We start from the raw sequence: 72089 nt of genomic DNA on the forward strand, positions 1-72089 counted from the left end.
CTAGAAAGAGCCCTTATAAACTGTGCTGCAGTTTCCATGGAGTTATTTGGACACTTGCTATAAGGATTCATTTCAAGAAGGTAGGTTGTTCTCTTTGAATAAGGGTGGAAGATTTTCCTTCAGCTCTTAGGCTCAAAAGAGAAATGGTTCAATCAGTGTGTGAATGTGTGTGTGTGTGTGTGTGTGTGTGTGTGTGTGTGTGTGTGTGTGTGTGTGTGTGTGTGTGTGGTGTGCAGATATGTACCATTTCATGTAATAGTGCCATGTACAAGCCACAGGACAATTTCAAGGTTCAATCCATGGTTTTACTTGTTTATTTTTGGTTTTTTTGTTTTGTTTTGTTTTGTTTTGTGAGATAGGGTCTCTGTTTAGTTTAAAGCTTGACAAGTAGAATATGTCTTTCTGGCTGACCAGAATGTTACAAATTTCCAATTCTCTCTGCTTCATTGGTGCTGGGATTAGAAGTGTGTATTGCCACATATGACTTTTTTTTTCTCCTTTAAAAAAGGTTTTATTATTGACAAGACATAAAAGTTTTTATTAAACATATTTGCTATACATGCTGCATATTACTTAAATCTCTTTTTAACAAATATGTCTGTTTTTATTATTTTTTTAATCCATCTTTATTAAATTGGGTATTTCTTATTTACACTTCAATTGTTATTCCCTTTCCCGGTTTCCAGGCCAACATCCCCCTGATCCCTCCCCCTCCTCTTCTATATGGGCGTTCCCCTTCTCATCGTTTCCCCATTACCGCCCTCCCCCCAACAATCACATTCACTGGGGGTTCAGTCTTGGCAGGACCAAGGGCTTCCCCTTCCACTGGTGCTCTTACTAGGCTATTCATTGCTCCCTATGCAGTTGGAACCCAGGGTCAGACCATGTATAGACTTTGGGTAGTGGCTTAGTCCCTGGAAGCTCTGGTTGGTTGGCATTGTTGTTCACATGGGGTCTCAAGCCCCTTCAAGCTCTTCCAGTCCTTTCTCTGAATCCTTCAATTGGGGGGTCCCGTTCTCAGTTCGGTGGTTTGCTGATGGCATTCGCCTATGTATTTGCTGTGTTTGGACTGAGTCTCCCAGCAGAGATATACATTGGGTTCCTGTCAGCCTGAACTTCTTTGCTTCATCCATATTACCTAGTTTGGTGGCTGTATATGTATAGGCCACATGTGGGGCAGGCTCTGAATGGGTATTCCTTCAGCCTTTGTTCTAAACTTTGTCTCCCTATTCCCTCCCAAGGGTATTCTTGTTTCCCTTTTAAAGAAGGAGTGAAGCATTTGCATTTTGGTCATCCTTCTTGAGTTTCATGTGTTTTGTGCATCTAGGGTAATATGAACATTTGGGCTAATAGCCACTTATCAATGAGTGCATACCATGTGTGTTTTTCTGTGATTGGGATACCTCACTTAGGATGATATTTTCCATTTCCAACCTCTTGCCTATGAATTTCATAAAGTCATTGTTTTTGATAGCTGAGTAATATTCCATTGTGTAGATGTACCACATTTTCTGTATCCATTCCTCTGTTGAAGGGGATCTGGGTTCTTTCCAGCTTCTGGCTATTATAAATAAGGCTGCTATGAACATAGTGGAGCACGTGTCTTTTTTATATGTTCGGGCATCTTTTGGGTTTATGCCAAAGAGGGGCAGAGCTGGGTCCTCAGGTAGTGCAATGTCCAATATTCTGAGGAACCTCCAGACTGATTTCCAGAATAGTTGTACCAGTCTGCAATCCCACCAACAATGGAGGAGTATTCCTCTTTCTCCACATCCTCGCCAGCATCTGCTGTCACCTGAGTTTTTGATCTTAGCCATTCTGACTGGTGTGAGGTGGAATCTTAGGGTTGTTTTGATTTGCATTTTCCCTTATGACTAAAGATATTGAACATTTCTTTAGGTGTTTCTCAGCCATTAGGTATTCCTCAGCTGTGAGTTCCTTGTTTAGCTCTGAACCCCATTTTTAATAGGGTTATTTGTCTCCCTGCAGTCTAACTTCGTGAGTTCTTTACATATTTTGGATATGAGCCCTCTATCAGTTGTAGGATTGGTAAAGATCTTTTCCCAATCTGTTGGTTGCCATTTTGTCTTAACAACAGTGTCCTTTGCCTTACAGAAGCTTTGCACTTTTCTGAGATCCCATTTGTCGATTCTTTATCTTAGAGCATAAGCCATTGGTGTTTTGTTCAGGAAATTTTCTCCAGTGCCAATGTGTTCAAGATTCTTCCCCACTTTTTCTTCTATTAGTTTGAGTGTCTCTGGTTTTATGTGGAGGTCCTTGATCCACTTGGACTTAAGCTTTGTACAGGGTGGTAAGAATATATCAGTCTGCATTCTTCTGCATGCTGACCTCCAGTTGTACCAGCACCATTTGCTGAAAATGCTATCTTTTTTCCATTGGATGGTTTTGGCTCCTTTGTCAAAAAACAAGTAACCATTGGTGTGTGGTTCCATTTCTGGGTCTTCAATTCTATTCCACTGGTCTATCTGTCTGTCTCTGCACCAATACCATGCAGTTTTTATCACTATTGCTCTGTAATACTGCTTGAGGTCAGGGATAGTGATTCCGCCTGAAGTCCTTTTATTGTTGAGGATAGTTTTAGCTATCCTGGGTTTTTTGTTATTCCAGATGAATTTGCAAATTGTTCTGTCTAACTCTCTGAAGAATTGGATTGGTATTTTGATGGGGATTGCATTGAATCTGTAGATCGCTTTTGGTAAAATGGCCATTTTTACTATATTAATCCTGCCAATCCATGAGCTTGGGAGATCTTTCCATCTTCTGAGATCTTATTCTATTTCTTTCTTCAGAGGCTTGACGTTCTTATCATACAAATCCTTTTCTTGCTTGTTTAAAGTCAAACTGAGGTATTTTATATTACTTGGGACTATTATGAAGGGTGTTGTTTCCCTAATTTCTTTCTCAGCTTGTTTCTCTTTTGTGTAGAGGAAGGCTACTGATTTATTTGAGTTAATTTTATACCCAGCCACTTTTCTGAAGGTGTTTATCAGGTTTAGTAGTTCTCTGGTGGAATTTTTGTGATCACTTAAATATACTATCATATCTTCTGCAAATAGTGATATTTTGAGTTTTTTCTTTCCAATCTGTGTCCCTTTGATCAACTTATTCTTGTGTGATTGCTCTGGCTAGGACTTCGAGAACTATATTGAATAAGTAGGGAGGGAGTGGGCAGCCTACTGTAGACCCTGGTTTTAGTGGAATTGCTTCAAGTTTCTCTCCATTTAGTTTAATATTAGCTACTGGTGTGCTGTATATGGCTTTTACTATGTTTAGGTATGGGCCTTGAATTCCTGTTCTTTCCAGGACTTTTATCATGAAGGGGTGTTCAATTTTGTCAAATGCTTTCTCAGCCTCTGATGAAATGGTCATGTGTTTTTTATCTTTCAGTTTGTTTATATAGTGGATTACTTTGATGGTTTTCTGTCTATTAAACCATCCCTGCATCCCTGGGATGAAGCCTACTTGATCATGATGGATGATTGTTTTGATGTGCTCTTAGATTTGGTTTGCAAGAATTTTATTGAGTATTCTTCCATCGGTATTCACAACGGAAATTGGTCTGAAGTTCTCTTTCTTTGTTGGGTCTTTGTGTGGTTTAGGTATAAGAGTAATTGTGGCTCCATAGAAGGAATTCAGAGGCGCTCCCACTGTTTCAATTTTGTGGAATAGTTTGGATAGTATTGGTATGAAGTCTTCTATGAAGGTCTGACAGAATTCTGCACTGAACTGATCTCAACCTGATCTCTTTTTTGGTTGTGAGACTTTCAGTAACTGCTTCTATTTCTTTAGAAGTTATGGGGTTGTTTAAATGGTTTATCTGTTCCTGATTTAACTTTGCTACCTGGTATCTGTCTAGGAAATTGTCAAATTTTCTTCAGATTTTCAAGTATTGTTGTATATAGCCTTTTGTAGTAGGATCTGATGATTTTTTTAATTTCCTCTTGCTCTGTTGTTATGTCTCCCTTTTCATTTCTGATTTTGTTAATTTGGACACACTCTGTGTGTCCTCTTGTTTGTCTGGCTAAGGGTTTATCTATCTTGTTGATTTTCTCAAAGGACCAGCTTTTGGTTCTGTTGATTCTTTGTGTATCACTGAGTAGAGCATTATTCAACTTCCATGTATATGTGGGTAGTGTTTCCTTACTGTTATTGAAGACCAGGTTTAGCCGGTGGTGGTCTGACAGGACTAATGGGATTATTTCTATCCTTCTGTATATGTTGAGGCCTGTTTTATGTCCAATCATATGGTCAATTTTGGAGAAAGTACCATGATGTGGTGAGAAGGTATATCCTTTTGTTTTAGGATAGAATGTTCTATAGATATCTGTTAAGTCCATTTGGTTCATGACTTTTCTTAGTCTGTCTATGTCCCTGTTTAATTTCTGTTTCCATGATCTGTCCATTGATGAGAGTAGGGTGTTGAAATCTCCTACTAGTATTGTGTGAGGTGCAATGTGTGCTTTGAGCTTTGGTAAGGTTTCTTTTATGTATGTAGGTGCCCTTGAATTTGGAGCATAGATATTTATGGTTGAGAGTTCATCTTGGTGGATTTTTCTTTTGATGAATATAAAGTGTCCTTCCTTATCTTTTTTGATGACTTTTGGTTGAAAACTGATTTTATTCGATATTACAATGGCTACTCCAGTCCGATTTTTCAAACCATTTGCTCAGAAAGTGTCTGGGACCAAGCTGGACAGGGTTGGATAAGATAGAAACCAACCATAAGCCAGTTCCTCAGAAAGGCTTGACATTTAACCTTTCCCGAGAAAGAAAATGTTCCCAGAATTGAGGCTAACTGCCACTATCTAAATAGAACATCTTGTGATTTAATGGCTTATCTTTTACTTCCCCATGACCTCAGGTGGGAACCTTTCAAACCGGACATTCCCAAAACCCCCTACCCAGCTTCAATTCCTGCCTCAAAGCTATAAATGCTGTGTGCTTCTTATAATAAACAGACCTTGACAAGAACACTGCTTGGTCTTGCTCCTCTTTCTTGCTCATTCCTTCACAGGTTTGGATCCCCCTGGATTCCTGTAAATTATGGAGCCCCTGCGGGCAGGGTCAGGAAAGTTGTTTTCCAGCCTTTTACTCTGAGGTAGTGTCTGTCTTTGTTTCTGATGTGGGTTTCCTGTAGGCAGCAAAACGCTGGGTCCTTATTGCCTATCCAGTTTGCTAATCTGTGTCTTTTTATTGGGGGAATTGAGTCCATTGATGTTGAGAGATATTAAGGAATAGTGATTGTTGCTTCCTGTTACATTCGTATTTGGAGGTGAGATTATGTTTGTGTGCTTGTCTTCTCTCTGTTTTGTTGCAGACGTTTAGTTTCTTACTTTTTCTAGGGTGTAACTTGCCTCCTTGTGTTGTATTATCCTTTGTAGGGCTGGATTTGTATAAAGATATTGTGTAAATTTGGTTTTGTCATGGTATATCTTGGTTTCTCCATCTATGCTAATTGAGAGTTTTGCTGCATACAGTAATCTGGGCTGGCATTTGTGTTCTCTTAGGGTCTGTATGACATTTGTCCAGGATCTTCTGGTTTTCATAGTCTCTGATGAGAAGTCTGGTGTAATTCTGATAGATCTGCCTTTTTGTTACTTGACTTTTTCCCTTACTGCTTTTAATATTCTTTCTTTGTTTTGTGCATTTGGTATTTTGACTATTATGTGGGAGGATTTTCTTTTCTGGTCCAATCTATTTGGAGTTCTGTAGGCTTTTTTTATGTTTATGGTCATCTCTTTCTTTAGGTTAAGGAAGTTTTCTTCTATGATTTTGTTGAAGAAATTTACTGGTCCCTTCAGTTCAGAGTCTTCACTCTCTTCTATACCTATTATCTTTAGATATGATCTTCTCATTATGTTCTGGATTTCCTGTATGTTTTGGGCCAGTAGTTTTTTCTGTTTTACATTATCTTTGACAGTTGTGTCAATGATTTGTATGGAATCTTCTGCTCCTGAGATTCGCTATTCTATCTCTTGTATTCTGTTGGTGATGCTTATATTTATGGCTCCTTGTCTCTTCCTTTGTTTTTCTATATCCAGGGTTGTCTCCCTTTGTGCTTTCTTTATTGCTTCTATTTCCATTTTTAATTCTTTCACCTGTTTGATTGTGTTTTCCTGGAATTCTTTCAGGAATTTTTATGTTTCCTCTCTATAGGCTTCTACTTATTTATTTGTGTTTTCCTGCATTTCTCTAAGGGAGTTCTTTATGTCTTTCTTGAAGTCCTCCAGCATCATGATCAAATGTGATTTTAAATGTAGATCTTGCTTTTCTGGTGTGTTTGGATATTCAGTGTTTGCTTTGGTGGGAGAATTGGGCTCTGATGATGCCATGTAGTCTTGGTTTCTGTTGCTTGGGTTCCTGCACTTCACTCTCACCATCAGGTTGTCTCTGGTGTTGCCTTTTTCTGCTATTTCTGACTGTGGCTAGACCGTCCTATAAGCCTGTGTGTCAGGAGTGCTGTAGACCTGTTTTCCTGTTTTCTTTCAGCCAGTTATGGGAACAGAGTATTCTGCTTTCAGGCGTGTAGTCTTTCCTGTCTACTGGTGTTCAGATGTTCCTGTTCCTGAGTCTACCAGGTAGGTCACTTGGAGCAGAAAAGTTGGTCTTACCTCTGGTCTCTGGCCTGAAGTCACCCCCAGGGGGCTGGGTTTCAGCTCTCTGTGAAGGCAGCAATCAGAAGGGCCCGCCCTGTCTTCTCTCGGGTCCCTGTGCACGGGGGTGGGGGGGGGCAGATGGCGTCAGGCGTTTTCCTCTAGAGTCAGAAATGTGGGCAGAGAGCAGTCCCCTCTGTCTTCCCAGGAGTGTTTGCCCCTCTGAACATCTAGCTCTCCCTCCCTTGGGATTTGGGTGCAGGGAGCTGTTTGACCAGGTCCCTTCTGATCTGGGTACAGTCTGGACCACCATGACTTTTTTTTAAAAGATACATTTCTCTATTTACATTTCAAATGTTATTCCTTTCCCTAATTTCCTTTCCATAAGTCCCCATACCCTCACCCTCCCCCATATGGGTGTTCCCCCTGCCCATTTACCTCCCTTTACCACCACCACCTCTAACATTCCCCTGCACTTGGTGTCCAACCTTGGTAGGACCAAGGGCTTCCCCTTCCACTGGTGATCCAACAATATGCAGTTGGAGCCCTGAGTTAGTCCACGTATAGTCTTTGGGTAGTGCTTTAGTCCCTGGAAACTCTGGTTGGTTGGCATTGTTGTTCTTATGGTTTTTTTTTCAGCATGAGTTTTAAAGATTAAAGTGAAGCCCTGTCATACTTGCTTTGCTAGAATACCATATTATCTGCCTTCCCAGCCCTGATAACATTTGAAGAGTAGTACAAGGACATTTCCAGTTATCTCCTGCACATACATGTATACCCCCACACTCTCACATAAGAAAATCTGACCATGCAGGTGGTTCCTAAGACTTATGCTAAAGCACTTGCTCCATTGTTAAACGCATTGCTTTTTTAGTAGAGGCCTTCAATTCTTTGTACTCACTTCAGTGCACACACTCACTCACACATGCACTCACATTGGGGGGAGTTAAAAACTAAAATCTTCCTAAATAAAATAAATGAAATAAATCCTCCTCTCCAGATTATTCCACATAAACCTTGCCTGGCTTTTTTTAAAGGCTTTGGTTAGACTATCATATGTGTCAAGATGAAAAGTTTCTACTAGACAACTCAACATTTCAATTGTAAAAAGATGGAAATATGACTACAGAATAAGATTTTCATCAGCTCTGAGTAGAAATTATTTTCTTTTACCAAGTGAGTCTTGATTAAAGAAGACACAAACCACAGGAACAGATAAAGGAGGCTTGTGCACACTGCAGTTCATAAGGAAAAGATTCAGGTATCAAATTGTTCTCTGTTGAGGAAGGATAACTCCTCCTTACCAGAAACATCTTTCAGCCATGGTAGGAAGAGAAATAGCCTTTCAGAATTAAAAATACATTACATCAAATAGTTCTAGACATGATGTTTCTCCCTGTACATTGATAGCTAGGCACTTGGCTTATGATCTTAAGAACTATTGGTGGAGCTTCACTCGTCTTTCAGAAGTCCTGAGTTGACTTGGTTGCTCACAATCATCTGTTATGGAATTTGATGCCTTCTTCTGATATGCATGAAGACAGAGCACTCATATACCTAAAATACATGAATGAATGAATTTTTTAGGAAAAGAACTCTTCAGTGAGATGATATTGATGGAAATGAAATATAATCTTACTACCTCAATAAAAATGAAGCATTGTTTTTTCTAAAACTTCTAAGGGCTTTCTCACTTGGATTTGATACATTATCTTAGAAGTTTGGATGTTGTACATTTTCTGCCAATTAATAGAGGGGCTTATATTGACTGATCAGGTAATGATCATAATAATCTACATGAAGAATTAGCCACTGCATTTTGGAAATTTTATAAACTTGCTCATCTATTGAGTTTTAACTTGCTGTGTCCTAACCACTAACTGAAATAATATCACCATGAAGGAAGGTTTATAAGACTTGGTAGAGAAAGAATGTGATTACTTACCCAATTTACAAATTAAATAGACTCTAATTCTGCTGCAGGAAAAACTTCTACTTTCATTTTACAAGGGGAAGAATGAACTGGAGTGTCTCTTTGTACAAAATACTAGAGTATTTGAAATGTTGCCACTTTTGGGAAGATGCAGATACCCCATCACCCCATATAGTTTGCCTCTACACTGCCAAAATTTTTCAATTTATTTGTTTGTTTATCTGTCTGTTTTTTCCTGAAGTGGAAACATTAAGACATGCTAATCTTGTAATTAATATAAAACTGTTTATTTTTATATAAAAACCTATCCAATTTTATCTTATGGAATACACATTGGTCAATGAATCATTAAATGTTTCAAATTTGGGGTATATAACAGGTAAACCAAATTTTATCCAGGCCTAATTTATGTACCATTTTCCTACTCTCTCAAACAATTATTGAACTTACTCTTGTTTTTTTTTTCAAATTATTTGGGTTCATTTCTGTTTCTGTGATACAATACTCTCACAAAAGTGATTTAAGACAGACAGAATTTATCTCATAATTCCAGGCTATAGTCTCTTATTGCAGGGAAATATGGTGGCCAGAACATATAATAGCTAGTCAAATCCCACCCACAAATCTAGAACATATAAAAATGCTTATGTACTTATGGCTCTGGACACTTTCTCTATTCTTACACAATTTAGGACTTAATCCCAGTAAGTTTTGCCATCAATTTTTAGGCTGGATCTTGCCACATCAATGAACATAAACAAGACAAATGTCCCAGAGACATGATCACAGGCCAACCTGGTTAAGGCATTCCTTCATTGAGACCCTATAACTAAGTGCTTTGGGATGTGTCCAGTTAACTATTAAAACTAAACATAAACTTACACTTTCTCAGTGAGGTTGTGATGATTTTCCAACTTGCTATGTATTTCTGTTTCTCTTAGTAGGAATGCCCTGATTTCACTCATCTCTTCAGAATGCAGCTTGAAGAAAAGTCAACTCCAGGCCATCAACAGAGGCACCATTGTCCCTCAGGCCTAAATAAGTCAACATCGTTGTTCACCTTCCTTGTCCTATAGATATTTCAAAGAAACTGATTCAGTTAAGCCCACCATAAGGAAGATCATAAATTTAATTTAAAGATTTGGTGAAAAGATTCTATTCCTTCAAAGGAAAAGAGGAATACCAATCACTCCAAATCCCTCTTACCATTGGGGCTGAGATTTGAATGAGAGAGCATAGCTTGATTCCTAGAGATACTCTGGGAATGAAATGTATCCTGGACCTTTACATAGCCTGAGGCCATTGGGGTGGGGTGGAGTGTCTTTGTACCTGTGGTATGTGATTGGGGATGTAATTATCTTTCTGTATATGTATATGTGTATGGTATATCATGTTTGGATATGTGTACATGCATGAATATGCATACACATATATCCATGTGTCTGTGTGTGTCTTTGTGTACATGTATCCATATTTCCCCTATAACTTAACCTAATCACATGTGTAGTTTGATAATATTGTTATTACTGTTACATATATCAAAAGTTAGTATCAGTACTATGGAGATCATCTATATAATTCTTGGAGTAAAAGAAAAATTAAAGCACAGTAATACTTTTACAAAAGTTTTATAATTCCAAGACAGATTAACAATGCATGGACTGTGTTCTGACTACAGCCATGGTTATTAAAAACTATATATAATTCAACTGGCATTCTTTCTTTTCATATATGTAGAAACATATATGTTTTTATAAGAGTTCTTAATATCTAACTCATTAATATTTCTTTCACTTAATATTAATAGGTCTTTGTGCCAAGTAGACATGACTGAAATTTTTATTTGATAGAAAACATAATTAATTTTGCAGAATATACATGATGCTATATATACAAGGAGTCCAGTTATTGAAATAATAGAAAGAAGTAGCTTAGAGAAAAATGTATGTTGCCACAAAACAATCCAACTTATAAAGTAAATTTGTTAATTTGATTGTAACAACTTTAAAGCTTATGATTAATCTCCTATTTTGTAATGCGAACTGATTTTTTTTGGCAGTTTAGATAAGCTTCCAAAATACAGATTCAGCTGCCTCATTGCTTGAAAGAGCATCAAGAAATTACTTCTTCAATTACCATTGGCTTCTTCTCATTATAAATACTAATTAGTCAATAAACATTCTGTCATTATGAGATACTCATGCTTGCTCATTAACGGTAGTTACTAACCCTAGCTATCCACACTCAAGCCTTCAAGAGAAAAGCTCAAAATAACTCATCATAAATTTATGTCCAAGGGAGAAAGCTGACTTCCCTTTAATACTACAATCTCATATTGAAAACTCATCACCTCATTTTAACATGATAAATCTTTCATATTTATGATAAAAACTAAACATTATTCTTCAAGTAAAATGTAATTTGAGTGCCATCTCAGGGGGATAGAGTGTGTGGTTTGCTATTTCTACTTAAATTTGCACCTTGGCTGGCTCTCTTTCAAAACTGTCACCAGTAGCTGCAAATGTTGCTATGCATTTATTTAATTGTTACTTAATATTACTTCTTATTAATCCTCTCTAACATTTATAAATAGGAAGCTAGAGTATGTGGCATAGCCTCCTAGTCATCCTGCAAGCTCTTTCTCTAGCTTAAATTTCTGTAGCTAGAATTAGTACTGTGGGAGGTCACAGTACTCCCAGTTCAACATGTTTCTGATCAAAGGAACATAAACATCTTTTTGTCTACTGCAAACACATTTTAGAAGAATATAGTATTTTAATCTCTAATTCACATTATAGACTAAAATTAATTTTATTTACATGGTTGAGTCACAACTTAGAAAACATGATAAATATAGCCAAACTAGTGAGAAAAATTAATAAATATATGTGTATCAAAAGACAAAATATGATGCAGCCTCTGGGAACCGGAAGATAGGGGCATCAGACGGCAGATCCCTGGCAGTCCAGACATCGCCTGGACCTGAAGCGAACCAGTCAACCGTTCTCTGCACCCAAATCCTGTAGGAGGGAGAGCTAAACATTCAGAGAGGCAGACAGGCCTGGGAATCCAGAAGAGACTACAATCTGCCCACTTTTCTGACACCAGAGGAAAACACCTGACGCCATCTGGGACACCAGTGCACAGGGCCCCCAGGAAAAGGCAGTGCAGGCCCTCCCGTTTGGCGCCCTCACAGAGAGCTCAAAAGGAGTCCCCCATGAGCAACTTGAGCCATGAGAACAAAGGTAAGACCAACTTTTCTGCTCCAAGCGACCTGCCTGGTGGACTCAGGACACAGGCCCACAGGAACAGCTGAAGACCAGTAGACAGGAAAAACTACACGCCCAAAAGCAGAACACGCTGTCCCCATAACTGGCTGAAAGAAAACAGGAAAACAGGTCTACAGCATTCCTGACACCCAGGCCTTATAGGACGGTCTAGCCACTGTCAGAAATAGCAGAAAAAGGTAACACCAGAGACAACCTGATGGTGAGAGTGAAGTGCAGGAACCCAAGCAACAGAAACCAAGACTACATGGCATCATCAGAGCCCAATTCTCCCACCAAAGCAAACACTGAATATCCAAACACACCAGAAAAGCAAGATCTACATTTAAAATCACATTTGATCATGATGCTGGAGGACTTCAAGAAAGACATAAAGAACTCCCTTAGAGAAATGTAGGAAAACATAAACAAACAAGCAGAAGCCTATACAGAGGAAATGTAAAAATCCTTGAAAGAATTACAAGAAAGCACAATCAAACAGGTGAAGGAATAAAAACGGAAATAGAAGCAATAAAGAAAGCACAATGGGAAATAACCCTGGATATAGAAAACCAAAGGAAGAGACAAGGAGCTGTAGATACAAGCATCACCAACAGAATACAAGAGATAGAAGAAAGAATCTCAGGAGCAGAATGTTCCATAGAAATCATTGACACAACAGTCAAAGAAAATGTAAAACGGAAAAAGCTACTGGTCCAAAACATACAGAAAATGCAAGACTCAATGAGAAGATCAAACCTAAGGATAATAGGTATAGAAGAGAGTGAAGACTCTCAGCTCAAAGGACCAATAAATATCTTCAACAAAATCACAGAAGAAAACTTCCCTAACCTAAAGAAAGAGATGCCCATAAAATTACAAGAAGCCTACAGAACTCCAAATAGATTGGACGAGAAAAGAAACTCCTCCTGTCACATAATAGTCAAAACACCAAATGCACAAAATAAAGAAAGAATATTAAAAGAAATAAGGGAAAGAGGTCAAGTAACATATAAAGGCAGACCTTTCAGAATCACACCAGACGTCTCACCAGAGACGATGAAAGCCAGAAGATCCTGGAGAGATGTCATACAGACCCTAAGAGAACACAAATGCCAGCCCAGGTTACTGTATCCTGTAAAACTCTCAATTAACATAGATGGAGAAACCAAGATATTCCCATGACAAAACCAAATTTACACAATATCTTTCTACAAATCTAGCCCAACAAAGGATAATAAATGGTAAAATCCAACATAAGGAGGCAAGCTACACCCTAAAACAACGAAGAAACTAATCATCTTGGCAATAAAACAAAGAGAAGAAAAGCACACAAACATAATCTCATATCCAAATATGAATATAACAGGAAGCAATAATCACTATTCCTTAATATCTCTCAACATCAATGGTCTCAACACCCCAATAAAAACACATAGATTAACCCACTGGATATGCAATGAGGACCCTGCATTCTGCTGCCTACAGGAAACACACCTCAGAAACAAAGACAGATACTACATCAGAGTGAAAGACTAGAAAACAACTTTCCAAGCAAATGATCTGAAGAAGCAAGCTGGAGGAGCCATTCTAATATGGAATAAAATCGATTTTCAACTAAAAGTCATCAATAAAGATAAGGAAGGACATTTCATATGCATCAAAGGAAAAGTCCACCAAGATGAACTCTCAACCATAAATATCTATGCTCCAAATTCAAGGGCACCTACATACATAAAAGAAACCTTACTAAAGCTCAAAGCACACATTGCACCTCACACAATACTAGTAGGAGATTTCAACACACCACTCTCATCAAGGGACAGATCATGGAAACTGAAATTAAACAGAGACATAGATAGACTAAGAGAAATCATGAACCAAATGGACTTAACAGATATTTATAGAACATTCTATCCTAAAACAAACGGATATACCATCTTCTCACCACCTCATGGTACTTTCTCCAAAATTGACAATATAATTGGTCATAAAACAGGCCTCAACAGATACAGAAAGATAGAAATGATCCCATGCATCCTATCAGACCACCACGGTCTAAAGCTGGTTTTCAATAAAAATAAGGAAAGAACGCACACATATACATGGAAGTTGAACAATGCTCTACTCAATGATAACCTTGTCAAGGAAGAAATAAAAAAAGAAATTAAAGACTTTTTAGAATTTAATGAAAATAAAGGTACAACATACCCAAACATATGGGACACAATGAAAGCTGTGCTAAGAGGAAAACTCATAGCGCTGAGTGCCTGCAGAAAGAAACAGGAAAGAGCATATGTCAGCAGCTTGACAGCACACCTAAAAGCTCTAGAACAAAAAGAAGCAAACACACCCAGGAGGAGTAGAAGGCAGGAAATAAACTCAGAGCTGAAATCAACCGAGTAGAAACACAAAGGACCATAGGAAGAATCAACAGAACCAAAAGTTGGCTCTTTGAGAAAATCAACAAGATAGATAAACCCTTAGCCAGATTAACGAGAGGACACAGAAAGTGTATCCAAATTACAAAATCAGAAATGAAAAGGGAGACATAACTACAGAATCAGAGGTAATTCAAAAAATCATCAGATCTTACTACAAAAGCCTATATTCAACAAAACTTGAAAATCTGCAGGAAATGGACAATTTCCTAGACAGATACCAGGTACCGAAGTTAAATCAGGAACAGATAAACCAGTTAAACAACCCCATAACTCCTAAGGAAATAGAAGCAGTCATTAAAGTTCTCCCAACCAAAAAGAGCCCAGGTCCAGACGGGTTTAGTGCAGAATTCTATCAGACCTTCATAGAAGACCTCGTACCAATATTATCCAAACTATTCCACAAAATTGAAACTGATGGATCACTCCCGAATTCCTTCTATGAAGCCACAATTACTCTTATACCTAAACCACACAAAGACCCAACAAAGAAAGAGAACTTCAGACCAATTTCCCTTATGAATATCGATGCAAAAATACTCAATAAAATTCTGGCAAACGAATCCAAGAGCACATCAAAACAATCATCCACCATGATCAAGTAGGCTTCATCCCAGGCATGCAGGGATGGTTTAATATACGGAAAACCATCAACGTGATCCACTATATAAACAAACTGAAAGAACAAAACCACATGATCATTTCATTAGATGCTGAGAAAGCATTTGACAAAATTCAACACCCATTCATGATAAAAGTCCTGGAAAGAATAGGAATTCAAGGCCCATACCTAAACATAGTAAAAGCCATATACAGCAAACCAGTTGCTAACATTAAACTAAATGGAGAGAAACTTGAAGCAATCCCACTAAAATCAGGGACTAGACAAGGCTGCCCACTCTCTCCCTACTTATTCAATATAGTTCTTGAAGTTCTAGCCAGAGCAATCAGACAACAAAAGGAGGTCAAGGGGATACAGATTGGAAAAGAAGAAGTCAAAATATCACTATTTGCAGATGATATGATAGTATATTTAAGTGATCCCAAAAGTTCCACCAGAGAACTACTAAACCTGATAAACAACTTCAGCAAAGTGGCTGGGTATAAAATTAACTCAAATAAATCAGTAGCCTTCCTCTACACAAAAGAGAAACAAGCCGAGAATGAAATTAGGGAAACGACACCCTTCATAATAGACCCAAATAATATAAAGTACCTCGGTGTGACTTTAACCAAGCAAGTAAAAGATTTGTACAATAAGAACTTCAAGACTCTGAAGAAAGGAATTGAAGAAGACCTCAGAAGATGGAAAGATCTCCCATGCTCATGGATTGGCAGGATTAATATAGTAAAAATGGCCATTTTACCAAAAGCGATCTACAGATTCAATGCAATCCCCATCAAAATACCAATCCAATTCTCCAAAGAGTTAGACAGAACAATTTGCAAATTCATCTGGAATAACAAAAAACCCAGGATAGCTAAAACTATCCTCAACAATAAAAGGACTTCAGGCGGAATCACTATCCCTGACGTCAAGCAGTATTACAGAGCAATAGTGATAAAAACTGCATGGTTTTGGTACAGAGACAGACAGATAGACCAATGGAACAGAATTGAAGACCCAGAAATGAACCCACACACCTATGTGCACTTGATTTTTGACAAAGGAGCCAAAACCATCAAATGGAAAAAAGATAGCATTTTCAGCAAATGGTGCTGGTTCAACTGGAGGTCAACATATAGAAGAATGCAGATCGATCCATGCTTATCACCCTGTACAAAGCTTAAGTCCAAGTGGATCAAGGACCTCCACATCAAACCACATCACATTCAAACTAATAGAAGAAAAACTAGGGGAGCATCTGGAACACATGGGCACTGGAAAAAATTTCCTAAACAAAACACCAATGGCTTACGCTCTATGATCAAGAATTGACAAATGGCATCTCATAAAACTGCAAAGCTTCTGTAAGGCAAAGGAAACTGTGGTTAGGACAAAACGGCAACCAATAGATTGGGAAAAGATCTTTACCAATCCTACAACAGATAGAGGCCTTATATCCAAAATATACAAAGAACTCAAGAAGTTAGACCGCAGGGAAACAAATAACCCTATTAAAAAATGGGGTTCAGAGCTAAACAAAGAATTCACAGCTGAGGAATGCCGAATGGCGGAGAAACACCTAAAGAAATGTTCAACATCTTTAGTCATAAGGGAAATGCAAAATCAAAACAACCCTGAGATTTCACCTCACACCAGTTAGAATGGCTAAAATCAAAAACTCAGGTGACAGCAGATGCTGGCGAGGATGTGGAGAAAGAGGAACACTCCTCCATTGTTGGTGGGATTGCAGACTGGTAAAACCATTCTGGAAATCAGTCTGGAGGTTCCTCAGAAAATTGGACATTGAACTGCCTGAGGATCCAGCTATACCTCTCTTGGGCATATACCCAAAAGATTCCTCAACATACAAAAGAGACACGTGCTCCACTATGTTCATCGCAGCCTTATTTATAATAGCCAGAAGCTGGAAAGAACCCAGATCCCCTTCAACAGAGGAATGGATACAGAAAATGTGGTACATCTACACAATGGAATATTACTCAGCTATCAAAAACAACGAGTTTATGAAATTCGTAGGCAAATGGTTGGAACTGGAAAATATCATCCTGAGTGAGCTAACCCAATCACAGAAAGACATACATGGTATGCACTCATTGATAAGTGGCTATTAGCCCAAATGCTTGAATTACCCTAGATCCCTAGAACAAACGAAACTCAAGACGGATGATCAGAATGTGAATGCTTCACTCCTTCTTTAAATGAGGAAAAAGAATACCCTTGGCAGGGAAGGGAGAGGCAAAGATTAAAACAGAGACTGAAGGAACACCCATTCAGAGCCTGCCCCACATGTGGCCCATACATATACAGCCACCCAATTAGACAAGATGGATGAAGCAAAGAAGTGCCGACCGACAGGAGCCGGATGTAGATCGCTCCTGAGAGACACAGCCAGAATACAGCAAATATAGAGGCGAATGCCAGCAGCAAACCACTGAACTGAGAATAGGTCCCCTGTTGAAGGAATCAGAGAGAGAACTGGAAGAGCTTGAAGGGGCTCGAGACCCCAAAAGTACAACGATGCCAAGCAACCAGAGCTTCCAGGGACTAAGCCACTACCTAAAGACTATACATGGACTGACCCTGGACTCTGACCCCATAGGTAGCAATGAATATCCTAGTAAGAGCACCAGTGGAAGGGGAAGCCCTGGGTCCTGCTAAGACTGAACCCCCAGTGAACTAGTCTATGGGGGGAGGGCGGCAATGGGGGTAGGGTTGGGAGGGGAACACCCATAAGGAAGGGGAGGGGGAGGGGGATGTTTGCCCGGAAACCGGGAAAGGGAATAACACTCGAAATGTATATAAGAAATACTCAAGTTAATAAAAAAAATGGGGTTCAGAGCTAAACAATTCACAGCTGAGGAATGCCGAATGGCTGAGAAACACCTAAAGAAATGTTCAACATCTTTAGTCATAAGGGAAATGCAAAATCAAAACAACCCTGAGATTTCACCTCACACCAGTTAGAATGGCTAAGATCAAAAACTCAGGTGACAGCAAATGCTGGCGAGGATGTGGAGAAACAGGAACACTCCTCCATTGTTGGTGGGGTTGCAGACTGGTACAACCATTCTAGAAATCATTCCGGAGGTTCCTCAGAAAATTGGACATTGAACTGCCTGAGGATCCAGCTATACCTCTCTTGGGCACATACCCAAAAGATGCCCCAACATATAACAAAGACACATGCTCCACTATGTTCATCACAGCCTTATTTATAATAGCCAGAAGCTGGATATAACCCAGATGCCCTTCAACAGAGGAATGGATACAGAAAATGTGGTCCATCTACACAATGGAATATTACTCAGCTATCAAAAACAATGACTTTATGAAATTCGTAGGCAAATGGATGGATCTGGAAAATATCACCCTGAGTGAGGTAACCCAATCACAGAAAAAGACACATGGTATGCACTCATTGATAAGTGGCTATTAGCCCAAATGCTTGAATTACCCTAGATCCCTAGAACAAATGAAACTCAAGACGGATGATCAAAATGTGAATGCTTCACTCCTTCTTTAAAAGGGGAACAAGAATACCCTTGGCAGGGAACAGAGAGGCAAAGATTAAAACAGACACAGAAGGAACACCCATTCAGAGCCTGCCCCACATGTGGCCAATGCATATACAGTCATCCAATTAGACAAGATGGATGAAGCAAAGAAGTGCAGGCCCACAGGAGCCGGATGTAGATCTCTCCCGAGAGACACAGCCAGAATACAGCAAACACAGAGGCATATGCCAGCAGCAAACCACTTAACTGAGAATAGGACCCCCGTTGAAGGAATCAGAGAAAGAACTGGAAGAGCTTGAAGGGGCTCGAGACCCAATAGGTACAACAATGCCAAGCAACCAGAGCTTTCAGGGACTAAGCCACTACCTAAAGACTAAACATGGACGGACCCTGGACTCTGACCTCATAGGTAGCAATAAATATCCTAGTAAGAGCACCTGTGGAAGGGGAAGCCCTAGGTCCTGCTAAGACTGAACCCCCAGTGAACTAGATTGTTGGGGGGAGGGCGGCAAGGGGGGGAGGATGGGGAGGGGAACACCCATAAAGAAGGGGAGGAGGGAGGGGGATGTTTGCCCGGAAACCGGGAAAGGGAATAACACTCGAAATGTATATAAGAAATACTCAAGTTAATAAAAAAAAAAGAAAAGAAAAATAAACGAAAAACGATAGCATTTTCAGCAAATGGTGTTGGTTCAACTGGAGGTCAGCATGTAGAAGAATGCAGATCGATCCATGCTTATCACCCTGTACAAAGGTTAAGTCCAAGTGGATCAAGAACCTCCACATCAAACCAGATACACTCAAACTAATAGAAGAAAAACTAGGGAAGCATCTCAAACACACAGGGGCACTGAAGAAAATTTCCTGAACAAAACATCAATGGCTTATGCTCTAAGATCAAGAATCGACAAATCAGATCTCATAAAAGTGCAAAGCTTCTGTAAGGCAAAGGTCACTGTTGTTAGGACAAAAGGGCAACCAACAGATTGAGAAAAGATCTTTATCAATCCTACAACAGATAGAGGTCTTATATCTAAAATATACAAAGAACTCAAGAAGTTAGAGTGCAGGGAGACAAATAACCCTATAAAAAATGGGGTTCAGAGTTAAATAAAGAATTCACAGCTGCGGAATGCCGAATGGCTGAGAAACACCTAAAGAAATGTTCAACATCTTTAGTCATAAGGGAAATGCAAATCAAAACAACCCTGAGATTTCACCTCACACCAGCAAGAATGGCTAAGATCAAAAACTCAGGTGACAGTAAATGCTGGTGAGGATGTGGAGAAAGAGGAACACTCCTCCATTTTTGGTGGGATTGCAGACTAGTACAACCATTCTGAAAATCTGTCTGGATGTTTCTCAGAATATTGGACATTGAACTACCTGAGGACCCAGCTATACCTCTCTTGGGCATATACAGAAAGATGCCCCAACATATAACAAAGACACATGCTCCACTATGTTCATCGCAGCCTTATTTATAATAGCCAGAAGCTGGATATAACCCAGATGCCCTTCAACAGAGGAATGGATACAAAAATGTGGTCCATCTACACAATGGAATATTACTCAGCTATCAAAAACAATGATTTTATGAAATTCATAGGCAAATGGATGGAACTGGAAAATATCATCCTGAGTGAGGTAACCCAATCACAGAAAAACACACATGGTATGCACTCATTGATAAGTGGCTATTAGCCCAAATGCTTGAATTACCCTAGATGCACAGAACACATGAAACTCAAGAAGGATGACCAAAATGCAAATGCTTCACTCCTTCTTTAAAAGGGGAACAAGAATACCCTTGGCAGGGAATAGGGAGGCAAAGTTTAGAACAGAGGCAGAAGGAACACCCATTCAGAGCCTGCCCCACATGTGGCCCATACATATACAGCCACCAAACTAGATAAGATGGATGAAGCAAAGAAGTGCAGGCTGACAGGAACCAGATGTAGATCTCTCCTGAGAGGCACAGCCAGATTACAGCAAATACATAGGCGAATGCCAACAGCAAACCACTGAACTGAGAATAGGACCCCCATTGAAGGAATCAGAGAAAGGACTGGAAGAGCTTGAAGGGGCTCGAGACCCCATATGAACAACAATGCCAACCAACCAGAGCTTCCAGGGACTAAGCCACTATCCAAAAACCATACATGGACTGACCCTGTGCTCCAACTGCATAGGTAGCAATGAATAGTCTAGTAAGAGCACCAGTGGAAGGGGAAGCCCTTGGTCCTGCCAAGACTGAACCCCCAGTGAATGTGATTGTTGGGGGGAGTGTGGTAATTGGGGGAGGATGGGGAGGGGAATACTCAGATAGAATGGGAGGGGGAAGGGTTAGGGGGGATGTTGCCCCGGGACGGGGAAACCGGGAAGGGGAATACCAATCAAAATATAGATAAGAAATACACAAGTTAATAAAGAAAAAAAAGACAAAATAGGAAAAACAAAATAACTACCAAAAATTAGAATTAAAACATTTGAAGAAAAATTATAAGTGCCAATAAAAATCACATGCTTTTATGAAAATGCTCGTATAGCAAATATTAACTTATCCAACATTCTAAAAAATTTTTTCTTCCAAGTATGAAAGAGCTAAAAACATTCAAATCTACTGAATAAAGTATCAGTTGTATATGTAAATTGATAATAAAATCAGAAGAATTGTATATCTACTAATTATAGGGAAACATTTATAGTTATTAGTAATTAAAAAATCAAAATGAAAACAAAGTTCTCTGTAAATTTTTTGTTTATATATGATAATAATTAGTGTCCTATGAAGATCTGAAATTATAAAAATCATTATGAATAATTAGGTTTTTGTATCAAAGACATTTTAAGGAAAAAAATTAATATTTACCTGGGGGTGTAATTAACACTACCTATAGAGATTTATACACCATAATATTTCAATATAAAATAATACAACCTAGAAATATCCTAAAAGTCTGCTGCTATGATTTTGATGAGTGTCTCCTGAAGGTCCATGCATACTGACTCTGTACCCAGAATGATACCTCTGGGGCTAGCTTTAGGCATGCAAGAGGTTGATCTAAGTGAGAGTTTCCTGGAAGAAGATCATGAGACCGCTCAACTGTTCTCTTCAGCTCTGCATCCTGTCTGTCTCCTCAGCTGTAAAAGTGAGTGGTTTGCTCAATCACCTATTTTCATTATAACATAGTAATCTTGCCAAAAGCCTATGGTCTTGGGTCACTAATTATTGTAACAGACTCTTTGAAATTCTGGGACAAAGACTATTGTGGCTTTCACATTGGTCTTCTATACACTCTGAAAAAAACAGGTGCTGTATTGTGAGGATATTCGGGCACCTTGTGGAACAATGAGGTAGTGCATCTTCTGCCCAAACTTCTCCCTCCATTCTAGCGGGTCCTTTGATATTTTGTCTCCATCTGGCTTCCTGACTGCAACCTCTGATCTGAACAACTCACAAATAACCTGATTTGTATAACCTATCTGAGATAATAGAGATTTGTTTTCTAATGGGGACAGGGATATTTATTTAGAAATAAATAACCAATTTACTATCAAAAAATCTAACCTTATAAATAGAAAGTTAAAGTCATAAGGAATCATACTATTTTTAATTTACCTAAAATTATATAACATGTATATAATTATATATATAAAAATATATATGTATATATACATGTGCACATATATATATATATATATATATATATATATATACATAGATAGTTAAATGAAATTATGCCTTTTAGGCCAACAATGCTTCCCCACAAAAGCTGTAAATCGTCTAATGACAATCCCCACTACCAGACATGAGAAACCCTCTTTCAAGTTGTTAGTCAAGGGAATCTGAAGTAGAAATTTCTGATTTCTTTCTATGTTCAGTTGTGGCAAATGATGAGAGAGGATATGAAGCAGAAACATGAGAGGATGTTTTCTAAAGCAGATACATGAGAGGGAATGTGATATTTTGCTGAAGCAGACTCTTGAGAGGGCGTGCGATGTTTGGAAAGAGTATAAATGAAACCACACTCTCAGTGAAAACTTGTTCTTACATTGTGATACCATGCACTATTGTGCTGGTCTTCACTGATCTTCTCCGGCCTTTGCTGATTTTTCACTGACTTTCGCTGACTATGCAATGCTTTGCTGGTCTTGCTTCTTTATTGATTTTCACTTCATAGAAATAAATTTTTGTGGTATTCCAGCAGATTTTGGCTGCTTCCATGGACTTATGACAATTTGACAGAGCTTTGTAGTTTCTGCTGGATTGTGCTGCCACTACTGTTTTGTGTTTGTTGTTTGCTATTAGACTGGACTACTGATATCATGACAACAAAGATTGGAATTGCCTCCCAAAGAACTATTTCTTAACAGGTCCAAAATCCCCTTGTCCTATTAACCATCTTTCTACCCTACTTTTGGTCAGTGGGTTAAAAGGAAGGTTGAAGCATTTAAGAACCCTAAATAAAGTAAGTTTAGAGAAAAATGTAAGTCTACAAGAATCTAAGATACTCCCAAATCAATATAGCCTATGGTTGTTGTCGTTGGTTGTTTCCCAGAAACATACTGCTGAAAACACTATGCCGTTTTAACACAGGATTCAGAGGAATCTAGCTGGATCTGACATGAAACATCCCTACTTAATGTCTTGGTTCATAGTACTAGAAGGTACTATGCAGTATGCCAAGGGAAGAAAGTGACCAATAGTCCTACCTACGTATGAACCCTGTTAACTACAAGAGTGACCAACATGACAAGATATTCCTAAAGGTACAATAAGGACACTCCTATATTGATGCAAGCAACCATTTAATTTGACTAAAGGCCTGCTCAACCAGAGGAATATCATGCCTGGTAATGAAAATCTAGCCAAATAGCCATGGCCAGAGAGGTTATAGATTTTAGAGAAGAATCTGTTACCATCACTTTATTAATCATCACAAATCACGACTGCATTCTAAAATACTTATCTTTATAGCCACAGATAAGTGTAGCTCTTACTCTCCATCAAAGTGCTTCTCTTTGCAATGAAGACTATTTAAAAAAACCACAAATGTTCTTGCAATACCAGTAATCAATGGAACTCTAAGGATCAGAGGATATCACAAAAGGGGGGGGGGGCAGAAAGATTGTAAGAGTCCGAGGACCAGGAAGCTTGCTGTGAGATTTTTGTCTACTAGAAGTGACAGGGAGTCTACACCTCAGATACCAAAACAATATGACTGCTTAAATAAGATTTGAGAAATAAAAGATAATAGGGCTAGCAAACCCACGTAGTGTTTACCATGAAGCAGGGGCTATTCCGGGGACTTAGGTTTATTAATCTATGTACTCCTCACAACACTCTTAGGTCTGTGCAATCATCTCAGTTGGGACAGTGGAGTCCCAAGAGTTAAACATACACAGCTAAAGCACAGCCAGTTTAAAAACCAACAGGTCTGGTTCTGCAGAACTGCTTTAGACACTGCACAGGGTAGTGGGTATAACAAGACCCCACACCTTAACACAGCTGGCTTCATGATGCAAGCACTAGATGTCATCACCTTCCAACTTCCAAAAATGAAAAGAAAACCTCATCCATCAAAGCCCATAGTTTTTGGAAAGACTCTAATTGTACTAAACTTGCTATTTTAGAGCTCTGACCGTTCTGTTTCTGGCTAACTGTTCTTTTTAACTGAAGTATGTTAAAACCTAGATATTTGTGCTTTTAAGCTCACTCTGAAAAAGTTTCAGAGCTACACTGAGGTCCCAAACACCTAGTATAGTCACCAGTCAACTAACATTTTTTTTTTATTGATTTAAACCCATGTCTGAGCAGACTTCTCTTATGAAGACACATAAGAGTAGATATTTGGCATTCTTCAGGTATTTTGTTAATTTTGTTTATATGTTATGCATACACACTTATTTGTTCAAGTGCTTGTGTTCCACTTGGTTTCCCCACTCTTCTATTGTTAATATACCCCAGCTTAGGGAATGACACCACCCACAATGGACTGTCTTTCTATATCCATTAGTAAAGGTAATCTCAGATATGCCTACAGACCAAACCAATGCAACCAACTCTTTCTTGAGAATCTCTTCCAAGGTTATTCCAGGTTGTGTCAAGTTGACAATTGAAATTAACTGGCCTATGATCTCAGAAAACAATGTAAGGTTACACAGAGGGCACAGAGGGAAGTAGTTGGGGGTGCCAGAATGAGGTAATTCAGTGACCAGAGATGCATAAAGAAAAATAAAAACAGTCCATTACAATGGTGACATGGGAATTGACTGTGGGTAGAGATGAGGCTCTGTTCAGTTTCTCATTCAGCATACGTAAATGTGAGTTTGATTACATCATATAGATAGCAAGAAGCTTCCCTCAAAAAATTAGGCTGCAAATTAATATTAGAATGTGTTGCTGTAAATTGATGCATATGAACTAAACGTGAAAGCATAGTCTCTGTAAAGAGTAGGAAAGAGATAAGAGGCTACATAATAAGAAATAAGAAAATGGGGTGAAGTAAACAAAACTGGGAAAAAACAGGAGTTAAAGAAAATCGATACATGGGCTTGAAAGATGAGCTAAGAATGAAAACTGTGTTTTGGAGTCAGGTGTCTAGAGAAAAGGTTGCTATTACAAAAGTACATGCGGAATCATTTTTAAAGAGGACGGGAGCAGAGAGTGGAAGGAGTACATTTTTCGAAAGTAAGGATCAGCATGGCCTTAAGAAGTCTGTGGGGCAGATATGAGGGAGAAATGCCAGAACACTATTGGTCTTAAGAATGTCCCTTATTCTTCAAAATGACCTCATAGCCTGGAGACCAAGTGTTCAAATCATGGGCCTATGAAGCACATGTCACATTCAAACAACAGAATGAAGAATGATGAGATAAGCCAGATGATTAGAAAATAATTAAGGCAGCCATCAAGGACACAGCAAAGTTAATCCAGAATAGTCAGAGGAGAACCCAGTACGTCCTCTTTGCAGAATAAGATACATTGACTTTCCTGCAATTATTATATGCACAGATACTAAACTTTTATTGGGCAGACTTGTTAATTCATGGTCTAATTATTACAATACCAACACCTTCTTTCTGTAGTCTCAATCCTGACTAGGCTACCATATGCTCTTCAGTCTTCAGAGTCCAAATCACCTTTTGTTTTTAACTATAGCAATGAACTGTTCTCTTGACTCTTCTTTGGTATGTGACCCCAGGGCAAGACACTTTGAAGCATTAGTAGGCTTGGTCTTAAACTTTATATCTTTTTTAAATTTATTTTTTATTGGATATTTTATTTATTTACACTTCAAATGTTATCCCATTTCCTGGTTTCCCCTCTGCAAACCCACTATCACATCCCTCTCCCCCTGGTTCTATGAGGCTGCTCCCCCACTCACCCACTTCTGCCTCATTGCCCTAGCATTCCCCTACAATGGGGCATTGAGCCTGTACAAGACTAAGGGCTTCCCCTCCCACTGATGCCAGATAAGGTCAACCTCTGCTACATGTGCAGCTGGAGTCGTGGGTCCCTCCATGTGTACTCTTCAGTTGGTGGTTTCATCCCTGGGAGCTCTGGCAGATCTGGTTGGTTAATATTGCTGTTCTTCCTATGGGGTTGTAAACCCCTTCTGCTCCTTCAGTTCTTCCCCTAACTCCTGCATTGGGGTCCCCGTGATCAGACCAATGGTTGACTGAAAGCATCTGCATTTGTATTGGTCAGGATCTGGCAGAGGCTCTCAGGAGACAGCTATATCAGATTCCCATCAGGAAACATTCCTTGGCATCAGCAATAATGTCTCATTTGGTGGCTGCATATGGAATAGATCCCCATGTGGGGAAGTCTCTGGATGGCCTTTCCTTCAGTCTCTGTTACACTCTTTGTCCCTGTATTTCCTTTAGACAGGAGCAATTCTGGGTTAAAAATTTGGAGATGGATGGGTGGCACCACCCCTCAATCGGGGGCCATGCTTACCTTCTGGATATTGTTTCTACAGGCTCTCTCTCCCCTTTGTTGGATATTTCAGCTAGTATCATCCCCATTGGGTCCTGGGAGTCTCTTGCTTTCCTGGCATCTGGAACTTTCTGGTGGCTATCCCCAGTTCCCCATCTCCCATTGCTACATACCTCTATTCAATTTCCTGATCCTCTGTACATCTCCTTCATCTTCCCCCATACCTGATCCTGCCCCCGTTTTCCTCTCCCCAAGTCCCTCCCACCCTCTACATTACATGAGTATTTTGTTCCCCCTTCTAAGTAGCACCCACACTTTGGTCTTTCTTCTTCTTGAGCTTCATGTGCTCTGTGACTTGTATCTTGGGTAATCCAAGCTTTTGGGCTAATATTCACTTATCAGTAAGTATATACTATGTGTGTTCTTTTGTGACTGGGTTACCTCACTCAGGATGATATTTTCTTTTTTTTTTTTTTTTTGGTTCTTTTTTCGGAGCTGGGGACCGAACCCAGGGCCTTGCGCTTCCTAGGCAAGCGCTCTACCACTGAGCTAAATCCCCAACCCCAGGATGATATTTTCTAGTTTCAGCAATTTGCTTGCTAATTTCATGAAATCATTGTTTATAATTGAAGGAATCAGAGAAAGAACTGGAAGAGCTTGAAGGGACTCGAGACCCCAAAAGTACAACAATGCCAAGCAACCAGAGCTTCCAGGGACTAAGCCACTACCTAAAGACTATACATGGACTGACCCTGGACTCTGACCCCATAGGTAGCAATGAATATCCTAGTAAGAGCACCAGTGGAAGGGGAAGCTCTGGGTCCTGCTAAGACTGAACCCCCAGTGAACTAGTCTATGGGGGGAGGGCGGCAATGGGGGGAGGGTTGGGAGGGGAACACCCATAAGGAAGGGGAGGGGGGAGGGGGATGTTTGCCCGGAAACCGGGAAAGGGAATAACACTCGAAATGTATATAAGAAATACTCAAGTTAATAAAAAAAAAAATAGCTGAAAAGTATTCCATTGTGTCAATGTACCTAATTTTCTGTATCCATTCCTATGTTGAGGAACAACTGGGTTGCTTCTAGCTTTTGGCTATTATAAATAAGGCTGCTATGAACATAGTGGAGCATGTGTCTTTGTTATATGTTGGAGCATTTTTTGGTATATGCCCAGGAATAGTATAGCTGGGTCGTCAGGTAGTACTATGTCCAATATTCTGAGGAACTGCCAGACTGATTTCCAAAGTAGTTATACCAGCTTGCAATCCCACCAACAACAGAGGAGTGTTTCTCTTTCTCTACATCCTCAGCAGCATCTGTTGTCACCTGACATTTTGCTCTTAGCCATTCTGATTGGTATGAGGTGGAATCTCAGGGTCGTTTTGATTTGCATCTCCCTGATGTCTGAGGATGTTGAACATTTCTTTATGTGCTTCTCAGAAATTTGATATTCCTCAGTTAAGAATTCTTTGTTTAGCCTTGTACTCCAGTTTTAATAGGGTTATTTGATTCTCTGGATTCTAACTTCTTGTGTTCTTTGTATGTATTAGATATTAGCCCTCTGTCAGATACAAGACTGGTAAGATCTCTGAATCTCTTGATTGCTGTTTTGTCCTAATGACAGTGTCCTTTGCCTTACAGAAGCTTTTCAATTTTATGAGATCCCATTTGTTGATTGTTGATCTTACAACTTAGCCCATTGGTATTCTGTTCAGAAAAATTTCCCCTGTGCCCATGTGTTCAAGGTTCTTTCCCACTTTCTCTTGTATTAGTTTCAGTGTATCTGGTTTTGTATGGAGACACTTGGTCAACTTGGAATTGAGCTTTGCACAAGTTGATAAGTATAAATCAGTTTGTGTTCTTCTACCTCGAGAACTATATAATCATGATCCCATATTCTGCCCTGTATCTTCCACATCTGAGCATATAAAGGGTAACAGACTCAAAGACAATCCAAAAAGCCTGGCAGGTGAGCAGATAATTTTAGTAATAATGTTTCACAGGATCTTAGACCACTGATTTCTCTCTATGACTTGTACCCCAATGTGCTTCTGCTTTAAGGCACTTATTATTGTGATAACAGAGGTTACCTGCAAATCACCACTCCATTGCTAATTGTTTCTTTTACAAATGATCTTGAATGTGTTTTAAAGGCTCTTCAAGAAAGGTAGGTGCTGTGGAACTAGAAATGGCTATAACAAAGGCAGGTTTGTGAACATGAGCATTGGAAAGGAGCTTACTAAGACTTCCCATCTATTATGTAGTATCCACCCACTGAGTAATGGCATGTGATATGGTTACAGCAAGTAAGGATTCAATCTACATTCAGATCAATGGAGATCAAGGCAAGAATGTTTGCATAATGAATTGTAGACCCATCAGTGTGGGAGCAAAATAACAGCAAATTAACAGACTTTCTTAGAGAGATTCATTTGTAAATGTCAACTCCACCATGTCATGGTTACACATATCTGAAAGAGCTAGCTATATTCTTCATTCTTGGTTTCTTCAAATGTCTCCTTCACAGATTGGTGGAGGAATCATGGCTCTATCATAGTTATTTAGGAGAAATTAAACAGTATTACATATGTATGATTAACTAATAGAGTAGGGGCATTTATGATGCTGGAGTTATATCACTTCCCCATATAAACACAGCAAATGCATCTATGGAAGCAGTACAATAGGCTTTGCATTGGGGGTTGGAGGTGGCTGCTGCTTCTCTGCCATCAAACCACATGCATTCTCTTTATTACCCAGAGATGCATGGGCCAGGGAAGGCAAAGTTGGCTACCAAACTACAGATGATGATGTTCCCACAGGCCATGTGTACTCCGGGATGTAAATGTGGCTCATCACAGAATCATAAACATAACTAAAACATGAGCGCTCTCTTTTGTAGGTATTTTCTAACTCAACTGTGCCTGTCTCAAACTTGAACTTTGTAGCTTACAGCATCTTGACAGGATATCAAAAGTTTGCACAAGCCTACGTGAGTGGCTCACCTTACATTCTCTTTTAAAGATGTGGAGACATAAAATATTAATTAGATGCTGTGTGCCTCCAGTTCTAATCACTGAGGCATCAACTTAGGGCATTTTGTCTGCACGCTGACAAAGATTCTTTTCTAACATCAGGGTGAAAGATTTTAGAAACACTTAAAGACAGGCATTTTAGTATTAAAAGAAATTGGGCTTTGGGGAAAGTGGTTTTACTAATCAAGTCTGAAGGCATGAAGTTGTCAGGCTTAGAGAAGCTGTATTGATTCACTCCACATGGGAGCCTATGGAAATAAATGCTGGTTTAAAGTAAGATGCTAAGTATGGACTGAATGGAAGGCCTACTTCAATTTCTACTGCACCATAAAGAGAATGACAGCAGGTTTAGAATATGCAGGTGATATGAACATTATCCTCAGGAACAAAGTAATAATAAGAGGAGAACTTATATTTATTCTTGGGGTTTCTTTCCTTTTTGTTTAATGCTAGAATCATGTATTCTATCACAAATGGTTTGGTTTACTTTTGTTTTGTTTATTTCAAGTATGGTTTACTGTGTATTTAAAGGATATAATACGATGGCAAAAAATATACAAGAGACACATAAAATGAGTTACTGGAGAGAACTACACAAAAGAAAACCTGCTGTGTTTTAAGACCACCTTGAAATGCCCTACACAGGCTAGAGCACCATTCTTGATTGCGTCTACTAGTCAATAAAGTCAATGTAGTCAGCACCAACACACAATCACACCACCAATTCCTCCAGTGTTTTCCATCCTCAGTATTCTATTCCGTCTCCCAGAGCCCTCTTACCTTCTGATGTTTTGGGAACTATTAGCAATATTTGCCAAGCTGAGACACTGCCAAATTGTCCATTTCCTTAATAGTGAGCAAAATTTGTCTATGAAAAATCACCTTTTGGCCCAGAATAATCACACCATGGGTTTTGATTCATCCATAGACATGTAGAGATGGCATTTAAGGCAGTTGCCATTGAGGAGGTACACAGGACATCTCTGTGCTATCTCACATTGGTGTTGCAAGTTCATTGGAATCCACACGAGAGTCACACAATATTTACATTTACTCCTCCTGTTGTCCTTTCCCAAGGAAATGCATTGTATGTGTGGAAAGGGAAGAATGTATTAGCTTCTCAAAGTAAGGCTATAATCCTATGCAAATAGAATGACCTCAGTGACTGGTGGAAGTTTCCAGTGCCTGAATTTCAAGGTGGCTTAGAGACAGATATATTTCATGGAAGTGGCCAGCTGCCTCAGCCTTGCTGCACTAGAAGGCTCTTCAGAGAAATAAAGCATCTTCAATGTCAGTTTACAAGACGTTTTTAGGGGAATCATATCCACAATCTCAAAGAACAGAGCTGGGCAATATATGTACTTATGAGTTTTTCTTTCTCAAATGAGGTGATGAATTTTCAGGACAAGCTCAAAGCTCTTACTTATTTTCTTCCCCAAATGCCTCAAGATATGAGCTAGTACAGAATAAATGGATCTGAAGGAATGCTGGCTTAAGAAATTAAAATATCCATACCTGGGGTGATAAAACAGCTGTGAGAAATAGAAATACATTTTATAGATGTGGTGAAACCCATCGGCCAGTGTAATCATTTTAAAATAAAGCAAGGTTCTGCTTTAGTGACAGCATCTAGTACCCTGCTCTCCACTTAGTAACTGTTCAATAAATAAGTGACAACAGATTCAGTGTTATGCAATAGACTGGGGTCAAATTAATAGTTGAAAAAGTAGAGAAAAGGTAGCCATAAAATGCTTTGATTGAGCATTTCATGAAACAGTTTGAGACTCCTTGAAGTTAAATATGGAATGGTCCCAGAATGGCCAGGTCAAAAATGCACCTGAGCATTAGAAGAAATGAACTCCAGAAAAACTAGGTCATTTTCTAGTCACACTGGAAACTTGAAAATTGTAGAAAATAGTTTTAGAGATTAAACAGTAGATGCTATCCATTCTAACCAGAAAAGCAGTTTTATGTAACTATCAATGTCTTTTTCTCTAAATTAGACATACACGTCATACTAAAGATCTCACAGCAAAGCTTCTGGCTCTGGGCTTATGATCTATCCTAACAGATGGAAATATTGGGGCCTCTAAAAATAGCTACCCTTTCTTGAACATTAGCCAAAGCCTCGAGTTTATACTAATCAAATATATATTAAAAGTTAGATGTTGATACGACAGTCTTCAGCAATATATGAAAATAATATTTCTAGTAAAGGAGAAAATAACGTAATTACCAAAGCAAGTGTATAAACTCTGAACCTAGTAATCTTAAGTATGTACTGGGGGCTGGTAGTTAAGCTGCCTTCTCTGTGGATAATGAACTGGTTGAAGAGGAAAGGTTTAGCACACAGGAGAGCAATGCTTAGTACCTGTGCTCTTCTCCATAGCCCTTCCATTTAGTACCACATGAATTTCCTATGGGCAAAATTTTTGCCATGGAGAAAATGTAGCATATTACTGACATTAAAAATATGCCTGTTTTTTGTACTCTGAGATAACCTAATGTGAGACCAGAAGTGGAGTGATGGATTTTAAGTACTTTCATAACGCAGAGATCTGTCCCCAAACCAACAGATGTTTTGTTTCTTTTTTCCCCTTATGTTGAAATATATTTCTGCCTCACTTAGTATATCTTGACTATAGTTTTCTCTCCCTCTACTCCAAGTTCTTCTTTACCTCTTCTCCCAAACAGATCCACTCCCTTTCTGTCTCTCATTAGAAAACAAACAAGCTTCTAAGGGATGATAAAACAAAGTGTTACAGGTTGCAATGAAGCAAAACAAACAAACAGAGTGTAAAGAACCCAAGAGAAAGCACAGGAATCAGAGACCCACTTATACACATACTCAGGAATTCCATAAGAACTCTAACCTGAAGGGTGTAACGTGAGCAGAGAGGGCATGGTGCAAAACTGTGCATACTCTATAAATGTTGCCTCAGTCCCTGGGAGATCATATGAGCTTCGCTCAAGTTGATTTAGAGGAATTTGTTTACTTTAGAGGAAGTTCTGATCCCCTCTGGAATTCCACCTTTTCTGCTTCTCTTTTGCTGAGTTTCCTGATTCCTGGAGAGGGATTTGGTGGAGACATTCCATTTAGGGTTGAGTGTTCCAACGTCTCTCACTGTACATATTGTCTGACTGCGAGTCTCCGTATTTATTCTTACCTGGTGCAGGAGGAAACTACTCTGGAGATGACTGAGCACTGAACTATGAGTCTAGCAGAATGTCATTAGGGCTCATTTTATTGCTCCATATTTCTTTTAGAACAGTACTATTTGATTCTACCCTAGGTCCCTGGGGTATCTAGTTCTTGGTCACCCACACTGTGTCCAATATGGGACCTCGTTCACTGAACATGCCTTAAGTTAATTCAGATCTTGGTTGGTTTCTCTGCCAAGCACTGTCACCATTGTATCAGTGTACCTTGCAGGCAGTGTACCATAGCAAATCAAAGAGCTTGTGGCTGGGTTGGTGTTTACTCATCTCTTTTGGTAGCATGCAAAGTACCTTTCTGTACTAAATATGCTAGTGCATAGGGGTGAAGGTCCACGGAGGCACCTGCTCAACTTTCAGTGAGTTGTGTGGATTTTGTCTCCAGAAATCAGCCTTGCTGACATATTTTGGAGAGTGACCTATTGTCTTGACTACAGTCTGGGTTGTTTGGGAATTGACATGGGAATCACTTTGGCCACAACTTGATTAGATATAACCCAATCCAAGTATTGGAAGTTTCATTTGGTGACAGGAGAAGGAAGTCTGTCTCTACCATCATTTGGTGATTTCATGTAGATCACCTTTATATATGTATATATTTCATGAAGTTTGTATTGTTTATACATACATCTAAAATGGCTCTTACTTTTAGTTGTCTCTCCATATATTATCTCCCCCACCCATCCCCATCCTCACTTGATTTTCCTGTTCCAGCATCCCTAATCCCTCTGTAACCATCTATTCTATTTCCATTTACTAGAAATATCTACTGTCCCTCCTAGTCACTTACTCTAAACCTAACCTCTGTGTTTCTATGGGTATAGTTTAATTAACAGCTAATAATCACATATGAGCATATAAACACCATATTTTTCCTTAACCTGGGATGCCTCACTCAGGGTAATTTTTTTCTCTAGTTCCACTACTTACCTGAAATTTTCATAGTTTTTTTTAGTGGCCGAGTAAAACTCCACTGTGTAAATGTATCAGATTTTCTTCATCCATTTTCCTATCTAGGGAGATCTAGGTTGCTTCTAATTTCTGTTATTATGAATAGAGTAGGGATTGACATGGTTGAGCAAGTGTCTCTGTGGTATGATGAAGCATCCTTTGGGAATATGCCCAAAATTGGTATAGCTAAATCTTGAGGTAGATCTATTCCTGTCTTCCTGAAGCACCAACACGGTATAAGTTTTCTGTATAAGTTTTCACTCCCACCCAAAGTGGAGGAGTGTTTCTCTTACTCCACACCCTTGTCAGAATAATCTGTCACTTATTTTGTTGACTTTAGCTATTCTGACAGGTGTAAAATGGAATCTCAAAGTAGTTTTGATTTGCATTCCCCTGATGGCTAAGGATGTTGAACATTTCTTTAAGCATTTCTTGGTAATTTGAATTTCCTCTTTTGAGAATTCTGTTTAAACCATTACCCCATTTTTAATTGGGTTATTAGTTTTCCTTTGCTTTCTTATGGAATTAGCCTTCAATCAGATGTGTAGTTGGTAAAACTTGTTTCTTATGTTGCATGCCATTGCTCTGTCTAAATGACAGTGCCCTTTGCTGCATGGAAGCTTTTCTATTTCAATTGTATGGATCTCACTGGACAAGTATGGTGAGGAGTCGGAAGACCAAGCATTAATAGAAATGCTTCTTTATTGCACCTTGAGCTGTACTCCCAAAGCTTCAGATTCAGTGAGATACTATTGACATATATGATTTGTGTAGATAGATAGATAGATAGATAGATAGATAGATAGATAGATAGATAGATAGATAGACAGATTGATCAATAGATAGATGATAGATACATGGATAGATAGGTAGATAGATGGACAAATCAATCGATAGATGATAGAGAGGTGATAGATAGATAGATAGATAGATAGATAGATAGATAGATAGATCGACAGACAGAATAGATAAGCATGAGCTTTTGAGAGCCAGAAGAATACTATCATGCTTTTGATTTCAAATGTTCTCATGAACACGCTTCTACTAAAAGTTTGGTTGTCAGCCTGTGATACTATTGTAAGGTTGTTGATGCCTAGTGAGAACATTTAGATCACTGAATACACATATTTGAAGAGGATATTGGGGTCCTCCCCCCTCTGTCTTTGTTTCTTGGATGCTGTAACATGAGAAGATCTTTTCTATCCCTCTTATCATTATAGCCTATGTCATAACCAAATCAAAGTTGTAGCGCTAAAGGTCCAAGAACTAAAACCTCTGAAACTATGGGTGAAAATAAACCTTTTACCTTATAATTTCCTGAACCTCAGGTATTAGTCACAGTTGCAGAAAAATGACTAATGAAGGTGTCTTACACTGGTATCTCTAAAACTGGTAAGATAAAAACTTTGCTATGAGAAGTATTTTACATAGCAATGTATGGCCACAGATCCTCACTAAATCATCTCTCACTCTCACCATTGCTCTAATATTATTGTTAGGACTACTCTTCAGTATTGTGATGCTTCAGAATACTTTTGACCCAGATCCATGCAGCTAAGTGGTTCTTGCACATTTTAAGACTTGTCTCAAATAGAGTTCTCTGATAACTGTCTGAGATGATGCATTAGATGTAGGCTTCCATAAAACAAAACAAAACACCAAAGAAAACCCCAACAACACAGGAAGTGCCTTAAACAAAAGAAACTAACACAGTACTGAAGAATAACTTTTAATGGTCCAGGTACCGAGCAATCTTGTTCCTCATAAAAGCTTTCTTCATAGTCTGTAGATGACTATTTGAATTCCCCTTATGAATTCTTGTGGTCTTTCTTTGGTGATGATGATGATGGTGGTGGTGGTGGTGGTGGTGGTGGTGATGATGATGATGATGATGATTACTTCATTAATCTGATAAGTTATAAGCTTCCCTGCCCACCACAGGTGAGTATTTTTAGTTTACACCTCTGAGGAAACAGAGACGGGAAAGAAATGACAAATGAGATGGATTGCAGTATGTTCTTGCCTAGGGCTTCCTCTTCTCCAGGAAGAACTCTGGAACCAAAAGAGTCCTTCAGGGAGTTCCAAGTGACAGACAGAGCTACATGTTCATAAGCAGACACAATTCAGAACCTTCCTCAGGAAAGGGATAAAAATTAAATTATTGCTGTTCCTGGTGTCTGATAGATAATCCCTGTAAATTACCCATGACTGGCACTGCTTAGGTGACCAAGAAACTGAGACTAGATAGCCCAGGGACCTAGGGTAGAATTATATATATAATATATATTATATATATAATACATATATATATATATATCCCTAATGACATTCTGCTATACTCATAGATCTTGCTCAGCCATCTCCAGGAAAGCTTCTTCCTGCAGCAGATAATAATAAAGACAGAAGCCCTACAGTCAGAAAATATGCAGAAAGAGAGAGCGGAAGGGAGAGACAGACCTTGGAACACTCAGCCTAAATGGAATGCCTCCATCAAATCCCTCCCAGGGGAGAAGCAGAAAGAGTGGTACTATTGTGACCTTTTAGCAAGGAGTATTCACAGCAAATGGGGGAGCGAATGCTGTGCATAAAATGCTACAGTATCCCTTCCATCCTCATCCACTTGCTTTTACATAAGTTTGTCCCAAAGCATAAGATGTCTGTTTCAATTAAACCCTCTACAAAGTCATTAAGCACAGGCAAGAAGAAGAGAATGGACTATGAGGAGTACTCCGTAATCAAATGGATTTTGTTTTGTAGACTTAGCAACATAGATGAACTCTAACCTCAAAGTCCTCAATCTTGAACCCCCCTAGATATATTCTTGCTCTTTCTCGGGGTCATGCTCCTCAGTTATGGCTTGGTCCTGATAAGGAGACCTCATGGGGCTCAGAATTCAGGTATTAATATGCACTTACCTTTGATTAAGTTCTATTTGGAGACCTCCACCTTTTTCACTTTTGATGGTAGATTAGGTTCCTTGGGTTAAAATATTACTAAAATGAATAAATAGTCACAATGAACCTCTGCTTATCTCTCTTTTCAGTGAATAAATAATATTTAATAACTAAATCCTTTTCTTCCTCTTAAATTAAATTTGCATGTAACAGTGCATACCCTATGCCTTCAAATGACCTACTACTCTACCCCAACTGTATCATGGGTGAATATTTAAACAACTATACCCATACCTGCCAGAGGAAGTCCATCCAACACCTCATAAGTCCTCATTAACTAAGCAGCTGTCAAAAAAAGCCCTCATGAATTTTCATTAGCTCTTTTCTTTCAAGGGGCCCTTAGTTCTAACCATCTTTAGTTAAGCAATCTGGAAAGAGACTAAGGTGGAAAATTCTGGGTAGAAATGTATGGTGAAATAATTTCAGCAAGTAGAGTTAGAAGGAAGTACAAGAAACAAAATTGGACAGCAGACAAAGCTAGTTTAAAATGTAGTGGCAACTCAGGCCATAGACAGCCCCAAGAGCAGATCAATGAGAGTTAAAGGGTAGGGACTGCCTTAGTATGTCCATATCTGCCATGGACAGATTCTCCTTCAAGAGAGAAGAGATGTAATTTCAAAAGAATAGTTCCCTGAGTTATAGAACAATTCTTCTGAGAGAAACACTGTCCTTTAGCAGCCTCTATCATCAGCAGATGGGCCAGGGATGCCTGGATGCTAAAGACAGAATCTGGACAGATTATCATGAGATCCACTTTACCACAACTCACATTTAAAATTTCAGTGCAGCAGGATAAGTTTTTCTCTTGTTCTCCTGATCCACCCTTTTTTTCTACTGTATATCACATACAGCTGAACCAGGAGAGGTCTCCTTATGATATACATTCTTAAATTTCTATATTTTTCTTGACCCAATGTCTTAGTTAGAGCTTTACTGTTGTGAAGAGATACCATGACCAAGTCAACTCATATAGGACAACATTTTGTTGGGGCTGGCTTACAGGCTTAGAGGTTCAGTCCATTATCTTCAAGGTGGGAGCATGGCAGTGTCCAGGAAGACATGGGGCTAAAGGAGCTGAGAGTTCTACATCTTGTTCCAAAGGCAAAAAGGAGAAGGCTAGGATGAGGGTATTAAAACCTATGCCCACTGTGACACACCTTCCAACAAGGCCACAGCTAACAGTGCCAAGACCTGAGCCAAGGATATACAAACCATCATACCCAATTAATCATACTTTTAATTGTAGGCTCATTGGTGTGGTTGTTGTATTAAAGTCTTTTTGTCAAATTTTAAGCTGGCAAAGGGAGGATCAGTGACATATTTGTCCATTATCTTACCTCTTCTATATAAAGGAAAGCCTGGTATATGATAGTGCTTAGTGAATATTTATTTTAATTAATATTGCTTTGATGAGTTACTGTCTGGTATGTTGCTAACTGTAAAAGATGGCATCTGTCTATGGTTAACTCACCTCAGTAGCTATTATAAAGAATTGATTTCTATGAGGAAGCATAATGATTTCTTGTTGTGGAGTATTATATTTTTAGGCAAAATTCACAGCTTCTGGAAAGTTACACATAAAACTGTGGCAGAAGTGAGATAATGACCCACCTGTAGCACTGTCATGGTAACTGCTGAAATCAATGCTGTGTGAGATGCAAGCACCACAAGCTATATTTTAAGAGGATGCAAGGCAAACAGCCAGTCCTACCAACAGGAGCTCTCCTTCCTTGCTGAAGGGAATGTAAAGCAAGCCAGTACCATCGTTATGGAAAGACAACTGAGCAGTCTCTTCTAACCACACAATCCAGCATATAACACAGTCTGGCTAAGAAAGTCAAAATTGCATGACTACCCAAAAAGTCACACGAAACAGAGGTATGTAATGTAGAATTACTCAAACTAGCCAAAACTTACAAGCAAAAGGATATCCTTCAGCAGATGTGGATAATGAAGCCCCAATCCCTGCAAACAATTAAATATCAGCTTGCACTGGGAAGAGATGAGTTAGTTTTCTAGCCATGAATAAAAAGCAGGAAAGAAATTTGCATTCATACTGCTTTGTGAAAAGAAGAAGGCAATGTGAAGTGGGAATATATATTACATTTAAATATGGCATTCTATGGCAGGCAAAGAGCAGAAACTAAAAAGACAGGGGTCCAGGATATTTAAATCAGTGTGAATATTCTGACTGATGCTGTAAAAGTTTACATGTGTCATTAAATACTCAACTAAAACCACATAATGAGGAAAACCCAGTGGAAACAATCAGCTGTGAACTTAAGAACAGTCTGTCCGTGCAGGGGGGCCAATCCCATCACATCATCTCTGCTGGACGACGTTGGTAGTTGAGGAGCCATGGATGCATGAAGTCACAGACTGTAAGAAGAATCTCCATAGCTTTCACTCAGCACTGTCATGAGCACTAAAGCTCTCTGAAAATTAAGTCTTCATTTAAACAAAGAGATGATCTGCTGTTCTGTAGCTGTAAAAGAAGCACTTACTAAAGCTAGATCTACTTTTCTTCATGCAACTTGAATTTATGTTTTTGCCCCACGCTTGTTAACCATGCCGGTGTGCCTCGAAAGGCTCACACATCCACTCTAAATGTCTGCTGGGAGAGAAGCAATTCTTCATCTTATATATGCAAGATGGATCCTTACAACTGACACTTCCACAAAGGCTCACTGTTCGTCTCATAAAAAGGGAGACGATTCTGAGAGAACATTGACCCAGCCTGTCAATTCCATGCTCTGTCGCTGTGAATTAAAAGTGTACGTTAAGAGGTGAGTATAACATTTCCCAAAGCACTTGACCTGCCAAGTGCTTTGTTGTGGAAATTGTCATCTCAAAATCTGGTGAATATAAATCTGTATTGTAAAAGAGCTACCTCTCCAGGGGGAATCTCAAAAAGCAATAGACCATGTTCCACATACTATCCCACTCCCTCTACCACACTCTCAATGAAACACTTAGTATTTTCCAGCATTTATAAAATTGAACCCACTTTATTTTGATTCAACAAACGAGTGCATTGTGTGTTCTGTCCTGACTGGTGTTCTGAGTGCGTTACAATGTGAACATTTATTCTGGATATTTGATATCATAGGGTACCTGTTCTGCTTTGTTTTCTGTTGCCATTAGAAAACATTCTGACCAAAAACAACTTGGAGGAGATAGGGTTTATTTATTTCAGCTTACATGTTCAGTAATGGTCATCATGGAGGGAAGCCAGGGTAGGGGCTCAAGGTGGGAACTTGGGGCAGAAACTGTGGATGAAGGCTGCTAGAGGCTCACCCTTCAGCTTATGCTCAACTTTATTATGCAGTTCAAAATCCCCTGACTGTGGATGGCACCGCTCACAGTGCACTGGGCATTCCAAAATAAATTAGTGTTCAAAATGATGGACCACAGTCTTACCTACAGGCCATTCTGATCTAGACCCTTCTTTTTCCAGGTGACGCTAGGTTATGTCAGACTGACAGTGAAAAGTAACAGGGACACTCTACCTCTTGCCAGCTTGACTCACAAACACACCAGTATTGAACCATAACCTTTCCTTAGCATCTTATATTAATAGCATAGAATAAAATATAGCACAAATATTTAAAGTCCCCTGCTCTTTACAAAATTCTACCCAGCATCTTTTAAAACTTCAAAATCTTTTACCCGTGGATTTCTATAAAAAAAAACCATAAGACTTGGAGATTTTTTTATTTAAGAAAAATGATAAAAATTCTAAATAAATAAAATCAAAGCAAAAGCCACAAATCCAACTGTTTAAATCAAAGTCTCCAGCAAATAGTCCAATATCTAGGACTTACTCATAGCCTTTTAAGTCTCAAAAGGTTTAGACAGCCTCTGTAACTGTCTATGCCACCACACAGAACACATAGCTTATCTCTTAGACTCAGTACAGCTCTACTAAACCTTGCTGTCTTAGTTAGGGTTTTACTGCTGTGAACAGATACAATGAACAAAGCAAATTTTATAAGGATAACATTTAACTGGGGATGGCTTACAGGTTTAGAGGTTCAGTCCATTTTCATCAAGGCAGGAGCATGGCAGTACCCAGACAGGCATGATGCAGGTGGAGCTGAGAGTTCTACATTTGTTCTGAAGGCAAACAAGAGGAGACTGGCATCCTCAGACAGAAGAAAAATCTCAAAGCCCACACCCACAGTGGCACACTTCCTCCAAAAAAGCCATTCCTCCAAATAGAGCCACTCCCTGGGACAAGCTTATATAAATCACCACACTACCCTCTTTTTATAGGTGCCCCATGGTACCAGCAACTCTAACATCCTGGTTCTTCACTGCCATTGAGAACTTACATTTACCAATAGCATCTCCTGGCCTCTTTTCAGGCCTTTCTACTCTGCCACATGGTCTATGCCTCCACAACACTCTGTCTCTGTAACCCCATCAAACTTGCATTTCTCGTGTCTTCGAGACTACTGCCAGGTGGGAAGCTCTTATGCACTGCCAAGTTCTTGCTAATAGATTGAACGAATAGATGAAGCATTAGTCTCTCTGCTCACAGCTTTTGCATGCTGACCCTGGAGAAACAAGTTTCAGAAGATGTTACATAAATAACACTGGCCTCTTATTAATCACAATTGATCTTTCAGACCTAGTTGACAAGCATCCATTGTCCTAGCAAAGCACAGAGGGTTTCTCCTTTGTAGTTCTTGTTTCTTGTTTCTGAAGCTGAGCCTTCATCCCCAGAATTACCAGAAACCACAGATTCTTTATCCAAAAAATACCATATAAAAATTACCAGAAGAATCTTTGAGACCTTTTGAACATCCTTCTGAAATGTCACAAATCATACCTCCATTGTGAGCATTTCTCTCAACACTTTTATCTCAAAAGTCCCCACAGACCAGGGCATTGAATTCTGAGCACTCAATAGTTTTTCTAGATCAGAGTTCAAAACACTTCCTCAGGCCTCTCTGCAAAGCAGCTGATCAGATCCATCACAGGAGTAGCCTGTGGTTCCTGTGTCAATTTTCATGTTAGTTTGTATTTATGTTGCTGTCTTGAAACACTCTGTGCAGAAGCAGCTTTGGGAGAGAAAGGGTTTGTTTTGGCTTCTGCCTCCATATGACAGTCTATTACTGAAGATGATCAGGGAAGGAGCTTCAAGCAGGAACTAGAGAGAAAACTAGGTGATAGGCTGGGTTATGCTGTCAAATAAAAACTTACAAAGACAGGGCTGGAGAGATGGCTCAGCAGTTAAAAGCACTGACTGCTCTTCCAGAGGTCTTGTGTCAATTCTCTCCAACCACATGGTGGCTCACAACCATCTGTAATGGGATCTGATGTTCTCGTCTATTGTGTGGGAAGACAGCTACAGTGAACTCATATACATAAAGTAAAATAAAAAAGATAGATTTTACAATAAAAAAACTAACCAAAACAATACTCAGAGTAATATTGGGATGGTTTATCTTCAAGTCAACCATATCAACAAACTGTTGAACCTTTCTTCAAGAAACGCTCAACTTCAGAACCAACCAAAGTATCTCAGAGATGCCAAAAGACACATTAAATTTCCACTGACATCACAACTACAAAGATTATGATTTATTCACGTATTTTACTCTTGTATGATAGACTATGACCAAAGAACTCATAAATCGTGTTCACTGGAAAGTACAAGTAAAACTCTAGTTCACGGTAGAGAACTGATACGTGTGTTAAGAACTTTGTTCTCAAAACTGTGTTAGATATGGTTACATGTATGTAAACAAACAAAAGGAAGTAGTACAATTTCTGTATATGTTTAGCCTTAAAATGAAGAATAGTTTTCCAGACATTTTCATTTTCCTGATTTCTCTTTGTCCAACAGTATTCAATGATCTCCCTCTTTCCCTCTTAAATTGACATTTCAAGTCCTGAGTAATCTACCATTATTCCCATGTTTTAGTGAGTTTTACCTGTAGCCTTGTCATAAGGCGTGACATGTCCATATGTTCTTATTTTAACACATTCTCTTCAGGCATAAGCTAGTGTGTGCAAAGGTTTGTGCCTATAAGTGCTAAAAAGAAAACTCAGTTGGTAAATTGTCTACTGTGAAAGCAAGAATATGTAAGTCCAGATCCCCAACATTTACACAATAGTGAGTGTTCATATCTATAACCATAGTTCTGTGATGAGGGCAGAGATAAAGGGATCCTTGAGGGACACTGAGTAGCCAGTATTAAAAAATTGATGGTCTATAGGTAAAGTGAAAAACTCTGTCTCAAATTTTAAAAGGTGCAGCATTAACCAGGAAGAGCTCAAATATAGTAACACATATATTTTAAAATTAACTTGGAACATCAGAGTAGTATCTGAAAGCTATTACATATAACTGTCTTTTATTAAAATGCCAAGGTATCAAAATAATATCAGAGAAACGATTATCTGTATGTTTAACTATAGTGTCTGGGGTATATACCTGTGTGTGTTTGTGTTTGTAGATGTATGTGTGAGCGAGTATACACATGTGCATGTGTGGGAATATTTGTTTATGTGTGTTCATGTGTTTGCGTGTGTGTGTGTGTGTGTGTGTGTAAGACTGTAGAAAACTAGCACTAGAATTATAGTTTATGAGGTTTATACACAAAATTATCTAGGGTCATGAAATATACACAAGTTTACATATTTCTATGAGTACATACATAACACACACACAACATACACATGCACACACATTTGTGTGGCCCTTTACTAAATTTTCTGCTATACCAGCAATTGATGTGTAGCCATGACTGTGGCCTCAGTATGTAATACAGTCACAGAGAAACATTTAATGCTTCCTCAAAATTGCTAGTGGCATGGTTTGCCTTTCAAAAATGCATTGTGTATATATTTTTTTGTTCCATGTCATTAATGGATTGCTTGGCCTGTAAACTGCTCTCCTTATTTAATAAAAACTCCCACTCCAATGGAAATTACCTGACTTTGACAGATGACACACCAAATGAACTACCAGCCGTCGCTGCAGCTTACGTGAGTGTATGGAGCCATGATTCTCTGGTTCCTTTCACTGCAGCACACTAAGCTTAATCATTCCAAACTAAAAACAGATGGCACCATTTCTGAGGCTTTGGGCTCTTCTACCACTTCCTGCACCATGCATGCAACTTACTTTCAAATACATCCTTCTTTATAAATAAGAACCTGCAGTGAAGGTGTCCAGTAGCCTTTAAGTCACTGGGAGAACTGAACTCACTACACACATGCTGGGGGTGTGGACATGGGAAGGCTGGGTCTCTGTCACTTGCCCAATGTGGTTTCCAGGTTGAGCTTCTGTTTTTATGATCAGTAAAATGACCTGTTTTACAAGGGTTAACAATAGCCAGCCAACAAGTTAAAAAACGTTTATTTCTGAATGTAAAGAAATGACACGATAGCATTCAGGAAAATAATGGTGACTGATTTATTTAACCCTACATGAGAGAGCTTTAAAAATCATTGATTGTAGGTTATAGCAATGCCTTGGTTTGTGTGTCTGTAAATATAAATCACTTTCTCTTAATTAAAACTTTTGTCATTGACACGAAAAAAAAACTTTTGTCATGCTGAAAATTGATTGACTTGATAAAAATAACTTTATTGACATCCCAGCTCTTGAAGAAATTGATGCTGTTAATAGCATGATTGTGTGCAATACCATTACCACTTCAAGTGTGGAGACGTGTGGTTGTATAGAAGAACTAGCTCCCTTTATTAAGGTAAGCAGTTTGCTTCATGGTCCTAAACTTATTTGGTGTATAAACCTCATGGACTACCATGCTAGGGCTGGCTTTTCTACATGCTTACACACATGCATACACATAAATACATGCATGAATACATGGAAATGTACATACACATACACACATGCATCTATACATACATTTACAAATATATGCATACACATGTACAAATATACACATATTCATACATATGCACGTATACACAAATACATAGATGCATACACACATATACACACACAAATGCATGCATACACACATACATAGGTGTACGCATATACACAAATATATGCATATATACATGCACAAATTCATACACATACACACATATACACACTCACACAAACACACACAAATCTATACATACACACATGCAAATATACATGCACATACTCACACACATGCATTCATGCATGTCCACATGTACACACAAACAGGCATGTGTACTTATGTTCCCTCCCAGCACTGTTATTAAGCATACAATTTACCATTTTTAAGATAACATTTGGCTACCTCATTGGCACTTTTCAATACATGGCAATTATATGTAGTATCTTTCTGATATTCCTGTGATGTTGATAAAAATAATAAAAGTTAATTAAAACAAGGTAATTTCTTTCAAATCAGTAATATTCTTCCAATGTAAAAGTGGCCCAATAAGGGTTGAATGATCTTAGTTTTCTGGGAGTTAAAGATAAAGCTAACAAGAGTTTAATTTCCACCAAGCTGCCTGGCAGGTTGGGAAGATTCCAATCTCCCAGATCACCTTGGAGAACCAATTACTTAATATAGTGGTCCAGCACTTTAATTATGGAAAAAAAAAACCAAAGTTATTCTCATCTCAGAACATACAGATTATCAAAAACAAGTGGGAGGTTGAGGGGGTTTGTCTCAATCAGTAAAGTGTAAATGAAGACCTGAATTTAGAAATGCAGCATACATACAAAAACAAGGCATGGTCCACTCCTATAATGTCAGTGTTGGGGAGTGGAGACAGGAGGATCCTTGGAGTTCATTGGTCATCCAACCTAAGTGAACCAATGAGCTCAGGTTAAGTGAGAGATCCAAACCTGGTGAGTGTTCCAAACCTAAAAAGGAGATCTATTGAAGAAGATACCCCATGCTTGCCTCTGACCTCCACACTAATGCACACTTGTGCATGTACATGCACACATCCACACTCACAGGTACTTCACACACACAGATACACATGCACGCATGCACACACACACACACACACACACACAAAAAGACACACATATACAGTGGAGGGTGCCAATAACCCAGCTTCTGTGAGAAACAATTTGATAATTCCTCAAAATGCCAGGCATAGATTTAGCATATGACTTCGTCAATTCTCTCCTTGATGCTTAAGAGAAAGGGCAGCATGTGTACTCATAAAACATTATGTATAAAAATTCACAGTAGTGATATTTACAACATCCCACCTAGTGGGAAAAACAGTGTTCATAATCTAATAAATGAATAAACACAACATGTTACAGCATACAATAAAATAGAAATACATAGAAATATAACAAAAAAGTATGGATTCACTGATCGTCATGGACAAACTTTGGGAACATTTATGGAGAGAAGGACACAACCACAAAGGTATATTTGTTGGGTAATTACATGTATAGAGCATGTTCAGACTTCCTAGGTCCTATAGGAGCGAAAATTTGATTATATCTAAATACTTGTGACAGCAACTCTTTGGCCCCACTCAGCTAAGGGTGCCCTTTATTTTAGAAAGTCAGTACCACGCTAACTCATTTTCACACCTTTGCATATGCATTTTTGCAATAATCATACCTGACGAATGATGAAACTCTTGTTTTAGAAAGGTGAATGGCTAATGTCCCAGAGGTAGAAAAATGAAAGAACCTGAGTTTAGCCTCGAGTTCCTGTTTTCGAGATCAGGTCACCACTCTTCTGCATTAGGCTGTGGTCGTATGCACTGTATTAGTTGCTAAAAATAAGCACACGCGTCTGAAATTAGGACACTAATAAACTGCGACCAACTGAAGTGGAAGGGGAAAGATAATTCATCCTTCTCTAACCCTGCTAGGCAAAGAGGCAGGGCGTTTGCATCTTTCAGAAATGTCCCCTGTCAGCAAGATCCTAAGCATCAGGTATGTAGGACATTCTCATTGCAGCCTTCTCCAGTCTGCCTGTAGCACACTCCTGTACCAAACACCTATTTCAATGGTGTCAGCACTGGGATAAACCTGTTGAGCATGGAAACTCCACTGAGCCTGCCCAGAAATCAGCTCATGCACTAACCACCTCTACTCTACATGGTATTAAGGTGATAACCATTCTCCTGCAAATAGCCAGCATGGTCATCTTTTAAAGAGACAATGAAAAAGCTATACCGATTTACAAATCTTGTTTTCTGAACTAGGCACACAAAATGTACTTTGCCTACAGTTAGATTATTCTTACCTCGAGAGTGAGCGATGGATTTGTTTGGCTGTTTTTATTAAGATGTAACTACAAAGGAAGATTTGTGATGACTAGAAGTGTACAGCTACAGGTAGGCTCTTAGGTTTGATTTTAATTCCCTGAATATTAGAAAACTAAATCATTTCTTTGCCCCTCAGTCACAATCATCAACTGGTAATCGATGTCTGTGTGAGCATAGATTAGTATGAGAGAAATTGACACATTTAAAATGAAACATTTTGGTCTTGATAGACTGAAACAGACTAAATTTCCAGTTATTTATTCAGCTAGCACATTTAAAAATATAAACAGAGTTTATATCTTCAAACACAATAAAAGTACATTGCAAGGCTACATACATAGTGTAGACAAGAGGAGGGTATCCCTGCACGACTCATTCTGAACCTCTCCTAGAAAGCCACTGTGTGAGGTTCACACAGAGCTTCACCACTCAGAGCCTGCCTTGTGTTCTTACAAAATTCCATGCAAGCTGCGACATCTCTTGGTGTTCTGTTTCCTCCTTTATAGTCGAACTCTGTTCCCCTAGTTCATAATTCTAAGAAGCCTGCCAAGTCCCAAGTTTAAGTGAAGAATAATATTGAAAGTATTTATTCATTATTATATAGAAATCATATAGAATTTATATAAATAAATCACATTTGCTGTGATATTTTAATAATCAATTAAATGGTGAAAGAACACAACTGTTTTCTATTAATTAGATTTTATTCATGGTAATTATAAATATTTAAAATTATAGGCTACTTTTTCATTTTATTTTATGAAATTGTTATGTTTGGCCCTTAACCATTTTGTTGTATAGGACCTGAATCCATGGTTTGTTCTAATAAAATCTAAAACAATAAAACATAAAATATGACCATATGGATATGAGTGAGCAAAGAGGAAAAGACAGGTGGTGTGAACCTATTTTGTGAATAAATTTTCACAAATTTACATATGAGCAGCTTCCTCTTCATATTTACCAAAGAAAGGAGGAATTAGAAGTAGTAAGTAATAAAGTCCCTATTTTGGTTGAGATGACCACCACTACATTTGTGATAACAGAACAAAACTCCAAACTTCAGACACCCACAAGGGAATGTTAAAACCATGCAACTTTCCTTCCTTCCTAGGAGACCCAGCAGAAAAGTCACAGATAAAATGCCGTGTTGGTGTGTGTGTGTGTGCGTGTGTGTGTGTGTGTGTGTGCGTGTGCACGCGCACTAGTGCACGTGTGTGCACACATGTTTTTGTGTTTGTGTGTGTGTCCTTAAATTTTAGAATTGCTAATCAGGTCAAATCAGTTCATGTTAAATAAAGGTTTAAAAGTGTAAGTGTTTTTCAGAGTATGCAAAAATGTGGTTCTATTGGAGGCTGGAGTGATGATTCAGTATTTCAGAGTACTTGCTGCTCTTGCAGATTACCCATGTTCTCGGCATCCACGTGGTGGTATACAAGCATGTGTGACCTCCCATGTTGGCGTGTGTAATCTAAAGGCAATGAAGAGTATCTTAAAGAACTATCTCTATGGTCAGCTTCAATGTAGCAGCACACCCAGTGACCAGGCTAGGTGCACCACTCAAGTGTATGGATGTATTAACAGATAGTTAACTTTTGGTGATGGTACTCAAATACACAGACATGTATGCACACACATATAATGAAATAGTACTAAACCGTAATTTAAAAAATGTTTTGCCATTAAAAACCACACACAGGAATCATAATGTTATAGTCAGGTTTGATGGATAAAGAGAATTATTATATGAACTCATATATATGTAGAATTTAAAAGGTCAAATTCACAGGATCATAAAATCTAGAATTGGGATGTTGCTTGACAAGGGTATGGCAAAGCAGGAAATAAGGATTTATTATTCAACAGGGTCACACATTTCAAAACTACAGCTTGAAAAAGTTTTGAATATCTAATGTGCTTGTGGTGACCAGATGTAGAGGAATTTTAATGCAACAATATGGCTGCTCTGGCAAGGGATCACATCCAAAGATGATCTGGCGAGGATGCACGCACAACCTGGATTACAATATGATCTGCCTGGAATATGCACACACCCTTAGTACATACATTTAATCCCTAACAATGAAGGTAAGGTTAGTTTGTAGAAGGAAGCAGCCATGTTTGAAAGTGATATCTAATCAATGGGCAAATTGATAAATCAGAGAAAGGTTTGACAGAATGAGACAGACACAGAATATGCCAAACTCACAAGAGTGTAGGCCAATTTTTCAACCTACTTTAATAAGGGTTCAACCTCTCTCTCCTCAAGCCCACAACTCACTAGAGGGAGTAGAAATTTGATCTTAATGAAACATACATACTCACAAAGTATCGAAAGAGAAAGATATATTAATCGACTTGGCCAAGCTACTCTATGTACTATGTATATCAGTGCCATCACAAAGTATACCTTAAATATAGAGATTCAAGGAAAAGTAAGTTTAAAATTTAAAGGATAAATGGTAAGCAAAGACCTCATCGTCAACAGAATGCCAGCAATGTGCTGTAAAGGAAGAACTTGGTATGTAATTCCATTTAAGGATGAGACTCATTTAATAAGCTGTCTACATAAAGAAGCAATCTACAGGATAGAGCGAGAGCTCAAAGACCGTGCTTATCTGTTATGTGCAGACCCCGGATTTGATAGATCTAACACAGACAATAAAGAACAAAGAAAGAAAAAAGTTTTACACACACACAGGGAGGAGAACAGGGAGAGGGGGAGGGAGAGGGAGAATGAGAGGGAGAGGGAGAATGAGAGGGGGAGGGAGAGGGAGAGGGAGAATGAGAGGGGGAGGGAGAGGGAGAGTGAGAGGGAGAGGGAGAATGAGAGGGGGAGGGAGAGGGAGAGGGAGAATGAGAGGGGGAGGGAGAGGGAGAGGGGGAGGGAGAGGGAGAGGGAGAGGGAGAGCAATTGAGAGCAATCCTATGTCTCTCCACTGTTGTGAATGCAGCTTCAAATTAAACCCAGAAGACCTGACATCTCTATAGGATATGGAGATCATGACTGTGAAAACACAGCCTGAACCTTATGGCCAATTATCAAAATCAGAAAATGTAGTGTCTCTATATGATAAAATATAGTTTCAACTTCAATTTTTTAACTATTTTAAAATTTATTTCATACTCTAGATTTTATTCTCCTCCCTGTCCACCTTCTGACTGTTCCACATCTGATAACGCTTCACTGCGCCCTGTCTCCAGGAAGATGTCCCCACCCCACCCCCACCCCACAAAACATCTAAACTCCCTGAGGCCTCCAGTCTCTTGAGGGTTAGGTGCATTTTCTCTCACTGAACCCAGAGCCAGCAATCCTCTGCTGTATACGTGTTGGGGACTCATCTCAGCTGGTGTATGCTGCCTGGTTGTGATCTATGCTTGAGATCTTGGGGGTCCAGGTTGATTGAGGCTGCTGGTCTTCTTACAATATTGCCCACCTTCACAGGATCCTCCAGCTTTTCCCTAATTCAACCAGAGGGGTGAGTAGCTTCTGTTCATTGGTTGGGTGCAAATATCTGCATCTGACTCAGCTGCTTGTTGGGTCTTTCTGAGGGCAGTCACGATAGGTCCCTTTTTGTGAGTGCTCTATAGCCTCAGTAATGGTTTCAGGCCTTGGGGTCTCCCCTTGAGCTGGATCCCCCTTTGGGCTGTCAATGAACCTTTTTTCCTCAGGCTCCTCTCCATTTCCATCCCTGCAGTTCTTTCAGACAGAAACAATTATGATCAGAGTTTTGACTATGGGATAGCAACCCCCTCCCTCACTTGATGCCCTGTCTTTCTGCTGGAGGAGGGCTGTACTAGTTTCCTCCCCCCCCCACTGTAGGGTATTTCATCTAGGGTCCCCCCTTTTGAGTCCTGAGAGTTTCTCACCTCCCAGGTCTCTGGTACACTCTGGAGGGTCCTCCCAATCTTCTACCTCCTGAGGTCGCCTGCTTCTATTCTTTCTGCTGGCCCTTAGGGCTTCAGTCCTTTTCCCAAACTCAATACTAGATCATGTTCCCCTCTGTCCCCCACTTCCATCCCCTTCCCCTTCCCCATCCCTCCTTCCCTCACTCCTTGTAGCAACCATCCCAAGTGGGACTGAGTCGTTCTCACGTGGTTCCTTCAGCTTGTTGGCCTTTTTGAGTTCTGTGGACTGTATCTTGGGTATTCTGCACTTTTTTTTGACTAATGCTCACTTATCAGTGAGTACATACCATGAATGTCCTTTGGGTCAGAGTTGCCTCACTCAGGATGATATTTTCTAGTTCCATTTATTTGCTGCAAAACGCAGGATGACCTCATTCTTAATAGCTGAGTAGTATTCCATTGTGTAAATGAACATTCTCTGTATCCATTCTTCTGTCGTGGAACATCTGGGTTATTTCCAGCTTCACAAATAAGGCTGCTGTGAACATAGTGGGGCATGTGCCCCTTGGCATAGCGGGGCAACTTTTGGGTATATTCCCAAAAGTGGTATTGCTGTGTGTTCACGTAGATCTTTTTCCAAGTTTCTGAGGAACCTCCAAATTGATTTCCAGAGTGGTTGTACCAGTTTGCAATCCCACTAGCAATGGAGGAGTGTTCCTCTTTCTCCACATCCTTGACAACATGTGTTGTCACCTGAGGTTTTGATCTTAGTCATTCTGATTAGTGTAAGGTAGAATCTCAGGGTCAACTTGATTTGCATTGAGATTCCTCTGTTGTGAATTCTCAGTTTAGTTCTATACCTTATTTTTTTGATTGGGTCATTTGGTTTTGTGGTGGTTAGCTTCTTGAGTTCTTTATATATTTTGTATATTAGCTCTCTATTGGATGTGGAGTTCTTTTTCCCAATCTTTAGGTTGCTAATTGGACTTATTGACTATGTCCTTTGGCTTATAGAAGCTTTCCAGTTTTATGAGGTCCCATCTATCAATTTTTAGAGCATGAGCCATTGGATTCTGTTTGGAATTTTCCCCCTTGTGTCAATGAGTTCAAGGCTCTTTCCCACTTTCTTTTCTATTAGATTCGGTGTATCTGGTTTTATGTTGAGGTCCTTGATCCACTTGGACTTGAGCTTTGTGTAATGTGACAAATATGTGTCTATTTTCATTTTTCTACATACAGACAGACAGTTAGACCAGCACTATTTAGCAAACATGCTTTCTTTTTTCCATTATATATTTTTGGCTTCTTTATCAAAGATCAAGGGCGCGCAAGTAAGTGGTTTTATTTCTGGATCTTCAATTCTATTTCATTGATCAACCTGTCTGTCTCTGTACCAATACCATGCAGGGTTTTTTTTTGTCACTATTGCTCTGTAATAGAGTTTGAGATCAGGGATGGTGAATTCCCCCAGCCGTTCTTCTATTGTTAAGAATTGTTTTCGCTCTTCTGTGGGTTTTGCCTTTCCAGATGAATTTGAGTATTGCTTTCTCCATGTCATTGAAGAATTACGTTGGGATTTTGATGGGGACTGCATTGAATCTGTAGATTGCCTTTGGTAGAAGACCCAGTTTTGCTATGTTAATTCTGCCAATCCATGAGCATGGGAGATCTCTCCATTTTCTGAGATCTTCTTTAATTACTTTCTTGAGAGACTTGAAGTGATTGTCATACAGATCTTTCACTTATTTGGTTAGAGTTACCTCAAGAAATTTTATATTATTTTTGGCTATTGTGAAGGGAATCGTTTCCCTAATTTCTTTCTCAGCCTGTTTATCATTTGTATAAAGAAAGAGTACTGATTTATTTAAGTTAAATTTATATCTGGCCACTTTTCTGAAGTTGTTTATCAGCTGAAGAAGTTCTCTGATAGAGTTTTTGGGGTTCCTTGTGTATACTACCATATCATCTGCAAATAGTAATACCTTTATTTCTTCTTTGCCAATTTGTATCCCCTTGATCTCTTTTTCTTGTCTTATTGTTCTAGCTAGCATTTTGAGTACTATATTGAATAGATATGGGGAGAGTGAGCACCCTTGTCTTGTCCCCAATTTTAGTGGGATTGTGACATTTGTAATAATATAGAAGAACTAGGAAGGTTCATCCCCCTTATTTACATATGTGTTACTACGTTGAAGTTTATGCACTGTTGATTTTTGTTGCAACACAAAAGGCCAGAGTTGAAGTAATCTAGAGCTGGAAAGCTGTTCGGTATAGTATGGTACCCACTAGCCTCATGCAGTTCTTTAAATTTAAACTTAAATTAATTAGACACTCAGTCCCTCTTGAACTAGATACCATCCTTGTGTTGAATAGCAGTGTCAAACCCAGGAGTTGCACTATTGGACATAAGTACATAATGCACAGCCTCTGTTAGCAAATATATGAATTGCTTTGTCTTGTCACTAACATACGCTTTGTTATAGTAGACGAATTTATAGCATATGAAAATAGTTTATTTAATACCATAATCTAAGACATGTGAGGGTCAGTGGTATAGGAAAGGCCTTTGCTATAGACTTGAAGCTCCACCAAGTCAGATATGTCATTAAATTAAGCACTGGGTCTCTTTCACCAGCAATGCCTAGCGTAAAGTGATTTTTGGTTTTGTTTATTTATTTGTCTGATTTCTTAAGGTAAGATAACAGATAGTAGGCTGTCTTTGAACTCCCTATGTAGCAAAACCTTGATCTCCAACCTCTGCCTCTCAAATGCTAGAACTTCAGGCTTGCAGTATACCCTATTAGAGATACTGGAGATTAAACTCTGGATTTGTTTGGGTAAGGCAAGCACTTAACCAACAAAGCAACATCCACATTATCCCCTTAGTATTTTTATATTATATTTTCTAACATTTATTTATATATGAGCAGTTCCTGCCTAGGTGGAATAGCACATACTCAGCACAGACCAACTAAACTTTATCATACTGTAACTAAGGACGTTGAAACGTATGTATGAGTTACAATATAACTCATATAGAGCGAGTAGAAAGCAAATTAGATTAAAATGATAATACAAAATGTTGTTTTCTTAAAAAGAAGGAAGAGGACAAAGGGCTCTGAGGACTTTAACACCACCATTTAAAATGCATGGATGACAAGTTCACCTATTGAAACTGACTCCAAAAGACTCTATTTGGCAAAAGTTCCACATCCTCGCCAGCATCTGCTGTCACCTGAGTTTTTTATCTTAGTCATTCTGACTAATGTGAGGTGGAATCTCAGGGTTGTTTTGATTTGCATTTCCCTGATGACTAAGGATGTTGAACATTTCTTTAGGTGCTTCTCAGCCATTTGATATTCCTCAGTTGAGAATTCTTTGTTTAGCTCTGTACCCCATTTTTATGTGTTATTTGGCTCTCTGGAGTCTAACTTCTTGAGTTCTTTGTATATTTCAGGTATTAGCCCTCTATCAGGTGTAGGATTGGTAAAGATCTTTTCCCAATCTGTTGGTTGCTGTTTTGTCCTAATGACAGTGTCTTTTGCTTTACAAAAGCTTTGCGGTTTTATAAGGTACCATTTATCGATTCTTGATCTTAGAGCATGAGCCATTGGTGTTTTGTTCAGGAAATTTTCCCCAGTGTCCACAAGTTTGAGACTCTTCCCCACTTTTTCTTCTATTAGTTTGAGTGTATCTGGCTTGATGTGGAGGTCCCTGATCCACTTGGACTGAAGCTTGTACACCATGTACAGGTGATAAGAATGGATCAATTTGCATTCTTCTACATGCTGACCTCCAGTTGAACCAGCACCATTTGTTGAAAATGCTATCTTTCTTCCATTGGATGGTTTTAGCTCCTTTGTCAAAAACCAAGTGACCATAGGTGTGTGGGTTCATTTCTGGGTCTTCAATTCTGTTCCACTGATCTATCTGCCTGTCTCTGGCAAAAGTTCCTCACTAGTAGTCCTGCTAATTACAATAGATATATAGAACAGCCCTGTATAACTCAGTTTGACCTTTCCACAAATAGTCTTAATTACTGAAATTTTGCTTTATGAACAATGTCAACATGCCATTTATTCTGTCACTGTCCTGGAGATAAGTATGCAAATAAAGCTTCAGTCTTAGTTGAATGGTACCAAGTAATCAAGAAAACAATCTCTGACTGCCCTATTACACCCATATTATGAACACATTGCTCACATCTAATACATACAGTTCTGGTAGCACATTTCTTTCATAAAATAACATAGGCTCTATTTATGTTACCATCTGATTAGCTTTGTTTGTGCTTCAAGGTTGAAATGAATAGCATTAAGCAGCTCTGAATTTCTGATGGCATTAATATGAAAGGCACACTGTTTCTACATGTTACTGATAGAAACAAAGTATATATGTTTGGTGAGATAGCTATATTTTATCTGACATAAATTTTGTATAACATAAACTTGAATTAGAATATTCAAGGTACCTACCTAAACATAAACATTATTGTGTAAATATAGTGTATGTGTGTATGTGTTTAGAAATATATACATAAACATTACTGTGTAAATATTGTGTGTATGTGTTTAGAAATATATATATGTTACATATAATATATATATATATACATATATGCACTTGCAAAGCTTTTGAACAGAGGAACAAGTAATGTAAAATGCTATGGGTACCCATTGTAGTAATATGCATAAATTAAACTATCGTATTAATAAGTATACACTGTTATTCCTGGTTGTCAACTTGTCTACATCTGGAATGAACTAAAACCAAAATAGGAGAGCACACCTGTGGGGGATTTTTGCTTAAATTTAAGTAGGATTCTTGAGATAAGAATACATATCGCATTAAAGCAATGTAATCTTTTATGAATTACGCCTCAATTAAAAACAAAGTAGCCCCAAAATAAAAAGCAGCTCTGAAAAAAGAAATTATAACTTAAGATATCTTGAAAAGACAAGGAGAATATAGGTTCAAAAATTAAGATACATTGCTCTAAGGCTACCTAGGATTAGGCTGTAAAGAATTCTACCATTTCATGTTTACCACTAGTTACTAAATATAAATTTACAAGATGTTCATTTTTGTGTTCCTTTATCAAGAGAAAAAATCTACCTTCAAACTATGAGGGTAGTGGTGGGGAAGAGACTAGAAAACAAGATTCAAACAATCCCGTGCAAATATCAGTTTTCAAATGGAAGATCTCCCAACTGTATTAGAAGTTTCAATCGCTAAGATACTTTCCACTGAAAAGATTTTAAGTACACTTACATGGCACCAAGGGTCAGGCCTAATATAGGCCCGAGGACCAAGTCCTTGTTTTCTGGAAGAAAGACCTCAAAAGTCCCACTCCATTTCAGGTTACAATGTTTTTAAAGACTAATTTAATGAGGTTTTAATTTCCTTTGTATTTTTTCTCGTCTTCCAAGAAGGGTCATTTTACTGTTTTAGATTTACTTTTAAACTCACGGGCTACTTCAAATGTAGAAATGCAAAGTAAAGCCCAAGCTCATCTCATCGGTTTCGCTCTGAATGTGGATGACGGAAGGAACGACCTACCTGTTAGCATCCTGTTACTCGTAAACTGAAACACTGAAGAAACTCCGTTTTCTTTGCAAAAATCAAGATCTATCTAAGGTTTTCTGGCTGCCTGAGCACATGAGGTGAGCTGATGTCTTAGTTCAGAATGATCCGACTGTAGATTCAGTGTGTGTACTGCTGGCTGAGGGCGAGCGAGGGCTTCTACAGTTGTGTGTATGTCCTGCAGGCTCCCGTCAGTTACTGGACTCTCAGAACTGGTATTGTGACATCACAACAATGCTTTGCTTCAATTTTATAAACCTTTACAGTGCAATATGTGTTATTTTCCTGAGGCAAACCAAAGGTATATTTCTCAAGGGTCTGCTGCCTTCAGCAGCATTTGATGGAGGATTTTTTTATACATTTGCAACAGATAGAGATGAAGCAGATTGCAGTTTGTTTTTTGTTATTTTTTTTTAATTGTAAATCATGTACCAAGTTTCTGGTCAAGACTGTATAGGATAGGTTGAACGTGATTGCATCCTATTAGCTGATATGAGTGTGTTTCCTATGCATACATTGAAATAAAGTTCTAAACCATCAAAAAAAAAGTATACATATCTCTAATCTGGGCCATGTATTTTACTGGAAGCCTATATAATGGCATAAAAGAAAGGAAACATTTCCTCTTCGCCTGATTGATCTCAACTCACTAGAAAGTCCATTCCTTAACTGGCATTCGAGTCCACTTCTTCAGGATTCCAGTGTATACTGTAAACCAGCTGAGACATTTAGCTTTGTGGACTGAACAACTACTGGATTCTTGGATCTTCTGTATATAGGCAGCCATTGTTGGATTAGCTGGACCACAGCAAGTAAGTAATTTTAATAAATCCCTTTTCTGTATGCATTGAAAGATTTATTCTATAAGTTCTGTTACTCTACAGAACCCTGATTAATACACAAAAAAATACTTTTTAAAGGACTTGTTCTTGTTTGAGAACATTTCTACATAAAACGACAGAGCCTAAGGCAGAACGAATATACTCATCACAAGTTGCAGATTGAAATCAGAAGTTGAAATTTTTTCTTTAATTTTTCAACCCTTCATCCAACACATATTCAGCATGACTAAACCCTAAATTCTGTCATCTTGGATGTGAAACAAACTGAAACAATGTGAAGCTTTGGGTGGAATACCCACAATTCAAATGGAAAAACAATTAAAAAATGTCCCAATCAAAATTAACTACCTGACTAGACCAATGGTTTAAGTGAAATTCAGAAAGTGCAATGGGAATTGAAGGAAGACAGAAAATACAGGGTTCCTTTGCAGCTAGCACCATCACCATTGTAGACATAGATGTGAGCATGCCAGCTCCCTCTGATCAGTGCTCAATGATAACCTAGGAGACAGGGAAATAAATAACAACAGCAGCAGCAGCAGCAACAGAGATGGGCACACTGGACAGCATCTAAGTTCTTTTTAACTCATTCTCAAACTCTGAATTTATGTTGCACCAGCTTCAGGAAGTGATAAAAATCCGCGGGCTGATGGTAATAATCCTGAGCATAAAGATCCATCAGTGGTGGGACTTTACCCTGGCTACAGAGCCAAAGGGTAAGTTGTGACAGCAAAGACAAGTTCTTGTTTCCTGGCCTAAAAATAACAAAACTGAAAAGCAAAATGATGGCCTCCAATGTCCTCAGCTATTTCTCCTTCTATTAAACAGCTCCTCAATTCTGGGCTACCCAGAGCAGCCCAGTGGTTGGTGAAGCTGAAGCAGATACTGCTAGGTATCTGTTGGCCTGAAGGAATTGAGACACTCCTATCCTGCACAAGGATCATGTCATTCAAGAAGGAGAGCAACTGGGGCTCCTTTTGAGAAAAGTTCAAGGAAGGTAGGCAGACCTTAGTTCCCTCCTTTCTCAGTTTTTGTACATTTGAACTTGAATTTTTTTAGAAGTGTAATTTTTTTTATTAACTTGAGTGTTTCTTATTTACATTTCGAGTGTTATTCCCTTTCCCGGTTTCCGGGCAAACATCCCCCTAATCCCTCCCCCTCCCCTTCTTTATGGGTGTTCCCCTCCCCATCCTCCCTCCATTGCCGCCCTCCCCCCAACAATCATGTTCACTGGGGGTTCAGTCTTTTTTTTTTTTTTTTATTAACTTGAGTATTTCTTATATACATTTCGAGTGTTATTCCCTTTCCCGGTTTCCGGGCAAACATCCCCCTCCCCCCTCCCCTTCCTTATGGGTGTTCCCCTCCCAACCCTCCCCCCATTGCCGCCCTCCCCCCATAGACTAGTTCACTGGGGGTTCAGTCTTAGCAGGACCCAGGGCTTCCCCTTCCACTGATGCTCTTACTAGGATATTCATTGCTACCTATGGGGTCAGAGTCCAGGGTCAGTCCATGTATAGTCTTTAGGTAGTGGCTTAGTCCCTGGAAGCTCTGGTTGCTTGGCATTGTTGTACTTTTGGGGTCTCGAGCCCCTTCAAGCTCTTCCGGTTCTTTCTCTGATTCCTTCAATAGGGGACCTATTCTCAGTTCAGTGGTTTGCTGCTGGCATTCGCCTCTATATTTGCTGTATTCTGGCTGTGTCTCTCAGGAGCGATCTACATCCGGCTCCTGTCGGTCTGCACTTCTTTGCTTCATCCATCTTGTCTAATTGGGTGGCTGTATATGTATGGGCCACATGTGGGGCAGGCTCTGAATGGGTGTTCCTTCAGTCTCTGTTTTAATCTTTGCCTCTCCCTTCCCTGCCAAGAGTATTCTTTTTCCTCATTTAAAGAAGGAGTGAAGCATTCACATTTTGATCATCCGTCTTGAGTTTCGTTTGTTCTAGGGATCTAGGGTAATTCAAGCATTTGGGCTAATAGCCACTTATCAATGAGTGCATACCCTGTATGTCTTTCTGTGATTGGGTTAGCTCACTCAGGATGATATTTTCCAGTTCCAACCATTTGCCTACGAATTTCATAAACTCGTTGTTTTTGATAGCTGAGTAATATTCCATTGTGTAGATGTACCACATTTTCTGTATCCATTCCTCTGTTGAAGGGCATCTGGGTTCTTTCCATTTTCTGGCTATTATAAATAAGGCTGCGATGAACATAGTGGAGCACGTGTCTCTTTTATATGTTGAGGCATCTTTTGGGTATATGCCCAAGAGAGGTATAGCTGGATCCTCAGGCAGTTCAATGTCCAATTTTCTGAGGAACCTCCAGACTGATTTCCAGAATGGTTTTACCAGTCTGCAATCCCACCAACAATGGAGGAGTGTTCCTCTTTCTCCACATCCTCGCCAGCATCTGCTGTCACCTGAGTTTTTGATCTTAGCCAATCGCACTGGTGTGAGGTGAAATCTCAGGGTTGTTTTGATTTGCATTTCCCTTATGACTAAAGATGTTGAACATTTCTTTAGGTGTTTCTCAGCCATTCGGCATTCCTCAGCTGTGAATTCTTTGTTTAGCTCTGAACCCCATTTTTTAATAGGGTTATTTGTTTCCCTGCGGTCTAACTTCTTGAGTTCTTTGTATATTTTGGAAATAAGGCCTCTATCTGTTGTAGGATTGGTAAAGATCTTTTCCCAATCTGTTGGTTGCCGTTTTGTCCTAACCACAGTGTCCTTTGCCTTACAGAAGCTTTGCAGTTTTATGAGATCCCATTTGTCGATTCTTGATCTTAGAGCATAAGCCATTGGTGTTTTGTTCAGGAAATTTTTTCCAGTGCCCATGTGTTCCAGATGCTTCCCTAGTTTTTCTTCTATTACTTTGAGTGTGTCTGGTTTGATGTGGAGGTCCTTGATCCACTTGGACTTAAGCTTTGTACAGGGTGATAAGGATGGATCGATCTGCATTCTTCTACATGTTGCCCTCCAGTTGAACCAGCACCATTTGCTGAAAATGCTATCTTTTTTCCATTGGATGGTTTTGGCTCCTTTGTCAAAAATCAAGTGACCATAGGTGTGTGTGTTCATTTCTGGGTCTTCAATTCTATTCCATTGGTCTATCTGTCTGTCTCTGTACCAATACCATGCAGTTTTTATCACTATTGCTCTGTAATACTGCTTGAGTTCAGGGATAGTGATTCCCCCTGAAGTCCTTTTATTGTTGAGGATAGCTTTAGCTATCCTGGGTTTTTTGTTATTCCAGATGAATTTGCAAATTGTTCTGTCTAACTCTTTGAAGAATTGGATTGGTATTTTGATGGGGATTGCATTGAATCTGTAGATTGCTTTTGGTAAAATGGCCATTTTTACCATATTAATCCTGCCAATCCATGAGCATGGGAGATCTTTCCATCTTCTGAGGTCTTCTTCAATTTCTTTCCTCAGTGTCTTGAAGTTCTTATTGTACAGATCTTTTACTTGCTTGGTTAAAGTCACACCGAGGTACTTTATATTATTTGGGTCTATTATGAAGGGTATCGTTTCCCTAATTTCTTTCTCGGCTTGTTTCTCTTTTGTATAGAGGAAGGCAACTGATTTATTTGAGTTAATTTTATACCCAGCCACTTTGCTGAAGTTGTTTATCAGCTTTAGTAGTTCTCTGGTGGAACTTTTGGGATCACTTAAATATACTATCATGTCATCTGCAAATAGTGATATTTTGACCTCTTCTTTTCCGATCTGTATCCCTTTGATCTCCTTTTGTTGTCTGATTGCTCTGGCTAGAACTTCAAGAACTATATTGAATAAGTAGGGAGAGAGTGGGCAGCCTTGTCTAGTCCCTGATTTTAGTGGGATTGCTTCAAGTTTCTCTCCATTTAGTTTAATGTTAGCAACTGGTTTGCTGTATATGGCTTTTACTATGTTTAGGTATGGGCCTTGAATTCCTATTCTTTCCAGGACTTTTATCATGAAGGGGTGTTGAATTTTGTCAAATGCTTTCTCAGCATCTAATGAAATGATCATGTGGTTCTGTTCTTTCAGTTTGTTTATATAATGGATCACGTTGATGGTTTTCCGTATATTAAACCATCCCTGCATGCCTGGGATGAAGCCTACTTGATCATGGTGGATGATTGTTTTGATGTGCTCTTGAATTCGGTTTGCCAGAATTTTATTGAGTATTTTTGCGTCGATATTCATAAGGGAAATTGGTCTGAAGTTCTCTTTCTTTGTTGTGTCTTTGTGTGGTTTAGGTATAAGAGTAATTGTGGCTTCGTAGAAGGAATTCGGTAGGGCTCCATCTGTTTCAATTTTGTGGAATAGTTTGGATAATATTGGTATGAGGTCTTCTATGAAGGTTTGATAGAATTCTGCACTAAACCCGTCTGGACCTGGGCTCTTTTTGGTTGGGAGACCTTTAATGACTGCTTCTATTTCCTTAGGAGTTATGGGGTTGTTTAACTGGTTTATCTGTTCCTGATTTAACTTCGATACCTGGTATCTGTCTAGGAAATTGTCCATTTCCTGAAGATTTTCAGATTTTGTTGAATATAGGTTTTTATAGTAAGATCTGATGATTTTTTGAATTTCCTCCGAATCTGTAGTTATGTCTCCCTTTTCATTTCTGATTTTGTTAATTTGGACGCACTCTCTGTGTCCTCTCGTTAGTCTGGCTAAGGGTTTATCTATCTTGTTGATTTTCTCAAAGAACCAACTTTTGGTTCTGTTGATTCTTTCTATGGTCCTTTTTGTTTCTACTTGGTTGATTTCAGCTCTGAGTTTGATTATTTCCTGCCTTCTACTCCTCCTGGGTGTATTTGCTTCTTTTTGTTCTAGAGCTTTTAGGTGTGCTGTCAAGCTGCTGACATATGCTCTTTCCTGTTTCTTTCTGCAGGCACTCAGCGCTATGAGTTTTCCTCTTAGCACAGCTTTCATTGTGTCCCATAAGTTTGAGTATGTTGTATCTTCATTTTCATTAAATTCTAAAAAGTTTTTAATTTCTTTCTTTATTTCTTCCTTGACCAGGTTATCATTGAGTAGAGCATTGTTCAATTTCCACGTATATGTGGGCATTCTTCCCTTATTGTTATTGAAGACCAGTTTTAGGCCGTGGTGGTCCGATAGCACGCATGGGATTATTTCTATCTTTCTGTACCTGTTGAGGCCCGTTTTTTGACCAATTATATGGTCAATTTTGGAGAAAGTACCATGAGGAGCTGAGAAGAAGGTATATCCTTTTGCTTTAGGATAGAATGTTCTATAAATATCCGTTAAGTCCATTTGGCTCATGACTTCTCTTAGTCTGTCTACATCACTGTTTAATTTCTGTTTCCATGATCTGTCCATTGATGAGAGTGGGGTGTTGAAATCTCCCACTATTATTGTGTGAGGTGCAATGTGTGTTTTGAGCTTTAGTAAGGTTTCTTTTACGTATGTAGGTGCCCTTTTATTTGGGGCATAGATATTTAGGATTGAGAGTTCATCTTGGTTGATTTTTCCTTTGATGAATATGAAGTGTCCTTCCTTATCTTTTTTGATGACTTTTAGTTGGAAATTGATTTTATTTGATATTAGAATGGCTACTCCAGCTTGCTTCTTCTGACCATTTGCTTGGAAAGTTGTTTTCCAGCCTTTCACTCTGAGGTAGTGTCTGTCTTTGTCTCTGAGGTGTGTTTCCTGTAGGCAGCAGAATGCAGGGTCCTCGTTGCGTATCCAGTTTGTTAATCTATGTCTTTTTATTGGGGAGTTGAGGCCATTGATATTGAGAGATATTAAGGAATAGTGATTATTGCTTCCCGTTATATTCATATTTGGATGTGAGGTTATGTTTGTGTGCTTTCATTCTCTTTGTTTTGTTGCCAAGACGATTAGTTTCTTGCTTCTTCTAGGGTATAGCTTGCCTCCTTATGTTGGGCTTTACCATTTATTATCCTTTGTAGTGCTGGATTTGTAGAAAGATATTGTGTAAATTTGGTTTTGTCATGGAATATCTTGGTTTCTCCATCAATGTTAATTGAGAGTTTTGCTGGATACAGTAATCTGGGCTGGCATTTGTGTTCTCTTAGGGTCTGTATAACATCAGTCCAGGATCTTCTGGCCTTCATAGTTTCTGGCGAGAAGTCTGGTGTGATTCTGATAGGTCTCCCTTTATATGTTACTTGACCTTTTTCCCTTACTGCTTTTAATATTCTTTCTTTATTTTGTGCGTTTGGTGTTTTGACAATTATGTGACGGGAAGTGTTTCTTTTCTGGTCCAATCTATTTGGAGTTCTGTAGGCTTCTTGTATGTCTATGGGTATCTCTTTTTTTAGGTTAGGGAAGTTTTCTTCTATGATTTTGTTGAAGATATTTACTGGTCCTTTGAGCTGGGAGTCTTCACTCTCTTCTATACCTATTATCCTTAGGTTTGATCTTCTCATTGAGTCCTGGATTTCCTGTATGTTTTGGACCAGTAGCTTTTTCCGCTTTACATTATCTTTGACAGTTGAGTCAATGATTTCTATGGAATCTTCTGCTCCTGAGATTCTCTCTTCCATCTCTTGTATTCTGTTGGTGAAGCTTGTATCTACAGCTCCTTGTCTCTTCTTTTGGTTTTCTATATCCAGGGTTGTTTCCATGTGTTCTTTCTTGATTGCTTCTATTTCCATTTTTAATTCCTTCAACTGTTTGATTGTGTTTTCCTGGAATTCTTTCAGGGATTTTTGCGATTCCTCTCTGTAGGCTTTTACTTGTTTATTAATGTTTTCCTGTGCTTCCCTAAGTGTGTTCAAGTCTTTCTTGAAGTCCTCCAGCATCATGATCAAATATGATTTTGAAACTAGATCTTGCTTTTCTGGTGTGTTTGGATATTCCATGTTTGTTTTGGTGGGAGAATTGGGCTCCGATGATGGCATGTAGTCTTGGTTTCTGTTGCTTGGGTTCCTGTGCTTGCCTCTCGCCATCAGATTATCTCTAGTGTTACTTTGTTCTGCTATTTCTGACAGTGGCTAGACTGTCCTATAAGCCTGTGTGACAGGAGTGCTGTAGACCTCTTTTCCTCTCTTTCAGTCAGTTATGGGGACAGAGTGTTCTGCTTTCGGGCGTGTAGTTTTTCCTCTCTACAGGTCTTCAGCTGTTCCTGTGGGCCTGTGTCTTGAGTTCACCAAGCAGCTTTCTTGCAGCAGAAAATTTGGTCTTACCTGTGGTCCCGAGGCTCAGGTTTGCTCGTGGGGTGCTGTCCAGGGGCTCTCTGCAGCGGCAGCAACCAGGAAGACCTGTGCCGCCCCTTCCGGGAGCTTCAGTGCACCAGGGTTCCAGATGGTCTTTGGCTTTTTCCTCTGGCGTCCGAGATGTGTGTGCAGGGAGCAGTCTCTTCTGGTTTCCCAGGCCTGTCTGCCTCTCTGAAGGTTTAGCTCTCCCTCCCACGGGATTTGGGTGCAGAGAACTGTTTATCCGGTCTGTTTCCTTCAGGGTCCGGCGGTGTCTCTGGCAGGGGTCCTGCCGATCCTGGGCCCTCCCCCACGGGAGCCCAGAGGCCTTATACAGTTTCCTCTTGGGCCAGGGATGTGGGCAGGGGTGAGCAGTGTTGGTGGTCTCTTCCGCTCTGCAGCCTCAGGAGTGCCCACCTGACCAGGCGGTTGGGTCTCTCTCTCACCGGGTCTGGGAGCAGAGAGCTGCTGCGGGCCGGGATCCGCGGGTGTGGGACTTCCGGTAAACCCAGAACGTGCCCGGTTCTAGAGAAATTCTGCTTCCGTGTGTCCCAAGCTCACCAGGCAGCTTTCTTGCAGCAGAAAATTTGGTCTTACCTGTGGTCCCGAGGCTCAAGTTCGCTCGTGGGGTGCTGCCCAGGGGCTCTCTGCAGCGGCAGCAACCTGGGGGTTCAGTCTTAGCAGGACCAAGGGCTTCCCCTTCCACTGGTGATCTTACTAGAATATTCATTGCTACCTATGAGGTCAGAGTCCAGGGTCAGTCCATGTATAGTCCTTAGGTAGTGGCTTAGTCCCTGGAAGCTCTGGTTGCTTGGCATTGTTGTTCATAAGGGGTCTCGAGCTCCTTCAAGCTCTTCGAGTTCTTTCTCTGATTCAGAAGTGTAATTTTCTATACATGCTTCCTTTTAGTCCCCCTTCTGCAAACAGCCTCTGGATTCAACATTGTCCTCTAAAACATGCAAAACGAACTCTGTGCTCCATGACGACTTACACGAGAAAACTCTTGTACTCTTTGAATTGCCCTTCACACACATCTACCTAAGCTCTAGCCATCAAATAAAGCTAGATACCAAATTTCAATTCTGTGGTAATAATGATGCTGAGACAATTAAATGACAAAGTAGAAAAAATGTTTTCTAAACCACACAATGGGCATTAAGAGATGGATGCCCTCAAGTCTACAACCTAGAGAAATTCCAGTTATCCTTGGTGGTTCTACAGATGTGTCAAAGAGACCATGGCTATTAAGTCCTTAAAAACCACTTCAAGGATCTAGGATGGGAAGGAAGGGAAGGCATGCCTGCCAGGGAGTAAGATGGGGGAAACCTAATAGCTCACCACAGGGAAAAACAAAATAAAACAAAACTCAGCTCTTTGTGGTTTAATACCTTGGATAAATCATTCAGTTTTTCTCTATACGTTTGGAACTAACAGAGAAAGGTCTTACTCTTCCAAGGACTGACTTCATTATAATACCAGTTATATTAATTTACATACATACATAAATACATACATACGCAGAGAGAGAGTATTCCTCTCTCTAACACACACACAGTATACCTCTCTGTCTCTCTGTCTCTGTCTCTCTCTCTCACTATACTTCTCTGTCTCTCTCTGTGTCTCTCTCTCCCCCTCCCACTCAAAACCACACAGACACACACACACACACACACACACACACACACACACACACAATGTATAGATTTTTAAGAAGAACATGGAAACACATATCCTAAAAAGGAGTTCCAGTCTACCATGATTCTGGAGGGGAAAAGTTTCATGACTTTGATGAACATGCTGCCCACCTCATGAATATCTATAAACATCTTACTCCAAACGACTCTGTCTGCTTCATTTTCTAAGTTAGACCATTCCCACATACCCAGGGTGCTCTTTCACTTTTTCTGGCTATAGTTAAGTCTTTTTTTCATGTTCTTTCTTTCATTTCTTTTTTTTTTCTATTGGGCATCTTTTATTTACAGTTCAAATGTTATTCCCTTTCCTGGTTTACCCTTCTATCAGTCCCCTATCCTCTCCCCCTCCCCTTCTTCTAGAAGGATGTTTCCCCTCACCAACTACCCCCTCTTTCCTTCTCCCCATCCTGATATTCCCCTACAATGGAAGGTCCAGCCTTGGCAGGACCAAGTGCTTCTCCTCCGACTGGTGCTCAACAGGCCATCCTCTGCTACATGTGCAGCTAGAGCCATGGGTCAGTCCATGTGTATGTAGTCTTTGGGTAGCAGTTTAGTCCCTGGGAGCTCTGGTTGGTTGGTATTGTTGTTCTTATGGGGTTACAAACCCCTTCAGCTCCTTCAATCCTTTCTTTAATTCCTAGTTAAGTCTTTAGAGTATACATTTGTTTTCTGTGACTGCAATAAATCGTGACAGTGGTATCCATTGTGTCCATTGCTGAATTTACTGTACCACGAACCTTCCAGACACATGTATCTAACCTCCTCTAATTCATAGTGCATTTGGAGGAAGCAACAGTCCCAAGAGACAAAAAAAGTTCCAAAAACTATCATCCCACTAACATTATATATTAAATGGGAAAGAATTGGAGAAAGGAGGTAGGACGTAAACGTGAAAAGAGGAATCCAAAGAGAAGCAGTAGTATGGAGAAAAAAATTATGAAACAGAAAGGGTCGAACCCCATTGCATCCCTCATTCCTAAAGGAGGGACATGAGTCATGTAAGAGGTATTTGCTGAAAGACAGAAAAGCTTGCACTCCATTGAAAGTTTACTTCTTCCTCTACCTGTCTGACTTGGTCTCCAAAACCTTCTCTTTTTAATCATATATGTGGAGGGTATGCATGCTTTAGTTTATTTCTTCCTTGCTACAGCACAGACCAAAAGAAATGTAAGAGAGAACAGTGTTTATTTCAGCTTACAGGTTACAGCCCAGCATCAAGGGAAGCCACAGCAGGCCTTGAAGTAGAGACAGCAAAGAAATGCTGCTTACTGGCTTGCTCCCTCTGGTTTGCTTTAGTATCACGTTCATGCCCACCTGCCTAGGGATGGTTCCACTCACAGTGGGCTGATCCCTCCTGCATCAACTAGAAGTTAAGAAAATGCCTCATAAATATAGACACAAGCCAATCTATTCTGGGATATTCTTCAGTGGGGGAGGGCTTCTCTCTTTCTAGGTTTGGATTAAGCTAACAGACAAAGCATCTCTGAAGGACTGTGAGGATCCTTATATTCAGAAAACAGTCTGCTTAAGTTGATGTGAGCCTAGGAAACCAGCCTCCCAGAAAGGATGGGGTGCAGGTCAGTCTGCGGAGACGAGTAGAGACGACTTCATACAAAAGCATGAAGTCTTATACATTAGTCACAGTTTTTAAATCTCTAAATGTAGCATACAAACAATTCCAATGGATTTTCCTCATGGACAAATGGATATAAAAATAATCTAGAATAGTAAGCATTGCATACACATCTTGGCTACCTCTAAAGTAAGTGAGTAGTGTGGTGCAGGGTTCTTTTCCTCTATAAAACACACAAGCTACCTATTTGCTACATTATAATATGAATTTTATGCTAGTCAAAAAAAAAAGAAATAAGATGTTTTGGGGTTAAAGTACAAAGCCTATACTATGATAATGGCAGTTAAGCATAACAGTAGATATCACAAAGCAAACTGAAAATAATCACGGGGGACAACACATGCACACTTCATTCCAAAAATGAAGATAATGTTAAGAGATTTCATCAGTTGTCAGATAATAATGGATACATTTAAGAGCAAAAATGTAAGATTGAAAACCCAGCAGCAAGTCAATGGGAGAACAGGGGGATTCTGGGAGTGGCAACATGTTGTTGCCCTTCATGAATAAGGAAGGTAGGTTTCAGTGCCTTTGCAAAGGAAGAAAATGAGTCCCAGGGAATGGCATAAATAGTAAGAACTGAGATCTCCACAAACTATGAGTTTCCTGAATTAATTGGAACATACAATTTAATGATCAATTGTGGAATAGCCATTAAACTGAGTATAATATAAACCCTCATATTTTGGAATTACGATGAGTTCCAAATTAATATTTTATTTCTTAGAAAATAAAGAAACAAAAAGATGTAAACCAAATATTTTTAAAATAGTGAGATTTGGCAAACTTACATGATGAGATCATAGGTATCTAGTTTTATTATTTTCTACAGATTGTGTTAAAGCTTAAAATATATCCTTGAAATAATAAAACATAGACATACTCTTCTTTCTCATGAAGATAAGATACAGGATGCTTTTGGCAAGGCACATGTTCTAGCTATTGTGTATGGAGTCTTTTAATTTCTTTTTGAGAAAAGCAATTATTCAATGAATGCTTCAGTAGTAAAGCTGTTGATGAGATACCCAGTCACAAATGTGGTTCATTTGGACCTCATCCAGTGTGAATTTGAGGTTTCCTTTGTATAAGAAGTGACATTCATTGAGTCATTGTAAATATTTAATATGAAAAATATATATTTTCTGAATTGTACTGGATTGACCTGAGGTTGAAACTGTCTCTTAAAAGCTCTTTGTTCTTAGGCAATGCAAATGGCCTGACAATTCTTTAAGCAAGAATTCATGCAAAAATCTTTCCAACACCCATGTTCTTGAAAGTTAAAGACAATGCACACACACTCAAGGGTCTCCTGGCAAAGAAAGAACATCTCATCACGTTTTCACATCATCCAGGGTCCCACCTGATGTGTGCCTCCTGATAGCAATAGATTGGTGAGGATGAACAAAATCTCTACCTACCTTCAAGTTTCACTCTATTGTCACCAAGGTGGGAGCATGGCAGCATCCAGGCAGATGTGGGGATGGAGGAGCTGAGAGTTGTACATCTTCATCCAAAGACAGACAGAAGATTGGCTTCTAAGTGGTTAGAAGGAGGGCCTCATTGACCATCCCCACAGTGACACACCTACTCCAACAAGGCAACAACTCCTAATAGTGCCATTCCCTGGGCCAAGCCTATTCAAACCACAACACTGAGCAACTGCAAGACTCTTGGACTTCCCATTCGCAGCTGCCCATTATTGGGTTAGTTGGACTGCAGAGTGTAAATCATTCCAATTATTATTATTTTGAGATTTCCTTTTTCTAAGCACTTAATCTTCTGGGCTCCTCCAAAGGGCTTGTGTCATATCTCCAGTTCTGCCTTCTGTAGCACTTTAGGCTCTGGTTTACTCCACTTTACTGCTGCTGGTGATCATCCCATGGTATCCCTTCTCCAATATACTAGGATCTTCTGCTGCAACTAGGCTTCACCAATAACCCCTCAGAGACTCTCGTCATGGTGTCAAGCCTCAGTTTCTTTGCACGGCCTCTTCAGTCCTGGGCCATCAACTACAACTGAGGCTACACTGTCACCAAAGGCCTCCCATAGCCTTTCACAGTGCCAAACCTCTGCTGTTCTCCATGATTCCCTCATGCCTTCAAAACAGTGATAAATGGGTGACTCTTACAAATTACCAAGTCCAGATTCAGCATGAGGTACAACCTTGGCTATCTCTGGAACACAGATTCTTTGTGCTGTCAGAAAACACTTCCCAAAAGATTTCACCTCAGTGATGCTGATCTCTTCTTAATCACTGCTTATTTCTTAGCTTCAGCTAACCAGCATCAATTGTCCCAGTCATCCCTTCTATTGTTGACTCTAAAACAGAGTCACATAACTGAAGCTGCAAAATTCTGCTGCTTTCTGAAACTGGAGCCCCTTGTACTATTACATGACCATTGGCTTTCAGTTTTCTAACTCCTTCAATGCCTAAATTTGGCTATCCTGGAATTTGTTCTGTATTGACCTTGAACTCAGAGATCTGCATGATTCTGTCTCCTGGGATTAAATGTGTATACCACCATGCCTAGATTTAAGTTTAGCCGAATGGGATCCTTGTTTCCAAAGTCCTACTCCCTTAATCTATTAACTCTTAGAACATAAGGTCCAGGCCATTTTACTTCCTGGTGTCCCTTTAATACTTGAACCATATATTTTATATTTTTCCTTTCTCAGATCTTCTTCTTTTCATTAAACCACTCTTCACAAGAGTCAACTTTAGTAACTACACAACAGAATTCATGCCAGGCTCTTTTGAGACTTCCTTTTTTAAAGCAATTAGTCTAAATCTCTTTACCTTAGCCACAGGCAGACACTTTGGACCATGGCAAAAAGCAGCCACATTTTTCATCAAAATAACACAAAAATAGTCTCTATGTCATAGACTGAAATTCTTTTCCAATGAAACCTCTTGGGCCATGTTTGTGTCTGCACACTTCAAATTGCTCTTAGAAACAGAATCTTCCATATTCCTACTAGGATACTCCATTAATACACACTTAAAGGATTCCACTGTTTTTTAAATCCAAAATCCGAAAATCTGCATTCTTCTAAACAAAAACATGGTTAGGTCTATCACAGCAATACTCTAGTCCCTGGGGTTTTACCGCTGTGAACAGACACCATGTCCAAAGTAACTCTTATAAAGGACAACATTTAATTGGGATTGGTTTACAGGTTCAGAGGTTCAGTCCATTATCATCAATGCAGAAGCATGATGGCACCCAGGCAGGTCTAGTATAGGAAGAGCTGAGAGTTCTACACTTTGTTCTGAAGACAAACAGGAAAAGACTGGCTTCCAGTAAGCTAGGACTAGGGTCTTAAGGCCCACACCCACAGTGACACACCTACTCCAACAAGGCTACCTAATAGTGCCACTCTCTGGGCCAAGCATGTACAAACCATCATGCCTGGATTTGGACCTTGCTCTGTCCCAGGCTGGCCTTCAACTCAGATCCACTTACCTCTGGCTCCTGAGGTTAAAGGCATGTACTACCTTGCCTTGCTTTTTGTGGCCATTGTGCCTCAAGGTCTGGATCATAGATGAGCCCTCCATTTCTGAATTGTAGAAGCATAAATGTAAAAGTCAAAACACAGATGCTTTATCTAATCTAGATAAACTCTCTGAACTCTTTCAAAATGATTTCATTTCTGTGAAATGGAGGGCACAAAAAGAAAAAAAGTGGGTCATGATAGCTAGAAAAGCAAATATAGTCTATTTTAAAAAACAATCTATCAGATATATAGTTTCCAAACTCAATTAGAAACGTAATCACATGTCACAGACCACAACAGTTTGGGCCTTTCTATATCTGCCCCAGTTTCTGAAAAATGGCATGGAGGCGACTGCCACTGATCCTCCTCCTCCTCCTCCCCCTCCCCCTCCTCCCCCTCCTCCTCCTCCTCTTCCTCCTCTTCCCCCCTCCTCCTCCTCTTCCTCCTCTTCCTCCTCTTCCTCCTCTTCCTCCTCCTCTTCCTCCTCTTCCTCCTCTTCCTCCTCTTCCTCCTCCTCTTCCTCCTCTTCCTCCTCTTCCTCCTCCTCTTCCTCTCCCTCCTCTCCCTCCTCTTCCTCCTCTTCCTCCTCCTCCTCCTTCTTCACTTCCACAAGGCAGCCTGGTCGACCACTGAGTTTATTGGTTTCTTGAGTGATGGCTCTAAGGCAAGCATATCATTGAAAAGGCCACCCAAGTATGAGAGGTAACTCACAGAAGCTGTATCTCTCTATGGTTTTCCCTGCCAACATCTAGAAAGTTCCCCTTGACAATATTCACAACCAGCAATGTTTGGCATTCATAACTATGGGTAGGGGACTTATGATTTGTTGTCTTTCTGGGTTTCCTAGACTATATGAGTTTTCTTAGCCTCTGGGTCATAGCTATGCTCCTTCATCCTCCCTCCAGAAGGCAGTGTTACAATTCAGAGGCAAGTGTTACAATTCAGTGTTGCTACACAACACATTGTAAGGATTTTCCCCCTATAAATCCAATTACTGACTTTTTCCATTGGATAAACATGAAAGGAAATTCAGGACTTTCAAATTATTTACCCAAAACTTATTTAAAATAAAAAGTAGCTGCGGAAATAGTCTTTATTCCTTAT

General features: G+C 39.4%; 1 long non-coding RNA gene across 3 annotated transcripts; it reads right to left on the bottom strand.

Annotated features, from left to right (window-relative positions):
* Positions 1-35257: 35257 nt before the first annotated feature.
* Positions 35258-57966, bottom strand: LOC102546790 (uncharacterized). Of its 3 annotated transcripts, XR_010062865.1 has the most exons (6): positions 56122-57966; positions 41707-41832; positions 40833-41057; positions 40521-40614; positions 36460-36537; positions 35258-35508 (listed from the first exon to the last, which is right to left on the bottom strand). It is a non-coding gene; the product is annotated as an uncharacterized LOC102546790 (long non-coding RNA). The 3 variants fall into 3 exon arrangements; XR_010062864.1 differs by lacking the exon at positions 41707-41832 and having other exon boundaries at positions 56122-57960; XR_349972.5 differs by lacking the exons at positions 40521-40614; positions 40833-41057; positions 41707-41832 and having other exon boundaries at positions 56122-56372.
* Positions 57967-72089: the final 14123 nt, after the last annotated feature.

The sequence above is a fragment of the Rattus norvegicus genome, chromosome 1 (genome assembly GCF_036323735.1).
Source record: "Rattus norvegicus strain BN/NHsdMcwi chromosome 1, GRCr8, whole genome shotgun sequence".
NCBI classification, from domain to species: Eukaryota; Metazoa; Chordata; class Mammalia; order Rodentia; family Muridae; genus Rattus; species Rattus norvegicus.